The 72,089-nt window shown below is 37.8% G+C and overlaps 3 pseudogenes; all 3 read left to right on the forward strand.

Annotated features, from left to right (window-relative positions):
* The first annotated feature begins 21,703 nt into the window (after positions 1–21,703).
* On the forward strand, positions 21,704–22,243 carry LOC144316821 (guanine nucleotide-binding protein G(I)/G(S)/G(O) subunit gamma-5 pseudogene; annotated as a pseudogene).
* A 4,048-nt stretch (positions 22,244–26,291) lies between these two features.
* On the forward strand, positions 26,292–28,033 carry LOC144317253 (splicing factor 3A subunit 3 pseudogene; annotated as a pseudogene).
* A 7,685-nt stretch (positions 28,034–35,718) lies between these two features.
* LOC144316701 (coiled-coil domain-containing protein 124 pseudogene) lies at positions 35,719–36,922 on the forward strand (annotated as a pseudogene).
* Positions 36,923–72,089: the final 35,167 nt, after the last annotated feature.

Consider the following 72,089-nt stretch of genomic DNA (forward strand, 5'->3'; position numbering starts at 1 on the left):
TCCTTCTGCCTATGTCTCTGCCTCTCTGTCTGTGGCTCTCATGAATAAATAAATTAAATCTTAAAAAAAAAATAAAGCCATGAGATGTGAGTAAACAAAGTTGAGAAGAGAACCAAGGACTGAGCCTTGGAGCAGAGATTGAAGAAATGAGAAGAAATCAACAAAAGAGACAAAAAAGACCACCGGTGAGTTGGGAGGAAAATCAGGAGAGTATATTGTCTTTGAAGCCAAGAGAGGGAAAAAATGTTTCAAGGAGAAGGTATTACTAGAGCTAAATGCTCCTGCTGGTCAAGTGGGCTAAGAAAAGATCATTGTATTTGCATTTTTTATAAAGATTTATTTATTTACTTTAGAGAGAGTGAAAGAGAGAGTATGTATGCACCAGCGGAAGGAGGGCAGAAGGGGAGGGGGAATTCATCAAGCAGACTGAGCTGAGCACTGAGCTCCGAGTGGGGCTCCATCCCATGACCCATGAGATCATGACCTGAGCTAAAACCAAGAGCCAATAGTGCTTAGCTGACTGAGCTACCCAGGCGCCACTGTACTTTGCATTTTGAAGGTAGAAGATATGGTTATAGAGGTGAGGTCTGTTTTGGTGGGATTACTGGAACAAAACTTGATTGGAGTGGGTTCAAGAGAGGATGGATTAAGAGGAATTGAAGACAGTGCATCCAAATAATCTTCTGAAGTGTGTTGCCTAAAGAGGAACAGAAAATAAAAATGTCTGGAGGGAGATAATGGATTCAGGAGAGGAATTTTGGTTTCTTAGGTTGTTTTTTAAGAGGAGAAAAGCTACAATATATTAGGTTGCCAATGGGAAGGAATTACATAATGAAGGAAAGAACTGATGATGCAGGACAAAGAAGAAAAATTACAGAAACAAGGAGCTTTAGCAGGTCAAAGTGGATTCTCTCTCTCTTTTTTTAAGATTTTATTTATTCATTTGAGAGAGAGAGAGACACAGAGAGAGAGCATGAGCAGGGCGAGAGGCAGAGGGAGAAGCAGACTCCCCTCTGAGCCGAGAGCCTGCCTTGGGGCTCACTCCCAGGACCCAGAGATCTGGTCCTGAGCCTAAGGCAGACACTTACCATCTGAGACATCCAGGCACCCCCCCCATGAAAGTGGATTGTAATGTAAAAGCAGAGGCTGAGTCTTGTTCAGTGAGGGACAGTTCATCAATAGTAACATGAAAGAACATAGACATGTGGGCACAGGTATAGGTAAAGTGGTTGATGCAGTGGTCAGGCATAGTAATTAACATTTAATTACTTGCTGTAATTTTTAATTATGTCTAGCAACAGTTCTTCCCAACCTTGTATTCACATGCAGTTTTTCACACCAGGAGATGAATCTATTGTCCTTCTTTTGAATACACCCCCTTGCTTTGACCAATAGAATAGGAGATAGGAGTGATGTTCCCGGATTTCCAAGCCTGAGCCTCAAGAAATTGGGGTATCCTACTTCCTCTTTCTCAGAGCCCAGCTTCCGTGCTCTAAGGAAATCCAGGCTACTGAATGTTTAGGGGACTCATGCAGAGTTATGGAGGATGAGAGGCCATCTTGGAGATCTAGGCCAGCTTGGCTCCCAGCTAAATAACCCTAGCTGCTGCACACTGTGTGTAAGAACTTCCCAGTCAAACCCTGCCTAAACTCCTAATCATTTTTTTGTGTTGCATCATTAGGTTTGGGGAGCTTTATTAGACAGAGATAATTCATTGAAATATCAGTGAAATTAAATTGTTTTCCCTTAAAAGTGGGGATGGAGAAAGTATTAGAAGTTTGAGGGGAGAAGAGAAGACATAAAAAGTCAGAGAGTAGGAGTTTTAGGGAACAAATAGTATGATTGTTGGGAATCACAAAGGCGAATTGGAAGGGAAAACCATCAGTGTGTCTGTTTTTCTCTAGCCACATTCAGCTGCACTGCTGCAGGCTTGGACCTGGGTGGGGGAGTGGGCAGGTTTGGATTGTAGCAGGTTGGGTTTGTGACAGGTGAGTAGAGTGAAGTCAGTGGAAGGATGTTGAAGGTATGCAAGAGAGGTGTTGTAATGAATGACCATGGGATTCCATCTTATAGGCAAATAAATCTTACATTTTCAACTACTTCTCTGCTGGTTTAAAAGAAATGACACACTTTGTCAATCCACATTGAACCCTACTGGGAAATAATTTGTACCTGTATGTCTTTGACTCCCCTCATAACCATCCTTATCTTTTTCGTAAGAAAATAAGGAAGTGAAAAGTAAAATATTTATTTTCTACCACTTGAGGTACACCTTTTGCAGTCATTTTTATGAATTATTATGGATTATAAACTGTTAGAAGTTCTGTATGTAATTTTAAAAATCCTTAATAGAGCATAGCATAGTGCTTTGCAAGGTAATCTAGAAAAAAATACGTAAGTGAATAAATAAATAAATCTTTTAGTTCTATTTAGGTTTTAGAAATAATTATTTAATGGGAAGGGCAGACTTAATTAAATGTGAACTACTCTAGTCAGGCTAATCAGGGCACTTGGTCCACAGTAGACAATCAGTATCATTTTGTCGGTTGAGTGAATGAATGATCTTTCTGGTAAAACTCACATTCTCATGAAGTGAAGAAAAAGAAACCCTTGCTAAAATTTTTTTCCTATAATTTTTCACATACATTTCTAAAACATTCGATGTAACAGGGTTTTTTTTTTTGTGAGAGAGATTAACAGTCTGGCATTTCAGCTTCTCTCCAAATCCTATCATCTTGAGTTCAAGAAAGCAACAGTTTCATCCTTAAATTCCCACTTATATTTGCTGCAATTTATTTGCACTGTATTACTAAAAGCAGGGGTGTTTGGGTGAATCACTGACCACATATGCACTATCGTAAATCATACAACTTCTTTTAAAATGTTTCACGTTGTGCAGTAGTAAAGTTCGGCCTATTTTGAAGTGTTAAGACATGTTGACTTAAAGGGAACTTTTTTTTTTTCTTTGGTGTGAATGGATACAGATTTGTCCATTTTGTTCCAGAAAATGAGTAAAAGTCTACTAATGTACCTCCATTTCAGGAAGATTCCAATTTCACGACCCAGCCAAGAGGGCAATTAAGATTCCAGAGGTAAAAAGTGTATAATTTGTCAGGGACAGACAACTGATGATGCTGTGCTTCATCGTCTACTAATGCTTTCTCTCTTCAGAGAATTGTCATTATCAAACTTTTCAGTTATTTTCCCAGAAGAGACTATCACTTACATAGAATATCAGGGTGAGAGGCGAGTTCGTTGTACAGCTACTAACATATGAAATATGATTTAGTCCAGCAGTTTCAAAACCTGGTCATATGAATTACCACCAAAGCTGTTTTAAAGTAAAGATTCCTGGACTCTCCCCACAAAGATTCTAATTCAGGTGGACTGGGGAGAGACACAGGTGGATTTATTTACAACAAGCTCCTTGGGTGATTCTTCTCTAGCCAGTCTGGCACCCGTTTGCTGACACATCTTTAAAAATCACTAATTTATCCAACTGAAATATATGGCAGGTGCTTACTGGTGTGACTCTATAAGGGGTGACATGGTAATAAAGTATGTTATTTTTCTCTGTACTAAAACAGATGCATTTATGACTGTGCTGTCACATATAAAATAACTGATACTTTTAATCCAGCATTCCACTTTGCAAATATGTGTGATCACCCTGTGCCCACCATGGAGTTCTGTTCATCTCATAGGAGATGAATTTCTGAATGACTCAAAGGAAATAATTCTAAATCATATGTAGCTCAGTTGTATTTCCTTTTTTGATTGTCATTCTCTACAGTGCATGCTGCTTCTTCAACACCCAACAAATCTATGATTCTAAATTAGGGACCCCCATCCCCCCAAGGGGTATATTTTAGCCTCTGAGTTGTAGGAAGAGCACGTGTATATGTTGAAAGTCATATTCAATGTTATACTCAAATTTTTAATTTGAGGAAAAATGTTTTTTTAATATAATCTACAGAGAATAAAGCTTAACCAAACCTTGAATAGTGGGAAAACACAGAAAATAATGGGTTCCTCTGGCATATTATATCAAAACTGGCAGGTTTGCAAAAGCAGTCATGTCCTATGGGTATCAAAAGACATGTCTACAAAAGATGGATAAACGTTGCTAATGTGATCGTTGTTCATTCTGTTAAACCTTAAGGCACCATGGATTTTAGCATCTTTCAACAGCTGCTCTCTGTGACTCACTTCTTTCCTTCCCACCATCATTTTCCAGCTCCTATAGCCCTTTGCTTCTTTCACTACTTCTACCCAGGTCCTAATGATACTCTGCTCTGCCCACAGTCAGGATGATTAAGATGAAGACACTGCTTACCCAGGAGGAGTTGCCACTTGAGTCCTATGTATCAACTTTCAAGGTAATGAGGTAATTGTAAAGCTCTCTTTCACAGCCCCAGAATAGTCACCGATCGTGTGTTGAAGCCATTTACCCTGAAGCATAAATTTGTAGTGAAAATGAAATAAAGACCCAGTGAATAATGGGCAATATCAAACACCAATTACATTTGGCATTTGGAAAATGTTAAACCACTGTAAAATAGCTGAATTTCATTTGCCAAGCATTTCCATTGCCACGATCTTTTGTTAGAAAACTTCTCAAAGCCCGTCAGGGAAATATAATGTTAACGAGGAAACATGCACACACACATACACACACATATTTTGTATGTCTTTGAGTTTCAATCACCAAAACGTCCCTCTTCCTTTTCCATTTTAGCAGCAAAGATAGAAGATTCCGAATTTAGGTGAGAAAAGGCATTTTTCCAAGTCTAAATGTTCTCTTTTATGAATTGGCTAATTCAAATTTTTGTTTTTTATCAATGCAATATACTTTTAAAAAAATTTTATACTGTTTTTGTCTGAGTCTAGTTGACACACAATGTTACATTAGTTTCACATGTACAACGTAGTGATTCAGCCTCTCTATATCTTATGCTATGGTCAGACTTCTTTTTTCTGGAAGGAAAGTAAGACAGAGAGTAGGAGTAAGTGACTTGTCCAAAGTCACACAGCAAATAAGCAGCACATCCAACATTAGAAGCTGGACCCCATTTCACTCAGCAAATATAAATGAGGTCTAATATGTACCAGGCACAAAGGTCAGTGGCACATACCCTCTTCGGTCGTTCATTATCCACTAGAGGCAGTTGAATGACTAATAAAGTTACTATACAAGAGAACACAGACATAAAAATAGATCCCTAGAGGGTTGAATAAAACAGGTAGCTTAGAGACAACTTCCTGGAGGGAGTGACATCTAAAGTGACCTGTAAGCTGCATAAAGGAAAAGAAGAGTACAAAGATGTTTCAGGCATAAGGAGTATTTCCTCAGGCCCAGAGGCAAGAAAAGCACAGGCTGTCCAAGGGGTTCTACATATCTCCTCACATTGGAGCATAGGGAGTGGGTAGCAGGAGGCAGGGAGAGATGAGGAGTCTTGAAAATTGCCAATTTTAGAAATTAGGAAGCTATTGTGAAGGCCTTTGAAGAGTCACTGTAGGTATTTTGACAGAGGAATAAAACTATGTAATTTGCATTTTAGGAGCAATTATCAGACTACAGTGTGAATATTGGGTAGAAAAAGGGAGAAAAAACAGGCCAGAACAATGCTTCCTTACTCACAATACAAAGGCTCTTTTGTGAGAATTTTAAAAAGGCAACCCTTCCTGTTGGAACATTGTCATAGCATTGAGAATTTATCAGAACAAGACTCTCTTTACTGTCATTTGCCAGAAAACTATTGGCATAGATCTAGAAATCTACATGATATGCTGTGACATCTTTGTGCGATGCGTAACCTGCCCATCTTGCCCTGACCGCCCATTGCTTCTAGGAACTCTAAACTGGAAGTAAGACTAACTTTGTATAGCTCTTGAAAATGTACAAGCTATTTTCATAGGAATTATTTATTTATTCATCCTGATGAGCCTGTGTTGTAGTTAGAAAAGGTACTATTTTTATCCTCATACTTATTATTTTTTTAAGGATTTTATTTATTTATTCATGAGAGACACACAGAGAGAGGGGCAGAGCACAAGCAGAGGGAGAAGCAGGCTCCATGCAGGGAGCCTGATGCGGAACTCAATCCCGGGGTCTCCAGGATCAGGCCCCAGACTGAAGGCAGGCGCTAAACCACTGAGCCACCCAGGGATCCCCTCATCCTCATACTTAGATGGTATGTTAATAATTGGGTTAGGGGAACTTTGGGTAATTATTTTGATTTTCTTTCTCAAATCTTCACTAGGAGGAAAAAAACCACAAAGTTATGTTCTCTTTCTACAGCTAAGTGCTAGCACCTTCTTTTTCTGTCTCTAAAAGGAAAGAATATAGAATAGTGGAGTTGAAATCCTGTGGTTGCTCAAAAAACATACACAACTAAGATTATGTAAGTTATAATTGCAGAAAAGGGAAACTCTAGATTAGGAAGGCATCACTGTATTTGCTCATGTCTCAAAGTATGATTATGTATAATACAGTATTTCCAAGCTGATTCTGAATGATGACCATACATAGCGTGAAAAAATTCCTCAAAATACTCAAACAGCACTGTCATTGTTTCCAGGTGAACGTCATGTGAGAGCATTCTGAATAAGGATGCTTAAAACATAAAGATGAAGATCAAGGTGGCTTTTGCATGATTTTAGTGCATTTAGTTGTTTATACATTCACCTCCTCAACTAAAGTGAGAGATTCTCAAAATAAGAGCTATTTAATTTTTTAAAAATATTTTTACCTAGAAATAAATAATAAACTTCAATTATTTTTCTATAAAGTAATTACTCAGCAACATTCTTGCTATCTCAAAAGAGAAATAAATATAGGTTTGTAATGGCCCAAATAGCAGACTCCTCTGAGTTCTGGTAACTGAAGAACATACAGCTGTGAACTTTATACCATAATTTAAAACAGACTGGAAGATTCTATAACTTTCCATAGATAGTCATTTAATTATTTCCAAGGAAATGCCATTCTTTTTAGATTTCAAATGCTTAAAATTTTGTAATATACCATAGTTTTGCAATAAAATGTTTAGAGAAAGGTACTTTCAAAATTTTTTGCCATCTGGAAAAAAGAACAGGACATTTTTTAAGAGCTGAGTTGAAATGGTTAGACTTCTTTTGATTACAAGTGAATGAAAATCCAAACCAAACTGGTTTGTACCAAAATAGAAGTTATTGCCTCACCTAACCCAAAAGTTCAGGAATAAATCTAGCTTTGGTCAGAGCTTGACCAGACTCAAATGATATCATCAGGACACAGTTTTCTCTGTAACTCTTGGCTCTGCCTTCTACTTATTGTAGAAAATTATTGTTCAAATCACAGACAAGGTTGACTTCATGGTTGTAAGTTGACTGCCACGGCTCCAGTACTTCACACTTCCAGGTCCCCACCATGTAGGGATGAGAGTCTGCTTCTCTGAGAGTGGAAGTAGAACACCTGGAATGAAGTTTCAGCAGCTGTGATTGGCCACCATGGCTCACTCTAGCCAGACTGAGAAGGCACCCTCCTCTCCTCCCATGGGTCTGGTCTTAGGTCAAATACAGCATTTGGGGGAACTGGCAAAGAGGTAGTGTTACCTAATACATGAGACCTAACAATGGCATAGTAGTTCCCCCAGAGCAAAATGGAGGTGTCATTATTGTTTTTGGTTTAATGCTCTCTCTGGGTAAGTTTTCAGCTACATGAAAGTAAGGACCTTATTGATTTTGCTCACCATTTTTTCAGTTGCTTACCTTTTAATCATTTATTGAGCATGCAGTACTGTTTGATATAGCAGAAGCCAGTAAGTATTCACCAATTAGATGAAGATAATAATGCTATGCTCTCATTTCCACTATGACGGATAAAGATGGGCCATGGTGAGAATTCCATTAGCCTGTAGCACTTTCAATTCTGCCATCCAAGTACTAACCAGGCCCAACCCTGCTTAGTTTCTGAGATGAGATGAAACCAGAGACACTCAGGGTGATATGGCCACAGACAGCAGCATTTTACATTCTTTTTTTTTTTTTTTAAGATTTTATTTATTTATTTATTTATGAGAGAGAGAGAGAGAGAGAGAGGCACAGAGACACAGCCAGAGGGAGAAGCAGGCTCCATGCAGGGAGCCTGACATGGGACTCGATCCCAGGACTCCAGGATCACGCCCTGGGCTGAAGGCAGCGCTAAACCGCTAAGCCCACTGGGGCTGCCCGGCATTTTACATTCTTGATGATCACTCCTTCTTAGGACTCATCCTTCCTTGGCTGGCCATTCCCATTGCCACTATGGTAGTCTTGATCTTTATGATCTGTCACCTGTAAAATGTACAGCCTCCTAAGTAGTTTTTCTACCTCTATTCCCTCTCTTCTCTTCATCTACATTACTTTCAGGATAATTTGCTTAAAAAGCAGTTTGAATATTGTCACTTAACAGTACTCATTTCCAATTGTCTCAAATGAAGTTCAAACTCCTTAATACTCCAGTAACATCCCTAACCTATTACTGTATTTAGTTTCCTTTATCTTTCCTGTTTGTTCTCAAAAACACTATCAACGCCTTAAGAGGAAGGATTGTATCTAATTTATTATCTTATTTAGTTACTTACCTTTCTGGAACCTATATTGATAGTTTTGTGTATAATAAACATCAATAACTAGAAGATAATGAATAAACAAAATAAAAACATATGCCATGTTGAATGTACAATATTATTTCTGGAATTTCATCTTTTAGAGATAATAAAGAGCAAAGGTATATCCAGTGAGTAGAAGGTTCCTTTTTCTGCAGTTCACTGCAACTGGTTCTGGAGAAAATCCACATTCCACTTCTCGGTAGCTTTCAGAGACAGTTCCCTAAAATTGGCTTTAACAATGCATAATATTTATACAAAGGGAAGAAAAGAGTAGATTCTTGGTTTTGAAGGTGTTTTTTTCTCACAGTACCTTATCACACACATAAAGCACATATTGTGATCTGATGTCTCTTAAAAAGTTATTCCTGGAAAAAAAAAAAAAACAACAACAACAAAAAGTTATTCCTGGACAATTCACTGAAAAAATAAAATAGTTGGTCAGTAAGTATAAAATGCTCAACTTGAATAATTATGATACAAATTCAAATTAAGAAAACAATGAATTAGAATTTTTCATTTATCAAATTAGCTACGATTAAAGTTTGCTGCTGGCCAGTTTGACAAGGATATGGAGAAACAATCATCTCCATAAGCCTATGGTGAAATAGCAATGTAGCAGTAGCTATTGAAATTAAAAAATGCATATTACTTGGATTCATCTCTTTCAATTTCATTAGTATGTTCTATTCATATATAAATTATTGCACAAAAATATATACAAGGATGTTCATTTTATCATTATTTGCAATGATTTTTTTAAAAATTGGAAGGGACGCCTGGGTGGCTTAGTGGTTGAGCATCTGCCTTCAGCTCAGGGTGTGATCCTGGGGTCCCGGGATCAAGTCCTGCATCGGGCTTTCTGTGGGGAGCCTGCTTTCTCTGCCTATACGTCTCTGCCCCCCCGTCTCTGTCTCTCTGTCTCTCATGAATAAATAAAATCTTTAAAAAAATAAATGAAAAAATAAATAAAAAGAACTGGAAGCAATCCTAATGTCTATCAGCTGGGAACTGGAAATTAATTATCATTTAACCACATTTAATATTTAGAGTCAAATTTAAAAGAATGAAATAGGTGTATGCATGTGAAGATGGTAATGTGGGTAATGTAGAAAGATCTCCAAAAACTATTAAGTGGAATAAACCAGCATGCAAAATAATACATAAAACATGATCTAGTTTGTTAAAAAAAATTTTTTAGTAGCAACCCTAGAGAATCAGAGGTAGAGACGGAAGGCAGGTAGGGGGAGAGACCTTTGCATCTTTTTATTTGAATTTTCACCATACATAGTAATTACTCATAATACAAACTAGATTGTTTTAAAAAAGAAAAACATATACACAAATATAAAAAGATGAGTTCTGTAGTATTGTACACAGTTCATATTTTGTACTCTATACAATAATTTATTCTGTGGCTATTTATTGTTTTTATGGTCCAAATACCATGCAAATTTCTTTCTCAAGAGGTCTACACATTGCTGGTATTCAAATGTGCTCTTGTACATAGGTCCCTGCCCACAAATATGGGGTATTTTGCTTTTCCTAATCATGTTAAAATATTATCTTAAATGGCCCTCACGTTTATGCAGTACCTGTCAGGATATTTCTACTCACACGTACAAAAAGCATGTCAATTCAATTGTCCATTTTCAGCTTTGTGCCCTAGGCTGTGACTTCCCTTTGGCTTGGATGAAGGGCACTTTGTTTTTCTTAAAACACAAAATAATTGAAAACAGATTTCTGAGGATAGATTAGCTCCATAACCAGCAGTCTGAGAAAGCAGAGCAGTGCTGCTCTCTGACTGAGACACTACCATTGCTTGTGCTCGGACTGATGGTATAGGAGACAATTTTCCATCATGTTCAGATCAGACTCTCAAGACGAGTCACCTGTCTGCATCAGACCTAGGTCTGAGAGTCAAACTCCACTCTTTTTGGCAGAATAAAGTCAACTATGCCATCATGGCGTCTCATCACACATTCCATTATTCATCAAGGGAACACTAGATAGTGTTGACATTTGTGGTCCAACATAAATTTTATTAGAGTTGGTCTGCCCAGACTTTTAAGACATAATTAACTTTTTCCTTTAATGAATATGTCTTTATGATGATGCTTCTATAATACCGACTGAAAGAGGGATGCATGCTTTATTTCTTAAAGGAACAAAACACTTAAATTATGAATCAGAAGCTAACTTAGTCAAGCAAGAAATTGAAATTGTCCTTACACAGTGTTCAGTGTGTTTTTGCCAGACTAGAGGAGCCTGTGGCACTGAGCCCAGGCTACAGACTAATGATGGCTCTTGTAAACATACGTACAATGTTGGAAGCACTGTGGCCTTCAACACAAGCATATTAACACAAAGGAAGCTTAAATAATATTGAACATTTAATGTTTGTACTTTATGTATTATTATCGCTAGGTAACCAGAAAACATCAGAGAATTGCCTTATGCCAAGGGCTCAACCAAATGGTAACTTTCCATAATGTTCCCCATTTCTTGACTTTAGGTGAGCCTGTGGCTCATAGAATCTCCTTCACACTGGTGGGGGTAGACAGTGTAGATGACTAATACATGATTCCACGTTTTCAGGACCATCAATGTCGGCAATCCATAATCTAATGAAAAGCAACGCAACTTGTGCAACCTTTATGTGCTGTGTTGTAGAATTTTGAGTTTATCTTCTTTAGATGCTTGATTCACAGATATTAAAGCCTATTACTCATATCCAGTGCCTTTTGCCATTTTGTAGTTAAGAATGCAAGTTTTTTTTTAAATCTAAAGTAGATATGCCCTGATCCTGCAGAGTATTTATCTTCAAGTTACCTATGAGCGTATCACTTCAAATACTTTCTCCTATTCCCTCATAAATACATTTTATTTTTCGTTATGGCATGTCTATTAATTTTGTACTAAATCAGGGATTCCTGGGTGGCTCAGCAGTTGAGGGTCTGCCTTCAGCTCAAGGTGAGATCCCAGGGTCCCAGGATCAAGTCTCACATTGGGCTTCCTGCATAGAGCCTGCTTCTCTCTCTCCCTTGTCTCTGCCTCTCTCTTCCTGTGTCTCTCATGAATAAATAAATAAAATCTTTTAAAAAATGTTTGTACTAAGTAAGAAACATTGGTTAACAACAAAAAAAAAGAATTAATGAAAATCTTAGTTTCTTTTCTTTCTCAGAATAATCTATTGATCATATAACCTCTTAAATTTGATTGAAATCTGTAGAAAACTCCAGGTACTTTATGGAATAGCTCTATTCCTATACCTTTGAGCAGCTATATTTTTTTCTATACACTTGTTTGTACATAACACATATCCAACGTGTCTGCTTGTAACAGCCCATTCAACACCCTCAATCCTAATTGTCCAAGCATACAGCGAACCAATATTTTGTACACAAACAATGTTCTTTGTTTGTACTGGGTCTTCACCAGTCAGTGAATATTAAGCAGTTCTAAATATAGCATCATAATCCTCTTGAACTACTAGAATTTCCACTTGTGGAAAATAAGACATATGTGTGAAACATATTTAAATGCAACTTCCACAGTGATGTGAAGAAAAATAATTGAAAATAAAGTTGTATTCATTGATAGTTTGCTTCTTTGGTTGTGAAGCATGTTATTCTAAATAAAAGTGTCCAAAAATATGAAGGAATAAGATTACTAATGCCAACTATTACAGGATATATAAATACTTGAGTAAATCCTTATGAAAGGGAAAAATGCTTTCAAATTCTCAACTTTTCAGAACAGAAAGAGTGTTGATTCTGGCATTGAGTGTAAACGTATCATTTTTCATGAGCTACTAACAGATGAAGCCAAAGGGCAAAAATATGCACCGAAATTCCCTGTTGAAAAGACAGAAAAAAAAAAGAGAGAAGAAACCCCAAAATAATGGAAATATTGTCTGCATATTTAATAATTCTTGACTATGCCAACCAAGAAGTGAGAATTATAGACACTTGGTCATATTAGCTTCTTGTATTTCATTTATTGTCTATCTTGAAAAACATAAGGCAGCTTGGCTTGCATTTTATCCATGTGATTGACAATGTGGATTTGCTCCAGCTAGTTCCAAGGAAATGAAGTTGTTGTTGTTGTTGTTGTTGTTATTATTATTATTATTATTATTATTTTAAACTGCAGACTTTATTCCTGTGAACCATATCACTAGAGAGGAAAGGAAAAAGGTTAATGCCAAAGCTCATTGTTTCTGTTCTTGATTATATATATCTCTTGAACTCCAGGGCCATGTTCTAACCAGAACATAATGTTATTACTATGTTAGCATAAATGACTTTAGATCTTATAAATAGAATAAGAGGAAGACTTTTTATATTTTTATCTAAAAATGCATTTGATTGACTCCTGTGAACAGACTACATGTTTCTAAGGAATATTGATATCCTTCCTTGTACTTTCTAAGTACCTCAGTCTAACCAAATCTTTAGGTGACATTACTTCAGTTGTCCTGTGTTGTTTATAGAGACTGTGGTTGCAAGTTCTCAATTTCCAGGGAGTGTTTCATCTCATAGGTGTTCAATACTAAGAAAATTATGTTAAATCCACCATATGTAGTTATTAGTTGTTTGATAACTGAACTTATGCAGTTATTGAAAAGTATGTTTAAAAAGAATTTTTTTAATTTTAAATAATTTAAATTTTTATATCATGAAGCAATGTTTTCTGTAAGAAATGATGCTTTTGTCAAATAAAAAGCAAAATAAATCATTTTAAATGTAGTATGAACTTCATTATGTGTAGAATACATGAAAAATAAAGACAGAAGAGAAATATTTCAAAATATGAGTATTGGTTGCTATGCCTATGGAACTATGACAATTTCTTTTATCTTTTTATCCATACATCCTCAAACCTCCTCTTTCTCTCTTAGTTTTTGTCTGTGGGCTAACTAGACATTGGGAACTGTGCCAGGATCTCTCTTCCTCAGTCATATCCGATCCAATCACTTTACCCTAAGACCTCTTTCTAAATATTTCTCCTATCTTATTCTCTTCATCCTTGCTATCACTGTCCTAAATGATACTCTCGCCACCTCTTGTCTGGACTGTGCAACAGCCTCCCACATTGTCTCCCTACCTCTATGCTCTCTTCCCTTAGAACCTTTGTCTACAATTGTTAGTCTAAGAAGTTTAGTTCAAGTGAAGGTATTACTACCATAACTCTCCTAGTGGAGTCCTGATATCTCTGGAATCCAGTTTCTTAGTGAGGCAGAAAATAATCCCTCTGTGGCCAAGGCCTAACCTCCCTCTTCAGCCTCATCTTTCTTTCTCTCCCATATTTTGCTGTCTACTATAGAATGTATACATTATGCAATTTCATACTTCGTGGGCTTGCTCAGGCTGCTATGCAATGAATATAGCTTATTCTTACTGGAACTTACAACTAGGGTAGCTTTTCCTTCCTCAAGCATTTTTATCAGGACTAAGTTAACTATCTCTCCCACAATCCCTGGTACTTCTCAGTTAGCTAGTGCTATGTAATACTGAATTAATTTACTGAGAAATTTGTTTCTTCCACTAGATTATAAGATTTTGGAGGCAGGTTGTGAGTAACTCATAATTCATTCACCTAAAATTAATTGTAGACTCAGCATCTTGCTCTAGAAAAATAATGCACACGTATATTAAAAACAAGTCAAGTAGATATTGAATACTGCGATTGGGCAGTGCTTCACTTACTTGGTATGATTACTAATATCTCAAGAAACTAGTTAACCTTTAGATGTTTCCACTTCTTATTCTATCCTAGAGAACTCATATGTTGAAGTTCCTTAAAGACATAAAGGCAAAGGAGATGTGTTCTTTAAAGCAGCATAATAAAAACATAGGCAACAATAATATTTCACAAATTAGGCGGGCATGAGGTCAAACATTGTCTCAGTTCTATGTAGTTTTTGTGGCTTGGAAACTTCTTTTAGAGGCATCATATTTTTCCTAACACTTACCTAAAAGGACATACCTAAGGTTTGGAAATCAGTAGAGAACATCCATTCCTGAGATCTTTCCAGTACTTTGTGGTTCTGGTCAAGATGGTCAAAAGCACTGTGCCGTGTATCCTCTTGGTCTGGTCCCAGGCTTAGCAAAAGAAGATCCCTAAGATCCAGGTTCAGATACTGATGAACCACAGGCTCTGGGAAAGGGACATAAATGCTTGGGTTTCAATTTCCATCTCTGTGACGTGTCAACATCAATTCTGCTCAATGGAGAAGCGGTTGTCTGTCCCACAGAGCAAGGCCAGACAATTGCTTTCGCTACCCATTTTAGTCTCAGAAACTACCTGGCAGAAACACAGACCAAAAAAAGCTCTACCTTTTAGCATAGATTATTGGTTCTATAAGATACATGTCAGAAATTAGACCTATTTGTTCATGTTTTCTCAGAATGAGTCATATTTGAGGTAGAGGTTCCACTTCAGTTTCACCCCTGGCCACTGCTGTATATACTCTAAAAGTTATCAAGACATGTAACTGCTTCTTTCATCTTTCCAGGAAGAACTTTACAGCTTATTTTTTTTTCCTTTCCTCATAAGCCGAATATTAGATGCCTGCTGCTCGCACATATTATTTAAATTAATACACAAATTGCATTCAATATTAACAATTGGAAAAGTGTCTTTGATAGGTAGTGAAAGCATTTGGATAGTCCTCAAAGAGTTAGTTTAAATGTAATAATTTTTTCTTGGCCCCAAACTGTATTACTTCATGATCAAACATTATTTGTCAGGAATAAGAATCTAATATCAATGTTTTAAATGCATTTAACTTACTGCAATATTATCTAGGATTAAGAGAACCAAATGCAGTTTTCATTATTTTTTTTATTTTTTTATTTTTTATTTTTTTAAAGATTTTATTTATTCATGAGAGACACACACACAGAGAGAGAGGCAGAGACACAGGCAGAGTGAGAAGCAGGCTCCATGCAGGGAGCCCGACATGGGACTCGATCCTGGGTCTCCAGGATCACGCCCTGGGCTGAAGGCCCCGCTAAGCCGCTGAGCCCCCCGGGATGCCCTCATTATATTTTAAAGTAAGCTTTTTTTTTTTTATTTTTTTTTATTTATTTATGACAGTCACACACACACGGGGGGGGGTGGTGCAGAGAGAGAAGCAGGCTCCATGCACCGGGAGCCCGACGTGGGATTCGATCCCGGGTCTCCAGGATCGCGCCCTGGGCCAAAGGCAGGCGCCAAACCTCTGCGCCACCCAGGGATCCCTAAAGTAAGCTTTTTAATGGCATGTGAGATTATAAGAAAAATATTGCCATGATTATCTGTGTGAAGAAAATATTAAAATGGATAATAGTATAGTTCTATTAGGTCATGCATATTTCATGGAGATAAATACGAAAATTAAAGACATTTATTTTTTTAAGACTTTATTTATTTATTCATGAGAGACACAGAGAGAGAGAGAGGCAGAGACACAGGCAGAGGGAGAAGCAGGCTCCATGCAGGGAGCCTGATGCGGGACTCAATCCCAGGACTCCAGGATCACAATGTGGGCCAAAGGCAGGTGCTAAACCACTGAGCCACCCAGGGATCCCCAAGTAATTTATTCTAAATAATATAACCCACTCCTGATCCTGTAGATCAGTTATGACTGTCATATCCTGGGCACTTTCAGTAAGTGCATAGTATAACTAGATAACTAAATAAGTGCTTATTAGAATCAGCTATCCCATTGTCAGATTTTGCCATTTGAAGAATATATCACCTATCCAGGAATTCCTGCTTATAGCAATTCTTAGAAGTTTTATTTTTTTTAAGATTTTATTTATTTATTCATGAGAGACAGAGAGACAGAGGCAGAGGCAGAGGGAAAAGCAGGCTCCATGCAGGGAGCCCGATGGGGGACCTGATCCAGGGATTGCGAGATCACAACCTGAGCTGAAGGCAGATGCTCAACGGCTGAGCCACCCAGGCATCCCTCTTAGAAATTTTAGAGGAGTGGATCCCTGGGTGGCTCAGTGGTCGAGTGTCTGCCTTCGGCTCAGGGCTTGGTCCTGGAGTCCCGTGATCTAGTCCCACATCGGGCTCCCTGCATGGAGCTTGCTGCTCCCTCTGCCTGTGTCTCTGCCTCTCTCTCTGTGTGTCTCTCATGAAGAAATAAATACAATCTTTTTTTTTTTTTAAGAAGTTTTAGAGGAGAACTAATACTAAATAAAGATGGTAGCCAAATGTATTTAAAATTATGTAACATAATCCCTGATGATTTTAGAAAATTGACAAGCCAAAACATCTTATTAAAATGTATTTTGGAGTCAGCCTATTCAAAATAGTGGCATGGAAAAGCTACTTAGAAGAATGCGATTTTTGTCCTTAAAGTTGAGACACCCTAAGTATAGATGTGTGGATTCTATCATGCTATGAGTCTCAAAGAACTCAGGTCAAATTTACACCCCCACTTTCTATACACAGTCTCATCTATAGGATTTCTTCTGTGAATTTCTCCTTGCTACAACTATTTACTCTCTAAATACCACTCCATTAACTGGCAACTTCTAGCTATAAAGGCATCTGATCCAAAGACAGACAATCTATAGGCCAGCAGCTAGAGAGGTGAAGGGGAGAATGCTCTACCCAAAGAATGGCTTATTGAATCAGCCTTCTCTCTCAGGATGTGACTGGCCATATGAGAAGAGTCAGCTCAGTGGAAGTAGGTACAGAAACTGAGAGGGAGAGAAAAGCAGAGAATCTTCATAAAAGGATTCATCAGAGAAAGCAGTTAGGTTGTATGAGAAGGCAAACAGAGGGATTATGAGAGGTCCCTGAATCGCCTGACGCTGGATGACATTGAACGCTTGGCGAGCCGCTTTCTGCACCCTGAAGTGACTGAAGCTATGGAGAAGGGGTTCTCCAAATAAGATCCTCAGAGCGTGGGGAGGAGCCTGGCCAGGCTGCAAGCTGCATGTAGCATTAAATGTGTTCTCTTGTTGCAAAAAAAAAAAGGGGGGGGGGGGGTGCTGGGTGTTTGGCTTGCTAGGGGCCTATCATCTCTCTTCCCTATTTAGAAAAATGATCTATGGAGCTTTTGTAAGGTGAGATTGTCATGCAGTTGTTGGAGGAAAAGTTGAGGGACTAGAGGATAAATAAGGTGCTGACATATAGCATGGTCTGTATTATAAAGTGAAGAGATGGGTGGGAAAAATCAGAAAAGACATAAATAACATGACCCATTTGATCAGGGGTCAGCAATCTTCCCTGTAAGGTGCCAGACAGAGAATAATTTTGGTTTTCTGGGCCATTATGATTTCTGTTGCAACTACTCAACTCTGCTATGGAGCAAGAAAGCAGACATAGATAATATGTAAATGAATAAACATGACTATATTCTAATATAACTTTATTTATGGACACTGAAATTTTATTTTCACATTGTTTCCACGTGTCATGAAATATTCTTCTTTTGACTTGTTTTCAACTATTTAAAAATGTAAAACCATTCTTGGTTTGTGGAGCATGCAAAAACAGGCAGTAGGCCAGTTTTGGCCTGCAGGCCATAGTTGCCAACCATGGTTGCCTTAGATGAATGGATGGTTTTTTTGTCTGGATGGAAAAAGAAGGCTTGGAACCAGAGTTGCCTGGGGAGCATCCACATGCCACATCTCGATGCCTGTGGTGAATACAACCAGGGCAGATCACACCCAGTTCTGTTTTGACCAGCATTCAAGGACACTGTGGGTACAGGACAGTGGCAAGCAGTGAAAAAAACAACTCTTTTGAACTATAAAGACTGGTTTGGTTTGTAGGTCGTCACAGCAATGTCTGTCTTCTCCAAAAGCCTGGAAACTCAGGGAAGGCAAGACCTCTGTCAATCACATTCAGTGCTCTGGGCCAGCGCTGGTCTATGCCTGGTACATAGCAACGATCCTTACAAATTAGATGAACTGAACTGAGTGGAGATTTCAAAAGGACCCTACGAGGGCCCAGTCTATTCTAAATGAATCAGTTCAATTTCTGTATGATAACAATTCTGATGTGGAAAGAAAAATAAAATAATATAAAATAAGAGCTATGGCAGGAACTCCAACTTATTTATTTGACTAAAAAGTCACACAACAGCTTTGGGTGAATTTGACAGCTAAGAGGTCATTACATACATTATGCAAATGTCGGTTGCTCTATGTATTTTTAACCGAACTTCATAAAGTTGTTCAGTCTATATTAAGTTTTCTGTAGACTTTAGCTGACATATAAAGAACAACACCAGAATGAGGCCTAATAAAATATGTCTGCTTCAGCTTGAATACAGAAGCTCAGCTCATTCTCTGCCGCTGAATCAAATTAGGAGCAGATGGTAATTGGGACCAGATGAAATTTCAAAGGGATGAGATGCAGAACATTCCAAAGTGCACACTAAACTTTTTTCCACAAAAACTAATGTCAATAATAAAGACATCGTATTCACTGAATTTACACACAGCAACTGAATTACCTCGAAAGTGAAGCAATTCATTTTTACAGATTGACATCATTCACTATTTTGGGAAAAATAGCAATCAGCTACTTCATAGGTACTTTTTTGTTGTGTTTTCACGTTTCATTTTACAAGGACCACTCCTTGTAAAAGGAATAGTCCTTTTATACTTTGCTTTTCTTTACTCACAGTAATCATTTAGTTTCAGGAAAAATGAACTAAACCAGAAAAAAAAAACTCTTTGAAAAGTATAAATAGTTAAGCTCACTTAAAATTTTCTGTCATATGCTCTATTTTTCCTGCTATATAATCCCAACACCTTCTTTAAACAAATAAAAACTCAAGTATTTAAATTATAATGCTCTCAACTTTAGTATGATCCAGAAACAGACTTCTCGAACTTTATTTTTTTTTTCGAACTTTAAAATGGCAGTGTTTGACAGCTATTTATCAGATGGGCTTATGGGAGTAGCCACATGAGAAGGTAATCTTACTTACTTATCCCCTATAGGGGCCCATGCATATTACCTAGCAGTAGTGGCTCTGACCACCAGTCATCAGCCATGCCAGGGAGATCACGTCTGTTATGGATTAATCACATTGAGTGGAAGTCACTGAGGATTACTACTTTTGAGGTTAAGCAGACTAGCAGGAAAAGCAAGTCCTGAGTGTAAAGTAGTCAGACTGCAATGATTTAGGGGACAGATTAGTTAGATAAAATTGTATACTAGTGTCACTATCCGCAAGAACCCTTGGGTTCTGAGAGCGGATACACTCAGTTGAGCAACCTAGCCAACTGGATTACCTATTTCTCAGGAAACACACCTTCTGCTTTCTTGTCTTTGGGCTTTTGTTCAAGTCATCCTGTTGTCTAGTCCCTGAAATCTATGACTTCTTATCTTCTTTTGGACCTTAGAACCCAAGTCTGTGGTATGCCTCTCTTCCAAAAGCCCATAGCAGTTATCAGTTTAACACAGAGGTTGCAAACTTTACGGCATACAGAGGCCAGGATCATAATGAATGAGCTGGGCTGGATGTAACAAGGTAACCCATTACAGGGAGCCTCAGTGTTGCACAAACTTGTCTCATCTAAATAGATCTGCCTCCTTTCAGGCCAACTCACAATGCCACATGGGAATGTGAGCCCAATGTTGCCATGAGTGCTGATTTTTAAAAGAATCTTGCAATGTCAATGTGAAAATTTCTAATTTGTAAGTATTGTCCCTTATAAACTTAAATTATCAAATATGTATATTGCACACCCTTAGCCTGAGGGCAATCAGACTGGAAACTTTTTTATTTTCTTTTTATTTTTTTAAAAAGATTTTATTTATTTATTTATGAGAGACACACAGAGAGAGGCAGAGACAGAGGCAGAGGGAGAAGCAGGGTCCTCACAGGGAGCCCGATGCGGGACTCAATCCCAGGATCCAGGATCATGCCCTGAGCTGAAAGCAGACACTCAACCTCTGAGCCACCCAGGCATCCTGGAACCCTTTTTAAACCATTCATTCAATAAATTAATTTATATATGATATTTTGAATATTTTACATTCACTATGTGAATGAGAAAATCACAGATTTTTATTTAAATAGGTTCTATTATACTTATTTTTTCTTTATCAACTAGAACACAGACTCCTTTAGATTGAGACTGTATCATGTGTATTCTTACTTCAGAACCAATAAGATGATTTACACATAAAAGCATTTAATAGGTGGTAATTTGTTTGATAGATAATTAAATTTTTTAAAGAAAATGAAAATTAAGTTATTATAGAAATGTATAAAGGAGTAAAATTGAAATGGAATAATAGAAAATTTTCAATTAAAAATATGTCTTACGGAATATTATTCAGCCATAAAAATGAAATCTTACCTTTTGCAACAACATGGATGAGCTAGAGAATAAAATGCTAAGCAAACTAAGTCAGTCAGAGAAAGACAAGTATATGATCTAACTGGTATGTGGAATTTAAGATACAAAACACTTTCTCTTTGTGTGTGTCTGGGTGGCTCAGCTGTTAGGCATCTGCCTTCAGCTCAGCATGTGATCCTGGAGTTCAGGGATTGAGTCCCACATCGGGCTCCCTGCATGGAGCCTGCTTCTCCCTCTACCTGTGTCTCCGCCTCTCTCTCTCTCTGTGTCTCTAATGAATAAATAAATAAAATCTTTTTTTAAAAAAGATACAAAACAAATGAGTGAGGGAAGGAAAAAAGAGACAAACCAAGAAACTGACTATTAACCGTAGAGAATAATCTGGTAGATATCAGAGGGAAGGTGGAATGGGGGAAATAAGATTTGGGGATTAAAGAAATACTTATGATGAAAAAAAAGAAAAGAAAATGGAAAAAATAAATTAAGATACAAATACTCTTGGGATCCCTGGGTGGCGCAGCGGTTTGGCGCCTGCCTTTGGCCCAGGGCGCGATCCTGGAGACCCGGGATCGAATCCCACGTCGGGCTCCCGGTGCATGGAGCCTGCTTCTCCCTCTGCCTGTGTCTCTGCCTCTCTCTCTCTCACTGTGTGCCTATCATAAATAAAAAAATAAAAAAAATAAAAAAAAAAAAAAGATACAAATACTCTTATACGGTTGACATTAATGATATAACAAAGTATTGCCCCTCGGACCCACTGCGCGACGGATCCACCCGCGGACGAGCCTGCCCAGCACCTGCGAGCGCCATGTCTGGTTCCTCCAGAGTCGCCGCGATGAAGAAAGTGGTTCAGCAGCTCCGGCTGGAAGCGGGGCTCAACCGCGTGAAAGTCTCCCAGGCAGCTGCAGATTTGAAACAATTCTGTCTGCAGAATGCCCAACACGACCCCCTGCTAACTGGTGTATCTTCAAGTACGAATCCCTTCAGACCCCAGAAAGTCTGTTCCTTTTTGTAGTAAAACGAATCTTTTGATGGTTTTCTAAACCACTTTACATGAACCAGTGAATATTCAAAGGAGAACTAAATTTGAAGCCTGTACAAAAGCTTATCCCTATAACACGTGCCATACATACTATATAAACTTCTACTTTTGTCAGTCCTTAACATCTACCTCTCTGAATTTTCATAAATTTCTATTTCACAAGGGTAATTATTTTATATACACTGGCAGCAGCATACAATAAAATACTTAAGTATAAAAAAAACAAAAAAAAAAAAAACAAAGTATTGTAGGTTATTTAAAATATTATGGTTGCTCTTAAAATTTTAGACAGTTTAATAAATAATACAGATTTATTTATGTCTACATTAATGTAACTACTTTAGATTAACATGATGTACAGGTGGAGCTGAGAATGTGAATGAATTTCTTAGTTAAAATTCCTGGGGATTCTCGGGTGGCTCAGAGGCTTAGCACCTGCCTTTGGCCCAGGGCGTGATCCTAGAGTCCTGGGATCAAGTCCCACATCAGGCTCCCTTCATGGAGCTTGCTTCTCCCTCTGCCTCTCTCTCTCTACCTCTCATGAACAAATAAATAAAATCTTTTTTAAAAAAATCCTGAGGAACTTGGACAAAATGAGAAAAGCAAAAGCATGGAAAACAGAGAAGGCCTAACCTATAGGCTAGGCAATTATTTCAATGGAGCAAATCTAAAAAATTATTAAAGTATTATTTTTTGATGAGCACCACATTTAACACAAACTATTTAGCTTTAAAGACTCAACAATTATCTCACTAAAGATAATTTGTCTAACTGTATAGGAGTTAATTATTCCTAGAACTTGGCTTTCAGCAAGGTAATGCAAAATACACAAGTAAAATACCCTACAAATGCATGCAGACAATTTAATTGGCTTCATATCATCAGAATCTAGAGATGTTAATATTTTTAAGTAATGAAAGTTAAGAGAATTCTTATTGAGAAGTTTAGGCAGTGCTTGGCCATGCTTCCCAAAAGTTTTCATATACAATTGGACATTTCTCCAAAAACAAACAAAAAGTAATTTGGGCTTTTTGAGTGGGCAGATGATATTGGGTAAAATAACTCTTTTGGTCACCATTAAATAGTCTGTTTTGCTTAGGCTTAATAATAAACAAGGTATTAATCAGAAAAAAAAGATGTCTTGAGAGAAACACTAGCCCAAAAGAGACATTTGTTATAAGGCTCAATGAGATGTGGGATCTGAGACTTTTTGATTTGTTTTCTGTAAATTGCAAAGATAGTTGGTAGTGACCAAAAAAAGAAATATCTGAGTAAAGTCATTTCCATTTATTTTTTTTAGTCGTTTCCATTTCTTTAGGATTTCTTCCCTGTGTATTAATTTCCTTTCAAAACAATCCTGAGTTTTGGATTTGAGGAAGCCCATATGTTTGAACAGGACAAAGAGAGATAATCTGAGAAGAAATAAACTAAGAAATTTCAAGGCAGAGATTTTACTTCTTATTTGTTTACTCTGGTAGGATAGCTCCCTTGAGATAGAAGTTTTCAAGCAAAACTTGTTCCAAATGAATAACTTTTTAAGAGAAAGAAATAATTAAAGTTGATTGAATGAAAATCAAAGTTTTATACTCATAAAGATGGGAAAAATACAGAAAATGGGTTTTTTCTTTAAGTCCTCACTGGGAAGTTCTATAACCACACATTTGAAAAAGAGAAAAGTGGGATCCCTGGGTGGTGCAGCGGTTTAGCGTCTGCCTTTGGCCCAGGGCGCGATCCTGGAGACCCGGGATCGAGGCCCACGTCGGGCTCCCGGCGCATGGAGCCTGCTTCTCCCTCTGCCTGTGTCTCTGCCTCTCTCTCTCTCTCTCTCTCTCTGTGTGACTATCATAAATAAATAAATTTTTTAAAAAAGTGAAAAAAAAATGTTATTATGTTTATCTCAAAAAGCAAGAATTCTTTCTGACCTGTTTGGGACATCAAATGGGGAGCTCTGTTTGCAGTGAGAGGTGGGTCATTTATAAGATGACTTTCCAGTGTGCATTACATTTTAAGGGACATCATTATGCTCTTATGTTTTCCCCTACTCCCCAACAAGGAACCTTCTTATGTCTGAAAGGGGTACACATAGAGTGAGCTGAGGTTAACTGAAGCTTCTCTTTTCACACTCCTACTTGGGTTCCAAATGATGGGCTTGCCTCTGCCTTTGGCATCCAGGCAAGCCAAATCCTGACTGCCAAATCTAAGTGAGAAATGATGAGCAGGCTAACAGGAAGATGGCACAAAACCCTCCCATCAGTAACCAAGAGTAGAGTCAGCAGTGAAAGAAAGTGTCACTGGGAGCAGTCCTGGTTGGCCAAGAAGGGACTGAGAGACTCGGGGTACTTTGATATATGATTAGTATAGACTTCCTCTGTGAGTCTTCTCTCTCTTGCTCTCTCTCAGCATTTTTCAGTGGATTTAAGATGTGAAACATATTCATGATAACCAAAATGGTGTTTTGTATCAATATTTTGCTTTTGATACACGAGCTTCTTTAACTGGGTTACTTGCATTTTGTGCATGAAAGAAAGAGGTTAATAAAAGAATAATTTTGGGGACCTGGGTGGCACAGTGGTTGATCCTGGAGTCCCAGGATCGAGTCCCACATTGGGCTTCCTGCATGGAGTCTGCTTCTCCCTCTGCCTGTGTCTCTGCCTCTCTCTCTTTCTCAATCTCTCTCTCTCTCTCTCTCTGTCTCATTAATAAATAAATAAAATCTTAAAAAAAGAATTATTTTAATTCAAGAATACATTTAGGAAGGAAGGAAATGTTCAGTTAAAAATTCTTCCAATGAAGCCTAGCATAATTGAAAAACATTTTGAAGGACACCTGGGTGGCTCAGCAGTTGAGCGTCTGCCTTTGGCTCAGGGCGTGATCCTGGAGTTCTGGGATAGAGTCCTGCGTGGGGCTCCCTACATGGAGCCTGCTTCTTCCTCTGCCTATGTCTCTGCCTCTCTCTCTCTTTCTGTCTCTCATAAATAAATAAAATCTCAAAAAAAAAAAAAAAAAAGAAAGAAAACATTATGAGAGGCACCTGGGTGACTCAGTTGGTTAAGCATCTGCCTTCAGCTCAGGTCATGATCTCAGGGTCCTGGAATCAAGCTCCGTGTCTGGCTCCCTGCTCAGTGTGGAGTCTGCTTCTCCCTCTCCCTCTGCCTCTTCTCCCTGTTCCTGCTCTCTTTCCCTCTCATGCTGTCTCTCTCTCAAATAAATAAATAAAATCTTTAAAAAGACATTTTTGAGGTTTATTAGCTTGCTCATGACATTAATGAGCTGTCAATCTGAGGGACAAATTTGTTAAAACTTTCAGAGTGTGAGGAATTTGGGTCAACTTATACTGTTCGAAACTAATCATCTTGCTCAAAAGCTTCCATTCTGATCCCCTGGATCTCACCTCAGCTGTCCTCTAAGTGCCCCCCTGGGAGCCCATGGAAACTTCTAATGACCAGAGAAAAAAAAAGGAGCAAGGAAAGGGGACATGTGGTGTATTCTAGGCAGAAACAGAGAAGAAAAAATCATGGATTCAAAGGTCTATAAGAGGCTTCTGGTGACTAGAACCTAGAGATGAGAAGGCCAAGTCAAGAAGGACTTCACAAATGTATTAAAAGGAGTTGGAATTTATCCCCTGGGCTATGGGAAGTATATGGCTAGATTTTCCTAGGCCAGATATTCGATCTCTAGAAAGCCAGTTCATCTCAAATGCATGTAAAATGAGGTAAAAAAAAAAAAAAAGTTAAATTGGCCATCACAGAATAGAATTCATGAATGTAGCAGAAGGGGATCATTCTCCTCCCCTGATTCCACCCTTTTCCCACACATATACTTCATATGCCCTCATCTGGAGATCTGCTTTGAAAGACCTGAACACAAAGACCAGTCTTCCTTATATGCCCACTCAGAACCACCAAGGCTCAGGTGGCAAAGATGAAGAAGAACATGGGCATTGAGCAGATTCCTCACAACAGGGGGAGAAGAAGGATGGTAAAGGGGTGAAGAAGCAATTTAATTTGATTCTTATGCAGCAAAAATTTACTGAGCACCTGATACAGTGACACAGTGAAAGTGCTAAGGTTAACAAAAAGTAAAGTAATTAAGCTCAGGCTAACACAGACATACAGCTACACAATTACAATTCACTAGGATGAGTGTTATAACCATGCCAAGAAAAATGATAAAATCTAAAGCTATGTCTAAAGCTACTTTACAAAATGCCAGATGAAGGTACTGTTGATTATTTAGAAAAAGAAGAACAATAGTTTATAAAAATGGCTAACAATGGGCCGCGTCGGGGTCCGAACCCGCGGTGGAGGAAACATGGAGACGACCCTGGAGCAGCAGCGGGGGTACCACGAGGAGAAGGAACGGCTCATGGACGTCATGGCCAAAGAGATGCTCACTAAGAAGTCCACGCCCCGGGACCAGATCAATTCCGACCACGGCACATGGGCCATGCAGGATAGGTATGGAAGTGAGTGGGAACCTGCGGGATTTGTATGATGATAAGGATGGGTTACGAAAGGAGGAACTCAGTGCCATTTCAGGACCCAGTGAATTTGCTGAATTTTATAACAGACTCAAGCAAATAAAAGAATTCCATCGGAAACACCCAAATGAGATCTGTGTGCCAATGTCAGTGGAATTTGAGGAGCTTCTGAAGGCTCGAGAGAATCCAAGTGAAGAGGCACAAAACTTGGTGGAGTTCACAGATGGAGAGGGATATGGTCGCTACCTCGACCTCCATGACTGTTACCTCAAATACATTAATCTCAAGGCCTCAGAGAAACTGGATTATATTACCTATCTGTCCATCTTTGACCAGTTAGTTATTTGAGATTCCTAAAGAGAGGAAAAATGCTGAATATAAGAGATACCTGGAGATGCTGCTTGAGTACCTTCAAGATTACACAGATCGAGTCAAGCCCCTCCAAGATCACAACGAACTTTTGGGGAAGATTCAGAATGAGTTTGAGAAGTGGAAGAATGATACCTTTCCTGGATGGCCGAAAGAGACAAGCAGTGCCCTGACCCATGCTGGAGCCCATTTTGACCTGTCTGCATTCTCTTCTTGGGAGGAGTTGGCCTCCCTGGGTCTGGAAAGATTGAAATCTGCACTCTTAGCTCTAGGCTTGAAGTGTGGTGGGACCCTAGAAGAGTGAGCCCAGAGGCTCTTCAGCACCAAAGGAAAGTCCCTGGAGTCACTTGACACCTCCCTGTTTGCCAAAAATCCCAAGTCAAAAGGCACCAAGCGAGACACTGAGAGGAACAAAGACACTGCCTTCCTAGAAGCCCAGATCTATGAATATGTAGAGATTCTTGGGGAACAGCGGCATCTCACACATGAAAATGTACAACACAAGCAGGCGAGGCCAGGGGAGGAACGAGAAGAAAAAGAGGAAGAGCAGATCAGTGAGAGTGAAAGTGAAGATGAGGAGAATGAGATCATTTACAACCCCAAAAACCTGCCCCTCGGCTGGGATGGAAAACCTATTCCCTACTGGCTGTATAAGCTTCATGGTCTAAACATCAACTATAACTGTGAGATTTGTGGAAATTACATGTATCGAGGTCCCAAGGCCTTCCAGCGGCACTTTGCTGAGTGGCGTCATGCCCACGGCATGAGGTGTTTGGGCATCCCAAACACTGCCCACTTCGCTAACGTGACACAGATCAAAGATGCTGTCTCCTTGTGGGCCAAGCTGAAACTGCAGAAGGCATCAGAGAGATGGCAGCCTGACACCGAGGAAGAATATGAAGACTCCAGCGGGAACATGGTGAATAAGAAAACCTAGGAGGACCTGAAGAGACAAGGACTGCTCTAGTGTTCAGGGATGTAGCTCAGCTTCTGGGCTTGCCCAGGCTTACCTGAAATCTCCTTTTTCTATTTCTCCCAACCAAATGCTACTTAAAGACTCTCCTACTTAGTCTTAAGGTCTAGCGTGTGTCTTGTGAAAACCAAGGCATGCTGGCAGGTTGCAGGGCTGAGATGTGTTTTATCTTTGTTTTATATTAAAAGATTCTGTCAGAAAATAAACCCAGTCCTTCTGAATGTGTCTTGTTCGAAAGCCAAAAAAACAAAACAAAACAAACCAAAAAATGGCTAACAATGGAGTGGAGGAAACACAGTGTTTTTTGTATTCATGTATTAAACAACTTTGCATTAATTAATTCATTAATCATTAATTCATCTAGTCATTTACTCATATATTAATCCAACAAACTCCTCAACCAGTTGAGTAGTAAATATTTATTTAATATTTATGCCAGGTATTGTGGTAGGTGCTGGGAATTCAATGAAAAACCCAGCAAAGTACCTATCTTAATGGATGCAGAGATACATGAGATCAGTCATTGGACTTATGGGGTGTAATGGCTAATTTTATTGTGTCAACTTGACTGGGCCACAGAGTGTTTAGATATTTGTTAAACATCATTCTGGGTATGTCTGTGAGGGTGTTTCTATTGCCGTCCCCAGCGTGGGTGGGCCTCATCCAATCTATTGAAGGCCTGAATAGAACAAAAAGGCAGAGTAAGAGGGAATTGACTCTATCTAATCATTTTTAACTTAGAACATCAATCTTCTTTGGAACCCAACTCAGAACTTATACAATCCACTTTCCTGATTCTTATATTTTCAGACTCAGACAGAAACTTACACCATTCTTGGTTCCCGAGTTTTGGATTCAAAAAGGTTCTATCCCACTGGCCCATCTTGGTCTTTAGTTTGCCACCCGCAGCTAGTACATGTGTAACACTTCTCACATTGCAAAGTATTTTAATGAATATCACCTACTTCACTTTTTGCAGCAACAATTTTATAAAGTTTAGCATGATCTTTTAAGATTTACGGATATTATGCTCAGAATCATGCCTTAAATGTAGATCTTCATACCAAAGTCTATGTTCCGTGCACCAACCAAGAATGAATGGAATGATTCCTCAAAGAGAGAAAGGAGAAGAGAGACTCAGAGAAGAGCAACATTGAAGGTAAACAAACAACCAAATGAACACACAAAACTAGATATAAGTTTATGGAAGAGGTGAAAGCTCATAGGACTTGCATGAGTCTAGATCAGAGGGAAGGACATTCCAGAATGAGAGTGACAGCACCTCTGGTGGGATACCAGAGACCACATCCAGGGAATGTCATGTTTTCCCATTGGGTAGGAACATAAAGTTTTATATAGGGCAGTGGAGTTATAGGTTGGAGAGTAGTTAGGGATAAAATCATCCAGTGTCATATAAATTATAATCTATGTGAGTACTGGGGATAGATCTCTTCAAATAGCCTTAATAAAAGAAGGAATACAGAATAGAAAGTCTGTAAAGTTTCTTTCAGTTCTAATATTTCAGCATCTTATACTACGTTCCATAAATAGAAAATCTTATTAATGAATAACCATGACGATTTTAATAACCCCAGTAATACCTCTTTTTAAATCATCCCGAATGTTAATCTTGCTATAAAACGGCTTTGACCATGTTCTCCTACTGGAAAGTCATCAGTTGACAGCAGACCAGAGTCCAAAATGGGACATCTAGACTCTCCTTTAGTACATTGTTTTTATGTTAAATCCATGTTCATTGTATTGACCAATTATTTATAAATTATATAAGCTCTTTGAAAAGCTGGCATATTTCTTAGTTACAGTATCTTCTGGATTCTTTTGGTCAAAAATCTTGACTAAGCAGTTCAGGATACAATTTGGCCTGCTCTTATATTATTCATACAAAATACATGTTCTAAGGCTGAAAAAATTCATGATTGTAATGAAAAAGAGAAGAAGCCCATTTTAAAAGAGCTCAGATAAAACATTCAACGCATGATCCTTTGAAGTTCTAAGTTTTGAAGACTGAACACACAGCGCCTTCACTTTTATTTAAGTGAATTTCATGGGATATTTATTGGGACTAACAGAACAAAATTAATTTGCATAAACTTAGGATAGCCCTGGAGACCAGACAGCAGCAACTACTCAAAGTATGCAGTGTCTGTGTTTTAACGTATCCCAGAGATACCTGCTCAGATGGCAGCTTGCAGAATGCTGTCCTGTAAATCTCCAGGGGCCATCCACTCCTCTTTTTTTTTTTTTAATTTTATTTATTTATGATAGTCACAGAGAGAGAGAGAGAGAGGCAGAGACACAGGCAGAGGGAGAAGCAGGCTCCATGCACCGGGAGCCCAATGTGGGATTCGATCCCGGGTCTCCAGGATCATGCCCTGGGCCAAAGGCAGGCGCCAAACCGCTGTGCCACCCAGGGATCCCCCACTCCTCTTTTAATAAACCTGGATCAGAGTCAAAGTGACCATTGAGAATTGCAGTTTTATTCCATGATCTCAATCTTATATAGCTCTATTTTTATTTTGTTGTTTAGTTTTACTTTCTTTTTTCTTTTAGATTTTAAATATACAGCTTTTAAATCAATTTTTAATGTTGGATGTTTTTAATAAGGATCATAAATTTAAAGGCCTTAATCTCATATGTACCATATTTATAGGATTTCTCAAGGTCTTCTACTTTTCCATTCTCTTTGGTATCTGCTAGGATTTAGTTGGCCTTCCTATCTTGTAGATTTCAGATACCAAATAAGGAATGCATGCTGGGCTGCCCAGAGCTATAACTTTTCCATGCAGTCAACAGAAATACCTCAAAAGAAAAACTAAATAATTTTTTTTATAATTGACATACAAGGCTACATTAGTTTCAGGTGTACAACAACATAATTGAACAACTCTATAAGTTATGCTATGTTCACCCCAAGGGTAACTATTATCACTATACAATCTTATTAAACACATTGACTACATTCCCTATGCTGTACCTTTCATCCATAGCTTATCTGTTACATAAATGGAAACTTATACTTCCCACTTCCCTTCATCCATTGTGCTTATCCCTCACCACTCTCCCGTCTGGCAACCACCAGTTGTTCTCTGTATGTTTGGGTTTGTTTTCAACTTTTTTTGTCTGGTTAATTGGTTGGCTGTTTAGATTCTCCATATAAGTAAAATCACATGGTATTTGTCTTTCTCTGTCTGAATTATTTCACTTAGCATAATACTCTCTAGGTACATCCCTTTTGTCATAAATAGCAAGATCTTGTTCTTTTTATGGCTGAATTATATTTTACTATATATATATATATATATATATCTTACTATATATATATGTATACTAGATAGATAGATAGATAGATAGATAGATAGATAGATATAGATCTTTTCAAACTAGTGTTTTTCTTGTCTTTGGGTAAATACCCAGTAGTGAAATTACTGAATCATATGGTATTTCTATTTGTTAAGTTTCTGAGGAATCTCCATAGTGTTTTCCACAAACCATGTTTGTAAACTGGGATTCACAGACCTCTGGGGGATACACAGACATTCTACAGGAGAAATGAATACCCGAAAGAGTAAGGGAATCAACTTCCAAGTCCTCCTCTTAGTCTTCCCTAAAATTCACTTGCTCCTGAAATATCTATGTTGAAAGCATCCAGGCAGAGATGGCTTCATGGGCCTGTGTGATCTGTGCAGGAGCACAGGGCCTGCCCTTGGTTTAATGCTCTACTACAAAGACCTTAAAATTCTAATTATTTTTTAAGGACCCTGCATTTTTATTTTGCAGTAGGCCCCACAAATTCTGTAGCTCATCTTACATTCTTTTTTTTTTTTTTTAAGATTTTATTTATGTATTCATGATAGAGAGAGGCAGAGACCTAAGCAGAGGGAGAAGCAAGCTCCTTGCGGGGACCTGGATGTGGGACTTGATCCTAGGCCTCCAGGCTCATGCCCTAAGCCAAAAGCAGATGCTCAACCGCTGAGCCACCCAGGTGCCTTTCACATTCTAGCTCCACCCTAGCTCTGTTTTACTGCTACTCCTTTCCCTAAGAGCACTTCTTCCACTTTAGAAAAGAAAGTTGTACCTTTCATTTACCAATCTTACTAATACACTGCCTTGGAGAAGAGAGAAGGTAGTGGATATAAAACATCTGGCAGCAAATAAGGGGCTACTTCTAAATACTGATGAAAGCCTCTGTAGAACATCCTGGTTTTCTCTGCTTTATACATGTCTCCTTAAGATTAAAATTTGATTTTAGAATTTTGGGATCTTATCTTTTGTGTAAATGTTCTGAATGCCTAAACTAATGAGAATTCCTATTCTTGCCCTCACTGATTTCATCCTTGGACTGCCTTCAGAGAATGCAAAGCTAAGCAAATAGTACGAAATACTAAAGATGGCAGCATCCAATTCCATCTGGGTTACCAGTCCTCGGCAAGGCTCTGAGCCTTTTCCATCTATCCCCACCTCCCCATTGATCTACCCATACCCAACCTTCTCAATCAGCTGTTCTGGAAGTCCAATTCAGAATCCACTTTGCCCTTGAGGTAAAGGACTAACACAATTATTTAAAAGGAAAGATAAAAGTAGACATTTCCAGACAGACGTTGACTCAAATTTAGTTGATTAGTTTATCAGTGGGACTGGCTTGGAAAATCAGGTGGTTTTTTTTTGTTTGTTTTTGTTTTTAATAAACTCTTTCTTTAAGAATAGTTTTGAAATTATAGAAAAATTGAAGAGAGTTCCTATAGGATCTTCATCAGTTTCCTATTATTAATATTTCCTATTATTAACATCTTATATCACTACAGTAAATTTATTATAAATAAGAACCAATATTGTTACATTATCATTAACTCCTACTTGATTTCCTTAGTTTTTGCTTAGTGGTCTTTTTATGTTCTAGGATCTCATCCAGATTATCACATTACATTTAGTCTTAATTTCTCCTTAGGCTCCTTTTGACTGTAAGTCTTTTTCAAACTTTCCTTAATTTTGATGACCTGGGCAGTGTTGTGGTGTACTGGTCAAGTATTTGGTAGAATGCTCTGCTATTTGGATTTGTGTGAATTTTTTTTTCAGCAGACTTTATTTTTTAGAACAATTTTAGGTTCACAGAAAAATTGAGTGTGACCCTTGCCCCCATACATGCATAACCTACCTGATTATCAACATCCCCCACTATTTGGCACATTTGTTACAATTAATGAGCCTATGCTGGCACATCATTGTTATTCAAAATCCATCATTTCCATTTGGGTTCACTTTTGATATTTTACATTCTATTAGTTTAGATTGCAACTAGATATTATAGGGACATTTTCTATAATTAAATGAAGTATATAGGGCAGCCCAGGTGGCTCAGCGGTTTAGCGCCGCCTTCAGTCTAGGGTGTGATCCTGGGGTACCGGGATGGAGTCCCGCGTCAGGCTCCCTGCATGGAGCCTGCTTTTCCCTCTGCTTGTGTCTCTGACTCTCTCTCTGTCTCTCATGAATAAATAAATAAATAAATAAATAAATAAATAAATAAATAAATAAAATCTTTTAAAAAAATAAAAAAAATAAATGAAGTATATCTACAGTTTCATTGTTTTGTATTAAAAATAATTATTGAGGGATCCCTGGGAGGCCAAGCGATTTGGCGCCTGCCTTTGGCCCAGGGCGCGGTCCTGGAGACCCGGGATTGAGTCCCACGTCGGGCTCCTTGCATGGAGCCTGCTTCTCCCTCTGCCTGTGTCTCTGCCTCTCTCTCTCTCTCTCTCTCTCTGTGACTGTCATGAATGAATAAATAATGAATAATAAAATGAATGAATAAATGAATAAATAAAATCTTTTAAAAAATAATGAATAATGAATAAAATGAATGAATAAATGAATAAATAAAATCTTTTAAAAAAATTATTGAACAGGTATTAAACACCAGGCATTATTCTACGAGTTTGAGATACAGTAATACATAAGAAAAAAAGACCAAGATTATAGCCTGCACATGCCAGCAAAGACAGACTAAATAAGGATATTATGTTGTCTATTAGAAAGTAGTAAACGGTAGAAAAACAAAAAATAAAAGGTAAAGAATTCAGAGTGCAAGTTGAGAGGGAGTTGGAAAACATGTATAATGTTTAAGTCTTATAGTCACAGGTAATTGAAAATAATATTTTGGGGGCCATTATATTGTATGTTAACTGGAATTTAAAACTTAAAAATGAATAAATAAAGCATTAATAGATGTATTCTGATGCTCTTTTTTTGGCATATAACTCAGAAGTGGTTCAAAGAATTGAGTGGCATTGCCATAACAAACTCTTTCTGTTTTATTTATTGATGCGAACAGAGTTTCATACATATCAACCTATTTATCTATCTACCTAGCATCTATTTATCTATCATCTTATATATACAAAAACTAAAAACAAAGAAAAAGTAATGTTGAATACCTCATGCTAATTAAAACCACTTATTCGGACGCCTGGGTGGCTCAGTGGTTTGGTGCCTGCCTTCAGCCCAGGGCGTGATCCTGGAGACCCTGGATCAAGTCCCCTGTAAGGCTCCCTGCATGGAGCCTGCTTCTCTCTCTCTGCCTGTGTCTCTGCCTCTCTCTGTATCTCTCATTAATATAAAATAAATAAAATCTTTAAAAATTAAAAAAATAAAACCACTTATTCACAGGTATATGAACTAGCTGAAAAAATAGCCTAATTCATCTTATTAAAAATTCATTATAAATTTTACTATTTATGTTAAGTAATTTTTTAAAAGATTTTATTTATTTATTCATGAGAGACACAGAAAGAGAGAGAGAGAGAGAGAGAGGCAGAGACACAGGCAGAGAGAGAAGCAGGCTCCATGCAGGGAGCCTGACATGGGACTCGATCCTGAGTCTCCAGGATCACGCGCTGGGCGGAAGGCAGGTGCTAAACTGCTGAGCCACCCAGGGATCCCTTAATAAAAGGATTTGGAGTTATAAAGCATATTCATTAGGATTAAATTCTGTGGGAGAAAGTGAAATGGAAATGTAAACTCAGACTAAAAACAAAACATAAAATTCCTGTTAGAGAAGAGCTACTTCATATGTTTTTATAATAGACAACAATGGCTATCAGATTGTTCTGCTTTTTATATTCCATTTCATACAGCTGCGAGAGTCATATAACACTATTTTATGAGAATATTTGTAATATGCTGTATATTATATCTTCTCCAATTTTTTATAATTATGTTGAAAAATTTTAGATGTTAAACATGTGAGAGGGCACAGTTTTTCAACATTATTTAGGAGGAATCTCAGCAAATATTCAAAGCCCACTACCCTGCTGGCTTGGACCTCCTCTATCTTTTCATAAAAACCTTTCCCTTCTTGGGTTCTCTAATATCGCGTCATCTGTCTTCTCATATCTCTGACCATCATCTTCCTGTTTGCTTACTTCTCCTCTCCATAGGATTCCTAAATCGTGGGTGCAAGATTCTTTCCTCAGAATCCTATGTCACGTTCGCAGTCAAAAGAATCTATTTCCTCTCATCTTGAATTCCTATCTCCTTGTGGATGGGCCTTAAACATAACTGAGGGCAGCGCCAGCCTTTGCCCTGGACCTGGACCTCAAAGCTTGACCGCCGACAGCTTGCTGGGATAGGTATCCCAAACTTGCAGGGCTCTACCTCTGGCCCTTAAACGAAATCATTCCTTCTTCTTCATTTACTGAAATCCTTTTACCATTCTATTAACAACACTGCTTGAAACTTTGTTTCATTTCCTTACTCTTCTACATCCCTTCCATTCTTGATTTCTGTTTTTAAAAAGTTCTGAGTATTTACATTTGGTGGAAACATATATGAACAATAAGGGATGTGGCTCAGTAACGGAGTATTACTGCTTTCTTTAATCGATGAAATCTAATTGGTAGGTGGCTACATAATCAATGGGTGGTTGATACTTTCAGCAATGGTATAAAGCATGTGGATTTGGTAAATTTGTGAAATGAAATCCTTTCTAATTTTCCATTCTCTAGTAAAATATGGATGAAGTGGAACCCATCTTCCAAATCTCTCAAGTCAACAGAATTATTTTTTGAAGTTCAAATTTAAAAGACAGTGATAAATAAGAAAGGAAGGTCTTATTTAGAAAATAATGAAGATTTCTCTTCAACCAATTTCCTATACTTCCTTCACTATGAAGACGTGCAAGGTGTTCAAAAAACAATTGTAAAAAAATTTCCAATTATTAATACGTGCACTTGAAATACCCTTATTTTTTTTTAATTTTTATTTATTTATGATAGTCACAGAGAGAGAAAGAGAGAGAGGCAGAGACATAGGCAGAGGGAGAAGCAGGCTCCATGCACCGGGAGCCTGATGTGGGATTCGATCCCGGGTCTCCAGGATCGCGCCCCGGGCCAAAGGCAGGCGCCAAACCGCTGCGCCACCCAGGGATCTCCCCTTATTTTTTTAAAGGAAATGCAGGAAGCAGAAGGAGCTGGAGGATGCGTCCTGGAAGGATGAGGACAAACACGTCATGAGGAAGGAGCAGCGCAAGGAGAAGGAGAAGCGGCGCCTGCAGCAGTTGGAGCGCAAGAAGGAGAAGCGGCGCCTGCAGCAGGTGGAGCGCAAGAAGGAGACGCGGCGCCTGCTGGAGGAGGAGGCGTCCCTGCGCCAGGGTGGCGAGGCCCCCGCGTGGCTGCGCCCCCCAAGGTCCCCCGGGCCCGGGTGGAGGAGACACTCCGCCGAGGCCACCAGCACAAAGAGGCCCCGGGACCAGCCGAGGAAGCCAAGAGCCCCTTGGGCGGCCGCTGGAGGAGCATGTGAAGCGCCGAGGGCCGGCGGAGGGCCGCGTGGAGGGCCGCGTGGAGGGCCGCGTGGAGGGCCGCGTGGAGGCGCGCACCGCGGAGGCTGCCATCGCGGCGCTCAGCGCGGCAGAAGAGGCTGCAGGCGGGCGGCCCTCACCGCCTCTGACCCGCGCGGCCGCCACGGCTCAAGCAAGAAAACCCCAACGTGCGGCGGTCGCAGCTGAAGCAGTTGCTCAAGAGGGGGTGGCTGCGGTCGCCGGACCACGCCCTGAGCCAGCGGGCCGTGCCCTTCAGTGCCCCCCGGTGAGCCCAGAACTGGTCGTGACCTTACACGCCCTCCCGCTGGGTCAGCTACGCGGGGTACAGTAAGCGGCCCGGGGCTGAGGCAGGTGTCCTGGCGCTAGTGGCACCACTGGCCATTCCTCCGCGGGGGAGTCCCTGCTTCGAGTGACACCCACCACCCCTTCCTGGGCCTCTGGAGCCCGTGGGCTGATGCCCAATAAAGGCAGTCGGTGAGGGGAAAAAAATTATAATTATGTTGAAAAATTTTAGATGTTAAACATGTGAGAGGGCACAGTTTTTCAACATTATTTAGGAGGAATCTCAGCAAATATTCAAAGCCCACTACCCTGCTGGCTTGGACCTCCTCTGTCTTTTCATAAAAACCTTTCCCTTCTTGGGTTCTCTAATATCGCGTCATCTGTCTTCTCATATCGCTGACCATCATCTTCCTGTTTGCTTACTTCTCCTCTCCATAGGATTCCTAAATCGTGGGTGCAAGATTCTTTCCTCAGAATCCTATGTCACGTTCGCAGTCAAAAGAATCTATTTCCTTTCATCTTGAATTCCTACCTCCTTGTGCAAAATTATGGTCAAAAATCATGACTGAACTTGGCAAGATTAAAAATAGCTCTTATTTATTATTAGACAGATACATTCAAATCTTTTGCTTTATTGCACCATTTATGCTACATTTTTTTATATAGAATCGAATATAGATTGCTTTTGTGGGAAATTTTTTTCAGTCACATGTAGTAACAAAAAATATGTTCTAATAGAGAAATGGGCTGTTAATTGGACAGTTTTTACATAACTGCAATATCTACAAATCTGATATACAAATTGTATTATTATAGGCATAAAATTATGCAAATAGTTTTTCATTCTGAAAAATCTAAAAAAGGTGTTAATTTATTGAATCAGAAAACTAAGAACTTTTACTCTTTCGATTTATAAACTGACTAAATTTATGTTTGTGCCTATAGTTTCTTAGATACGGACCAATTTATTTAGGGAATATAAAAATATATTATTTACTTAATGTTAATCACATCCCTAAACTCTGTCACATAGATTTTAAGTAAAAATATTCTTCTTAGTTTTTCTACTAATTGTTAAATTGGGAACTATATCAACAAGTAAAAAGAAATAGTGTATTTTTTAAAAAGCAAGATAAAATTTAATTTACTTCTTTCTGAAACCAAATGCCACTTAACTAGGAACAGTCTCAATTAACTTGATAAAAAATATCAGAATATCAATGTTTTAGTCCATTTTTAAAAATTTGGCTGTGCAGTTGGAGCTAGTATTACTCTGCAATCTCTAAAATAGCTATCATTTGCCTTCACCAAATTACTGGGAGAATTCACCAAAAACCAAGTCTGACATATTGACACATGCCTTACCCGGAAAGGTAAATAAATTTTCCTAATACTGGACAAATTGTTTGGTTTTCAAGGAAGTTAGTTGGATTTATGTAAAATTGATAACTACAAGCCATCGCTGAGCTCTGTGCTACCCCTGTCAGTTTGACTTCATATTGGGTCTTTCAATGGGTGCTTCCCTTCACAATTGTGTGTATTGCTTTTGCTTGTTGTACAATGCTTTAAATCAGACCATGGTGGTGCTTGAATAAAATTTAATTTAATTATGTTAATTCCAATTACAAAGTTCATTTTTTTGATAGAATATTTTACAGAAGTTAGAATGATATAACCAAAAAATATATATATGGGGTACATCGGAAGTTCCACGAAGCAGAATCTAATGCTAGCATGGTAAAAATAGAAATCCGTAAGAAAAGAATAGTCATATAAAAATGTTAGTGTTGAATAACACAAAATTTTATAAGCTAAATTGAGACTTTTTTTGAGCTATGTGGAACACATTGGGTAGTACTTTGATAAATGACAGCAATAAAATATATTAATAGTACTTCCTTCTTAAAACAGGTTTCACAGCATACAGCCAAGGGGAGAAACTATAATGTAGCAGTTTTTAAATGGCTGTCATCAAACTTTCTAGAACTCTCTGACCATGAAAACGTTGTTAGCAGTGGTGTGTGTAATAGTTAAAAAAAAAGCCATATAGCTAGGGAGATCAGGCTTAATTTATTTGTTTTTTCTAATATGTAATTTATGTTTTATGCACTCTAGCGATTATATTAATCTTCAAAATCCTAAGATAAATTCTTTAAAGATAGTACACAATCTTTCTGTTTCAACAAGATTTCACACGACAAAGACTTCCCATATCACAGAAAGACACAAATGCCATGTGTCTAACAACAACACAAACAAAAAAATTATCATATTACATTTTTATGTTTTTTTTTTTAAGTAGTATGAATTACCCCAAAGCAGGAACTACCTGGTGATTAAAGAATTGCCTGCCAATCTAATTTACAAATCAGAAGAGACTTTTGCAAGGTCTTGGGCTATCACAAATTATATCTCAAAAGATGAGATATGTTAATTTTTAATTATAACATAAGGCCCACTTGAATAGGAAAAAGAGTCTGGTAAGCCAGAATTCTGTGAAGATATTTGTTTTCACGGCAGCCACTCTGAGCTGTGGAAATGTCACACAATGGTGGTTTGGGTTTTGCTGGATTCAGACATCACCCACCCTTCAACAAAAACTCAAGACAAATGTATGTGCTTGGTGTAAGTAGATGATTTTTAACTTGGGAGTCAATGAAAGGATTGCTAGAGAATAAATATACTACATATAAGTCATTAAACACTAAAGGCATACACATACATGTTCTCAGATGTATTATAATCACAAAGTTCAAATAATAAGTAGCATAATCCTGGTACTAGATTCAAATTTTTGCACCAGAAAATGTGCTGAAATTATTAGTATTGGATAGGCAAACAAGTTTTCATACCGTATCCGTCCAGAACTTGATTCTATGTGGCTTATTGATATTTATCTGTCTCCATCTAGTTCATATCTACATTATAAGTACTTTCTTGTAACAGAGCTAAGAAACTCATTATACACATTTCTGTGTTTGTCCATAATTATGCAAAATTCATAAGTCTGTGATTCTTGATCACTCTGTTTTGATAGTTCTAGTTGCTGTCCTATTTTGCTACTACAGATATGCTTAAAATTCTGGCTTTTAAGCCGGTTTGCCTCTTTCTCTAATCATTACTGGGTGATACATGACCAACTTAGTCCAACCCTTCCCAGTATTCATTCTCTGTTTCTGTCTCTCTCTTTCTTGGTCTAAAGCCATTTGTGGCCCTTTCTGCAAAACCCAAAGTGTCCTTCTAATAGATAAAGAGGCTGGTTCTAAAACTTTAAAATGACAAATGAGTATTATACCTGGATTTCATTTTTTAGAGCCTGGGTTGGTCTCAGAGTAGAGCTGCTCTCGCCAAGAGACCAGAGCATGGAACTGTGGGGGGGATCTAGATTAGAAGCCTGGATCAGGCTGAGTGGCCTTTTCTGCCAAAGCATGAAGGGACTTAAAAGAAATAAAGAACAGGACAGAAATGGGGGACACTAGGACAGAATAAGTGGATTTGGAGTGGAAAATGGAAGGCAGAGCCTGGGATTGCATCTAAGGGGCTGTAGCCACTGTGCCTTTCCAAAGGATAACTGCAAGTTTGCTCGTGGATAGAAAGGAGCCATAGACTAAGCATGACTAGACACCAGCTTTGTGAGAAGGATACTTGCAAAAATGTGTTTCCATTAAGCCAAAGTCATTGACCCTATGCCCCTTCTTTTGCTACACTATCAAACATCTTTTATTCTTATAAATACAGAAGTTCCCCATTGTGCCATCAACAACTGGTTCTCCAGGGTTCTCTTTCTGGGTGTAATTTTGTGTTTGTGCTTGACCCATATGTCAGGGATTATGGTTTACAATTGACTAGTGATGTTCAGATATAGTTCAGCAGAATTGAGAACATTTTTTTGAAGATCATTATCAAGGAACAGAAACCAGGGTGGAGAAAACCTTCAAAGCATATTTAAATTCCACGGTTTAGATAATGCGAACTTAATTTCATTCCTTTGGGAATTTGTGAACTTTTATTTGGAAACTAACATACAAATTGGAACTTTATTATTTTGCTATTTCCAAACATAGGTGAGGCCACATAATTTAGCAATTCTTTTAGTCATTTCTAGTTAGTAGTTCTTATCTGGGAAGTGTGTTACTTTCATAAAATTCCTACCCCTCAACTTCACATTCTATTAACAGATAGAATGAAAGCCACTAGACATTTATTTTGGTCAACAAATATTTACTGACCACCAAATACGTGTCACAATCTGTGCTAGGTTTTATGATGCAATGGTTGGGAGATACAGTTAAACAACAGCTACAATAAATATGGTCCAATCCCAGCTAATTAGACATAAAGGAATTTCTAATGGGCTTTCTAGGAAAGATGATCTCCCTTGACAAGAGGCAAGGGCACTGAAAAGAGAAAGCTCTTTGAATCCCTTCCCTTTGTCCCTGCTGTGGCTTCTGATGCCTGTGAGGATAAAATGGGGCCATCTTGCAACCAGCAGGGACAAGATGGAAGATGAAAGCCAATATGCCGATTGTGGTGAAGCAGAAGAATGGAAAGAACCTGGATCTTTGTGAATACACCAAGGTTTCTGAACTAATTATGATACTGTCTACCTTCAGGCATTTGACAGACAGGCATTTACTGTTCTTATGATCTACTCCACTGATAGGTTTTCTGTTATTTGCCTCCAGAAACATCTTGACCGAGAAAATGTCATGGGGGAACTTGAAAAGGGCACCTACAGCAACCTTCGTGGAGAAGTAATATCTATGATGAAACCAGAAGATCTACTAGGATATTGATGGAGAGATAGGTATGAGTGGGAAGAATATTCCAGGTGTAGGTAGCCACACACAGAAAGAATCAGAGGAAGAGTATGAATAGGGAATTTCAAGTAATTAGTGTACCAGAAAGAAAAGGAGATTAAGGGACAAGTCCACAGAGTCCATCATCCCACTCCTCTGTTCAAATCGCTGCAAGAGTTCCCCATTAACCTTTTAATGGAAGATAAAATCCTCAGAATGACTTCAAAGATTTCATGGTCTGGCTCTCAACACTGCTATGACTCCTACTCCTACCTCTTACCATTTTCATCTCACTCTTTCTGCTATAACTACACTGGCCTAATTTCTATTCTTCAAACATCCTTTGCCTAATACTGCTTCAGGGCCTTTGCACTTGCTGTTCTCTGAACCTGAATATTCTCCACACACCTGCTTTCTTCAGATCTCTGCTGAAATTTCACCTTTTCAGGGAGGCTATTCCTGGCCACCCAATTACATAAAACAGCAACCTCCAATCACCTCTCCCAGGACTCCCTATCCTCTTTATCCCCGCCCCCCCACCCAGGCATGTGTCACTATCCTACAGGCTATCGGTTTACATATTTACTGTCATTCTTTCCCTGTGAGAGCAGGAATTTCTCTGCTTTGTTTCACAACATATTTCTGGCACCTAGATAAACTGCTTTACTGATAAATCCCTAGCATGCCTTCTCAGAAGGCTTATTGAAAATATTTGTTGATAAAATGCATGAACGAATAAAGACAAGCCAAATCATCTAGGTTGTTGCGTCCCATGGTGGAGACACATTAATTACTTTAACTTGCTTCTTTCCTCTTCATTTCCAAATGTAACCAACTCTTCATTAATCTTTCTGGGTGGATTATAGGAAGCGGTTGGTATCAGGCTAGAGGAGTAGGTGGATTCCGAAGTAGTACCTTATGGCTGAATAAAAGAGTTTGGGCTTTATGCTGAACCATTTGTAGCAAGACAGTGGTATTTATCAGCTCATGTTTTTTAAAGATGATGTTCCCTTCAGTGTAGAGAATAGATTCTAAGTGGATAATGGAGTAAGAAAGGAGGCCTGTGAGAAGGTTATTGCAGGAATACAAGTGAGAAATCATTAGGATCTCAGCTAAATAAGTAATGTCCAGGATTGAGTCAAAGATGTTGATTGAGATCTGATTGTGAGGGAAACTATAAAGAATTTAGAATAAGAGTAAATGAGATGTATGAAAGAGAGAACACAAACTTGGAGTCCTACAGACCTTGCTGGACCGTTCATCAGGAAGGGGCAGGTGGACAGAGGAAGTGGAGTTTTGGAAGGTGGACAGATGAAGTGGAGCACAATGTGCTCAGTTTGGGACATGCTGAGTTTGAGGTATCTGTACAGATATTTATAGGTAGTTGGACATGTTGATCTACATCCTCCAAAGAAGCAACCACTGACATCAAATGCGTATGAAGTGAAAAACAAATTGCTGAGAGGATAATAAAGGAGTTTTGCGCAGTGAATTTGGGAAGCTGGGCAAAGCATGACATGGAAGTCAAGCAGGATGGATCCTGGAAAGACATGACTTCATTCGATGCCCCCAAGAACACTGGTGACATTTGACAGAAACATTTCCATAAACTGGCAAGGACAGAAGCTAGATTTCACTTGGTTGAAGAGTAGTACTAGTAGAAGTTAACATGTTCTGCATATTTACTAAGTGGCAAGGCTGTCCTCGATCTTTTTTTAGTACAAATGCATTTAATCCTCACAACTGCTCTATGAGTTGAATATGACTGTCATGATCATTTCCATTTTTCTGATGGGGAAAATGAAGCAGGGAGAAAATAGTTTACTTTTGGACCTCACACAGATTAGAGAAAGAAGCAGAATCAGGATTTGAACCAAGCGATTTGTGCTCAGAACCCATCTTAACTACCATGCTCTACTTCTTATTAATGAGAAATAAAGAAGTGGAGACCATAGGAACAGGAGCCTCTTTTTTTAAGATTTATTTTTATTTTTATTCATGAGAGAGAGAGGCAGAGACACAGGCAGAGGGAGAAGCAGGCTTCATGCAGGGAGCCTGATGTGGGACTCGATCCTGGGTCTCCAGGATCAGGCCCTGGGCTGAAGGTGGCACTAAACCACTGAGCCACCCGGGCTGCCCCGGGAGCCTCTTTCAAAAATTTCAAACAAGAAAAAAGTGAGACAGAAAATGATGGCTGAAGGAGGCAGGTTCAAAGGGTACAAGGTGCAGTGCAGAGAAGCATGAGCTTTGAAGTCAGAAAAAGGCAACTCCACCCTTTGCTGTCACCGTTATTTCAAGAAACTAACCTATGTTCATTTCTTAATTTGTAAAATTAATCACACCAAAACATTAGAAATGTGACAGGGCTTAAGTGAATGAAAAATTCTAATATCTGTACGTGGGCTCTAAACACACCGTAGGTACAGGGAAAGAATATGTTCCCTTCTGTCTCTCTAAATAGTGGCCCAGAGGGGCCGTTATTACCTCACTCTATTTTGGCTATAAATTACTTATTAGCTCTATCAAAGTTGAGCATTTGATCGTTTACCTACTGTGGTGATCCCTGTTTTTTGCTGAATTACTTCAACTTTTCCATTAAAAACCCCTAGCTCTGCTTTGTCATAGAAAGAAAAGGAACTTTACTAGGAAATGGCTCCTGATGCTACAACATTCTCCTTCTCCTCTCCTCTTTCTCCCCTTGGGTAGGAGAATTAAATCAGCCTAAGGGTCATTTGCAGACCATACATTTCTGCCTCTCCATACACACACACACGTATTTTTTAATGGAATTTGATTTGCCAACATACAGTGTAACACCAGTGCTCATCCCATCAAGTGCCATCCTCAGTGCTTGTCACCCAGTCACCCCATCCCCCTGCCCACCTCCCCTTCCACTACCCCTTGTTCATTTCGCAGAGTTAGGAGTCTCTCATGTTTTGTCACCCTCTCTAATTTTTCCTAGTCATTTGCCCTCCTTTCCCCTATAATCCCTTTCACTATTTCTTATATTGCCTCTCCTTAATTCTCTGTCATTCGGGTGTTCCACTTAAAAATTCAGTTCAAATGCTCCATAAACTCTATATTAGTTCAATGACAGAGCATGGCACAAGTCCTCCTGTTGAAATATCATCATCCCACCTTTCCTTAGCCCCACACTCTGCAATATAGGCAAATGAATACATTCTCGAAAATGTGGGAGCATTGTCAGCATTTCCTGCCTCCATCTCCCTGTGAGTGCCACTGGGGCCTAGTGCCCTCAGGCTCCCTATGTCTGGGAAATTATTAGAGGATAACTAACCCCTTTCTCTATGGCTGGGTGCAGCATAGCCACAATCACAGAATGATCCACTGTGAGAGGCTATGAAGCCAGTGGATAGAGTTACTACCTCTTTCCTGACCCAAATCTAAAGTGTTAAAGGCATTGCAACTATTTAAGCAACTGCCCTGGAGCTGGTCCAGGTTTTTGAATGCTTTGCTATGAGGTAATGTTATTTTTTTAAATATTTTATTTATTTATTCATGAGAGACACATAGAGAGAAGCAGAGACATAGGCAGAGGGAGAAGCAGGTCCTCCACAGGGAGCCTGATGTAGGACTCGATCCCAGGAAACTCAGATTTGGATCATAACCTGAGCCAAAAGCAGTTGCTCAACCGCTGAGCCATCCAGGTGCCCTGGTAATGTTAGTTTTATACAAAGTATATCTAATTTATAGCAGGTGAAATTCTAATTATGCTATGTTTGTGAAACTCAAAATGTAAAAATATAAGGTCAGAAAGATGTTAGATTAAGAGTTTCAAAAACTTCTTGGCCAGTATGTGCAATTCTTGGACATCTTTTGGGGAGCATGGAACAGCTTGAGAATATGTATCTACTCCAGGCTCCTTGTACCATCCTTTACCTTTTCCATCCATGCCACCATACACCCATCTACCATTAAAATAATCTAATAATCAGTTTAAATATATTTGCAAACTCTGTATCTTTGTTTCTGTTATGATGGGCCTTTTGTAAGACTTTCTGCTATTAAGTAACTGTAGCTTTGGGTGACGTGATAGGTGAGACTACCCATCCTTGATGTTCCTTTAAAAATTAAGTTAATAGCTCTGAGTTTAATAGAAAATTTGAGGCTACCATCCTTACTTGGGGATTGTTTTGGAAAAGAAAATGGCATTTGTGTATAATGCCTTTTAAAACAGTAGGAAAATCCTTAGACTGAATATTATTACAACATCAAAGACTAAAGCTTAAAGTTGGAAGCCCACACACAGGCGCACTTGCTCTGAGACACACACACACACACACACACACACACACACACACACACACCCATTAGACCAATCTAGGTAAATGTTTTAAATCTTCTTGGCCTTCCCCAAAGTAGAACTCCAGTATAATGGGATAGAAGACAGACCAAGATCAAGGTCAAGCTTTAGTTTTTGTTTCAAATTTCATTTCCTTGAATCCCTTTAAGTTTTCTGTGTTTCACTCTTTGAGCGGCCAGAAGAACCCTTCAAGGAGATGAATAATGAGTAACCTATATTCTTTATTTTCTTAATCCCTAATAGTGCTGATTCCCTCTCTCTCCACCCACCCCCGCTTTTTTCTCTTTTTCTTCCCCTCCCTCAAACAAAGGCGTTTCCTCCAGGAGAATTGCCTCTGCTACTGTTGCGGTTACTCTCTCCCTGTCTTGCCTTCTGGAATGTACTGTGAAATGCCAGACAAGATGACTCAGGGAGAAGAGGGGGAAAAAGTTTGCAAGTCTCTTGGTCTCACATGGGGTATGTAATAGAATACTATTAAGGGGAATTCACTTTGCCAAAGTAACCAGAATAATATGTTGATAATATTTTCCACTATCAAACGCAATACCACGAGGACACATAAATGATGAATATGAGCATGAAAATGTCCTTAATGGCTTAATTTGTGAAAGGAACATGGAAGTGGGGTGTCACAGTCTGGCTAGAGGCTCTGTGCACATTAAGACACTGAACAAACAATGTGAACTTGGTCTGAGGAATGGAACCAAATGAACAAATATGTACTTAAGAGATCTGTGCTTTTCATTTAGTGAAACTATGCTCTTGATTTCTGTCAATGTACTTTTAAATGTATCAGTTAGTGTTTGAACTTTTGCCACTGTTGCAAAGAATCCTCAAGCATGGAAACTCAACAATTCCAGAAATCCCTTGATCTCAGGCTCCCCATTTTCATGCTCAAAAACATTTCCCTCCTGGGTGGAGACATACAGGGGACCAGGAACAGGGGAGGAACAGCGAGGGTTGGAGTTGGTGGGAGGGGTGAAGAAAGATGAAAAGATGAGAAAATAAGAGTTTCCATAAACAGGACTTGTTTTTACTGGGCTTTTCATGAAGAACTAAAAAAAAAAAAAATTACTAGGAATTTATTTTTATTTTAGCTTTACTTTTTACTGTTTAGTGAAGTCAACTTAATGTTTGTAAAAAAACAAGTTCATGATTAGTTACGTCAAAATTCCACAATTTAATTTCTACTAAGATTCTATTTTTGAGAGAAGATAGGAATGGATTATTGCTAATAAGATCAGTTCAGGTTATATAACGATTTTAACTTTTCAAAGTAATTTTACTACTGACGATGTTGTTTAATTCTTGGGGAGCCAGAAATATTTTCTTAATCTTCATGATGTCAAAACCCCAAAGCGAAAATCCTGGAAGAACTAATAGATCTCAGGATAACCTGATTCTTTCTAAGGGATATCTATGGACAACAGTCTATGTGAGTGAAGGTAGTCAGGGACATCCTACATTACATCCTATCTTAGGATGTGTCCTCTATTTACTCACAAAATTAGGCAGTTGGACCGAATGTCTTCCAAGGTTATTTTTCCTTTAAAATTCTATGGTGTTTTTTTTTTTTTCTGCTTTAGGTAAAAATGTATTTTTTTCAGAACACGTAGATTGGGATCAAACTGGCCAGACTCGTCAAACAAGTCAAATTGCAGTTAAATGAAATGTGCTACCATCGGAAAAATAACCTGGGCCTTTGTGTGTTGGCATATATCTCAGCCATGAAGGGAAATCATAGCCTTCAAGCACTCTGGATATAATGTGCCCCTGCCCCCCCCCCCCCCCACCCAGGGAGGCACCTGCTAAGAAGACAAGGTGGAGCACTCATGCAGGTTTTCTGGTGATAAAACCTGTATATCCCTGTAGTTCCCATTCTTGTGTAAAAGGCAAAGAGGCAGCAATCAGAGAAGTCACATCAATGGTTTGCCAAAAGACACTTCCTAATTCATGACCAAATTGTAACTCCCAGATAAAGGCTGATTTGAAAGCTTTGAAACAGACTGTGGCAGGACTAATCCGAGCACTGAAACTGGTTACAGGTCAAGGAAATTTTAAAGCTATTTTTCCCCTCTAGAGCTCTATATTAAATTTAGCTTCATATCCAGGTGGCTAAGAGGCCAACCACTGGCACTATTTATCATAGGGTCAAATCATGCACATTGCCTGGAAGAAGACGACCATGGATTTATCAGAGACGAGATGGATTAAAAGGGAATAGCATGGGTTTTGAGTCAGACTTGAAGCTGAATCTTGGCTGCACTATTTACATGGGCGAAGCACCTAAACTTCCGAAGCTTCTCATATCTCATGCCTGCAGTGGAAATAACAATTCTTCATAGAACTGTAGTGAAATAGAAGAAGTATAGAAAGGGTTTAGCACAGTGCCTAACAAATAATAAATGGTTGGTAACTCTCATTGTGATAAATTCTAAATCTGTTTATGTCACAAAATAGACAAAAACTAAGATCAACAAGCTTTTTATAAAGGACAAGATAGTAAATATTTTAGGTTTTTTTAGACTATATACTTTCGGCCAGAACTACTCAACTTTGCTTTAACACAAAAGTACCATAGATAACCCAAAAGAGAAAAATGAATGTGTGGCTTTATGCCCATTAAACTTTATTTACAAAAACTATAGGTACACTAGATGTGGCCCATAGGTATTGTTTGCCCACCTCTGGCATCAAGTGGCAAATTGATTAATTTTAAGAAAATGAATACTATAACATAATTATGTGTTTAACAGTCTTTAAATGAAAAAAAAAAAAAAACAGTCTTTAAATGAATTATATCCAGAGTTAAAGTGCAGAGTAAATTGATCTCCACGGGTAATTTCCAAACATCTGGTTTGGTAGGCAAACCTCATGAACTTTAAATCACTTTAACTCACAAGTCATCCTTTGTGTAGGAAGGCTTACCATTTTATGTCTGTTAATCACTTTTGTTGACTGAATTGAATAGAAACAACTAGTTTAAGTCACATGTTAGGGATTCAGAGGATCAGTTTACCTGATACTTCACAGCAAATTAAAAAGCACTACTGAAATGCCACACAAATTTTCTAGTCAAAGGAGCTTTTGGGGGTTTGAAGCTTTCTTACTAAATGTGAATTTTGGCAGAGCTCACCTTGGTTGGATACATGAACGCCTAAAGTATTTGAATGATGTAGTGCAATTAATAAGGTTATATTTATTTTTCTGAGTTTTGTATAAAGCTTTTCACGGCTCAACTCTATTTTTTGGTAATCACTTCATTTTCCATTCCTATGGGAAGTTTTTGTGCTACCAATTAAAATTTGACACGATCACACTGAATTCTTTCAAACTTTAGAGGAAAAAAGTTCACTTGAGACAAAATTCAAAGTCAATCTTATATATACAGACAGCCTAAAAAAAACCTAATGACTAATGATTCTGATACATCATTAACCAATGTAAATGAACAATTGCATTAAACTGGTACCTCATATTCAAATCTAAACTTCAGAGAGTGGGAACTGTGTTGTTGAGTCCTCAAACATTTCTGTATTTGAGGAAAACTATTTGGCTTCTCTAGTCCGGAATGGAATCTGATTGAGCCCTGCGTTACTGAGTTTTCTTGCCAGAAAGCTATTCTCACATCAAGAAAAATAAAATATTCCCTGTGATTAGTTATAATCTGGGTTGCTCACTTTGAAGCTTTAATTTACTTATAAAATCTCTTTTTTTCTGCTCTATGTCATAATCCAAAAGTTTCATTTGTTTTCTTTGTATTACTCCTATATTAGCTCAAGACTCCAGAGGCCTGGGATAGCTTCCTTACTTTCCTTTGGGCAAACATGCCGGTCATAATAAACCAAAGGGAGAAACTTTTTATTAATAGCTTCTAGAATATAATGATTTAAACAGTGACACTGCGCTACTGTTCTGCTTACCCCCTCTCCCATAAGCTCAAAACTTAGCTTAAAGGAGGATTCTATAAGCAGCAAGTTTTTGTTTTTAACATCAACTTATGGATTTGTCTCTAAGTTATATCTGCATATCAAATGAACTTGTTTTCTTTGATACATCTTCTTGAGGTGGCTTGGTGGGGCCAATGGAGATCATAGAGTATCTATGGACCCTCAAGCCACTCCTTGTCTTCGCCGTTATCTCTTCCAGCTTCCTCAGGTCCCTGAAGTCTGTATGCTATCTACAGTCTTCTAACACATAGGCCATACTACGTATGCCACAACCACAGAGGAAGTGTTGACATTTTTCCATATTCTCCTTATTTTATGTACTTGGCAGAACTTTTGCTTTACTTTAGAGGAAATTCTTTTCCACATAAGAGTTTTTCTGGAAGCCTGTCTCTACTAAAGATGTGCACACCAGCGATCCAGTTAAGAGCTGACCACACAATAGTATTCAAGAATATTTACTGAAAATGGAGGGGAGATATTCAGCCTTTAGACCGGTTAAATAGTGTTGTGAATTTGATGTGTTTTTATTGTACCTTTCTCTAGATTTTCCTGCAATTATATAATAATATTCTGGAACTGAAATGGTTTAAAAATAGTCTTCTCTATAGACATCTTATCTCTCCTTTCCACTTGGAATGCACAGTAATTAAGATATTATTTTTCTCTATTATAAGACTCCACTTACAGAATTCTGGTCACCAACTGTGATTTTTTTCTTCTTTATCCCATGCCAAATAACTTTGACACCAGCTAAGTCTTACAATTCAGCTCAGACCTGACACTATACACCAGGAGTTACATCACATCCTACAGGTTAAGAACCTAGCCTTACAAGACTGCCTCCTTCTTCGCTTCAGATTTCAATGGCAAGTCCAGGTTGTTAAGACCCACTAGCTATAGATCAGAGATTCCAACTATCCCCTCCTTGGGTTCCATTAACTAGCTACTAGAGCAGCTCTCAGAATTCAGGAAAATAGTTTACCTACTAGATTACTGATTTATTATAAAAAGATATAACTCAGGAATAGCCAAGTGGAAGATATGCATAGGGCATAGAATGTGAGAAGGGGTCCAGAGCTTCCATGCTCTCTCTGGGTGCCATCTTCCTAGCACACCAGTTGGTGTGTTCACTAACCTGGAAACTCTCTCAATCTCATTATTTAGTCATGTTAGATTAAATCATTGGCCATCAGTGACACATTCAATTCCCACACCCTATTCCCTCCCCAGAGGTCAAAGGATAGACTTGAAAGTTCTAACTCTAATTACACATCAGTTCCCCTGGCAACAAGTTCCCAACCTGTGGTTATCTAGCTGCTTTCCAAAAATCATCTCATTAATAAAAACTCAGATGTGGTTGAAAAAGTTTATTGTGAATAACAAGAGACACCCATTTCCCATTTCACTTCTATCACTCTGGTGCTATTTCAGGAAGTAGGAACAAAGATTAAATATAATAACAAAAGATGCCTCTGTACCTTTTATCACTTCAGAAATTATAAGGAGGTGTGTTCCAGGAACCATGGATGAAGACCAAAATACATATTTCTTATTTTAAATCACTATATCCAAGGTATTTTTCTATATTACAGTAAAAATACTGTTCATTAAGTTTAAATTAGCCATCAAGACTTAAAAATCAGCAGATTGAGAGCACCTGGGTGACTCAGTCAGTTAGTTAAGCATCTGACTCCTGATTTCAGCTCAAGTCCTGATCTCAGGGTCATGAGATTGGCCCCATGTGGGGCTCTGTGCTGAGCGTGGAGTCTGTTTGAGACTCTCTCTCTTCCTCCCCACCCCATCTGCTGTCTCTCTCTCTAAAATAAATAAATAATTTTTAAAAATCAGTAGGATGATTTATTGTTTTCTTAGAAAATGATGATATCTAACAATGCTGGGATGGCCTACCCCTTTACAAATTTTAAAGGCACAACTTTGTTTCAGTGCGAGGTCAGAGAGGTTGAAGGAAGTAGTTGGTTCTGGGGATGGTCCAGTTTTTGTGCTCAAGTTGTGCTGCAAAAAAGGGCAGGTAAAAATTGATGGTGTTCGAGTAAAATCTCTGTGGGACTTTGAGAGCTTGTACTGTGAATGGCCTTGATGTCTTCAATTCTCTTTTGCAGTAGAGATTGGTATTCTCTCTTTCCCTGCCAAGATGAATTTTGATGGCACACATTGCTTCAGCATTAGCAGTGACAGGAAATTTCACCACAGCAAGCAGGAATCAGCAGGCGGGGAAATGGGTGCTAGAGGCCAAGAACACTACTGTATAGCATATCCATAGGGTACACTTGAAAATTCCCCAAACCATTGGGAATGAATGTGAGTGTTTTTGGTTTTCAAAGAGAACTTCACAGGATTCCACAGAAAATTGATTCTTTTTTATATTTACAGCCTGGTGTAACGTAAGGAATATTGGTTACTTATGTTAAATTTCATGTTATCTAATACATCTCTGATCAAGGATTTCTTAAAGTTTTTAGACAATTTACATTGCAAAAGAGTACCAGATGCATGATATAAATATATCAGCATCATTACTATTTTAGTATTATTCTTGCATTTTTAAATGAAGAGAGTATCTTAAACCTTCAATCCTTGGTGCAGTTCTTGTATTCAGAATATCAACCAAAAAATCCACTATAACATAGACTATAGAGGCTAGATATTAAATTTTATAATAATGCCTTTTGGATGAAGTTTATTTCAAGTCCGTAATTCTTTTGGAGTAAATTCTTACGAAACAATAACTGAATGCTTGAGATTATGTAATCAACACTTACATTTTGAAATATTTAAGGATAACACCATAGTTATTAAGATATAGTTAGCAGCAAAAAAAAAAAAAAAGGTTAGGGGAGACGTAGTAGCATCAAAGGATGAAAGAATTTAGTAGCCTTTAAAAAGTTGAGGTTGCCAGTGGTATTACTTACACAGAGAGTTTCTGCTCTTAGCACTCTGACACATTAAATGTACTAGCAGTTCACTGACACGGACTGTCAAGTAGAATTTCCTTTTCAAACTTCCATCTTAGTCAGCTAAAGAATATGAAAGCTATTTGTCATGCCACATAGATTAAACATGAACTGCTTGCAAAATAAATTACCTGTGAGGTCAATGGCAGGCCAAATATGATCTTGGAAAAAACTTGTATACGGAAAGATAATGCAAGTCAGTAAAAGGACTAGTTGATATCTAGTGTGCAGGACAAGTATTAACATTTTTTTCCAAATTGGAAAAAACAGATAATTAAAAAAGCCTTTGCTTTTTCATTTCCATTGACTCTGATGGCAAGCTCTGCGTGGCAACACCTCCAAATGGGGTTGCTATTTCCTAGGCTAGCATCTGACTTTGAAGCTCAAGTTTGACAAATGAGCAAATGAAAGATTCTTTTTCTCCTGAGGTCAGGTGTTTCTTTGGTTACATCCAGACTTGAACTTTACTCAAAGAAGAGAAAAATGAATATCAAGTAATACACCCAAGCTCCTCATGAAGCATGTTTATGTGTGTGATTGTGTATGCATAGAAATTCATCCTGCAAATAGAATTTTTAAAGTTAGAATATAAGGTCTTTGCTGCACAGGTTGTGCACAATTTTGTGAGAAATTATTGCAATAGTTTTTGTGCATATTTACTTGTATAAGATGGAGAATTCCTTAGATATGAGTAGTGTTTTGTCTTTGGCTCTCAAACACTAATAGAGTGGCCAGCTCATAATAAATATTTAATGCATCTTCCTGTGGCCAGAAACTGCCAATAGGAAACTATATTATAAATGAATAGGCTAACAAACAAACAAGTAAATAAATAGGCTTCCTCTAAAAAAAGATTATAACTTGAGGTGGCACTACAATTGAAAAAAATGTATTTGAAATTTAAAAAATAATGAAAAGATCTGGATGCAAGTCCTGGTCCCCATAAATTACTACTCTAAGTCCTAGAGGTAAGCATTGTATCTTCAAAGGAAAAATGTTGAGTGGGAGAGGAAGGGTGAAAAATACAAAAGAAGAGTATAAGAATATCACTGATTTTTTAGGTAACCTTTTTCAGTCATTCAAAAAGCATATTTTAAGTTCTTACTATATGTATCAAGGTGATAGAAATACAGAAGGAAATTTTCTGTTCTTAGGGATCTTACATTCTAGTGATTTATTATATTACATTGTATTATATTATACACCAACTGTTCTACATTTCTATTTTAGGCTGTATTATATACAGCCTAAATACTGAATAATACTGTATTGCCCAATATCTTAAAAAATATATTGACATATATACTATCAAATAGTGAGATATCTATCTATCTATGTATCTATCTATCTATCATCTATAATGCCAGTAGCTGATTCAAAAGAGAATATGAAGTAAGGACTTTGGGACAGAGAGTAAAGCATGCTCATAAAAATGAGGAAAGAGGGATCCCTGGGTGGCGCAGCGGTTTAGCGCCTGCCTTTGGCCAAGGGCGCGATCCTGGAGATCCGGGGTCGAATCCCACGTCGGGCTCCCAGTGCATGGAGCCTGCTTCTCCCTCTGCCTGTGTCTCTGCCTCTCTCTCTCTCTGTGACTATCATAAATAAATAAAAATTAAAAAAAATGAGGAAAGAAAAAAATGAAACTATTGAAGGATGGGCATGTGGGGTACAGGAATAATTTTTCACCAAAGATGGGACGTATTATACAATATTTGTAAGAAAGGCAGCTGGATTGGTCAGGTGGAGTTTGTGATGGGGAGAGCAAACACAGGTTAGTGATAGTTCCAGGTATGGTGGATGCTGAGGATAGAGTGGAGAATAAATGGTCATATTGTCTGTGTCTTATCAAGTTTACAGTCACATGTTTCCAACCCTAAACACTATTAAAAACACTTTGCATCATAGAAATTGAGATAGAGATATAATGTAATCCTCTACTCTATTAAAGTCACACACCGGGATCCCTGGGTGGCACAGCGGTTTGGCGCCTGCCTTTGGCCCAGGGCACGATCCTGGAGACCCGGGATCGAATTCCACGTCGGGCTCCCGGTGCATGGAGCCTGCTTCTCCCTCTGCCTGTGTCTCTGCCTCTCTCTCTCTCTCTGTGACTATCATAAATAAATAAAAATTAAAAAAAAAAAAATAAAGTCACACACCATTCAAACAGTTGATAGAATACAATAGAGCATAAAGCCAGGCTACAATCCTCTTAGAAAGTTCCTCTTCTGGGATCCCTGGGTGGCGCAGTGGTTTGGCGCCTGCCTTTGGACCAGGGCGAGACCCTGGAGACCCGGGATCGAATCCCATGTCGGGCTCCCGGTGCATGGAGCCTGCTTCTCCATCTGCCTGTGTCTCTGCCTCTCCCTCTCTGTGTGACTATCATAAATAAATAAATAAAAAATTAAAAAAAAAAAAGAAAAGAAAGTTCCTCTTCTAAATCAGCTATGCTCCTAACCAGGGAACTGCCAGTACTTAACCATCAATGTTCGGGGGTGAGGGGAAGCACCCTAATTTGTAATGATTGACAATTATTGTAGTGTAAATCCTCTTACCCTGGCTGATTTCAAGCTACTAACTGTAACAGCCAGCCTGAAAAATTACCTAATATTTAACAAGCAGCCTTGACAAGTCAGTAGCAGTTGGCTCCAGCACACAATTATCAGTCGTAACTTCAAATTTACAATCCCTCCATTGGCTCTAAACTTCTGGGAGATAAGAAATGCGTCTGGCTCATCTTTTTATCTCTTTAAGCACCAAGCACATTGATTTACCTAATATATCCACACACTCAATATTTGGAGATGAGAAAAAAGGAAGGGCAGATACTCTGATCGATACCTAGGATAAATGACATCTGAGAGCCACTCTGCTTGGAACACAACTCCCCATAGCATTTTCCTGGCTCTTTGCATCACATGTCTTAGCTTAAATGTCCCCTTGACAGAAAGGCCTTTCTAACTGATTCTATCCAGATTGGTTTCTACAATGATTTTTTACCTCTACACTCTCAATTTTTCTCGTGGTACTTCTCACAATCCATTATTTTACACCATTTGTTTATTTACTTATGTATGTCTCCTAGCATACAATAATCTCAAAATAGGGCAGTGACCATGTTTATTGTTTTTTTTTTATTTATTTAATTATGATAGTCCCACAGAGAGAGAGAGAGAGGCAGAGACATAGGCAGAGGGAGAAGCAGGCTCCATGCACCGGGAGCCTGACGTGGGATTCGATCCCCGGTCTCCAGGATCGCGCCCTGGGCCAAAGGCAGGCGCTAAACCGCTGCGCCACCCAGGGATCCCGACCATGTTTATTTTAATCACAGTGCATAACTAGCACTCAGAGTAGCACCTAACTCGTAATACACATTTAATAAATAAATGTACTTTGTGCAAATAGTGATTTTACATGATTTGTTAGTAAAAAGCATGCTATTTAACAAAATGCTAGTCCTACTGGTAAGTGATTTTGATATCTATAATACCGTTATGATACTTTATTTTGCATTTGCCTTAGTTATGTTATCAGAGTAGAAAGTTAATGTTATCAAAATGTTCATCAAATTTATTTTCTATAAACAGAACATCTTTGTCTTTTTGAAACTATAATTTGACATGGTTTTATATTCTAGAATGTTACTCTTGTTCTCAGTGCTTATTGTCTAAATTCACATACTTATATTAGCAACCCACACTCATAGTAAGGATAGAGGCAAATACCAAGAGACAGAGAGGCTTGCACTAGTAATCATGAGAGTGTGAATTTCCATATGAAAATATAATAGAAAGACCCCTTTACTGTTACATCTATAGAGACCTCCAGCCTAGCTTATATCATACAGTTACTAACCTGTTTCTCTGTCTTTTGCACATGCTGTTTGCTCTACCTGGAACATTTTTCTCATTATAGTCACCATCCATCAAAATTCTATTATCCAACAAATTTTACCTCTATTGCCCTCTCAAACCATGAAATGTCTCTCATTTTCATCTGTCAGTCCTTAAGGACACATTTACTGAAAGACAGCTACATCTCTGGCACTAAGGGAGTCCTAGGCATTCAAAAGTAATTCAGATATAGCCCTGACACAGGGAGCTGATTGTACTGATAGGGATCAGGCCAGTAAGCTTCATGGGCCTTACATGGGGGTCAAAGAAGAGGGTCTAATCAAGTCTGAGCTGTCAAAGGATGCTTCCTAGAAAAGAAGCCTCTTTTGAGTTATATCCACTCTAGCTGGGTTTTCTTCGTTCAAGTCCAATAAGACATTTCTTTACCTTATGGCATTTGCAGAGTTTTGTGTTTTATTATTGATATTGTGAGTATATTTTTATATATTATGGATATACTTATTTATATATGTGTGTGTTATATTCTAGAATGTATGTTTATTTATTAACATGATCAAATTTGTTTCTCATTCATATCAATTAATTGCCTGGCAGTTAGCCAACCAGATGATTCAGGGACCCAGGCTTCTTTCTGATAGTGGTTGCTCCAAATACTCTATAGGCTCCTCTGAGTCTGGCCAGAAGATGTAGTGAGAGAGATTGTCATCAGAGAATGTCAGGGACAATTTTAGAAGCTACCTACAATTTGAAATATATTTAATGGGCCAGAGGTAGGCACATGGCCCCAATTATTTTGTACCTATTGTCAAACTGTGAACTTAACAAGGCTATTAATTTCTTTTTTTTAAGGTTTTTTATTTGTTATCCATGAGAGACACACACACACAGAGAGAGAGAGAGAGAGGCAGAGACACAGGCAGAGGGAGAAGCAGGCTCCATGCAGGGAGCCCAACATGGGACTTGATCCCGGGTCTCCAGGATCACACCCTGGCTGCCCAGGCTATTAATTTCTAATGTAACTGTAATATGCTTCAAAATATATTTATTTTTGATAACTTCAGCACCCTTTTTTCTTTGGAAAAAAAAGTTCAAAAAGTTTCATTATATACTTTCAATAATGTTTCTGTGTAGCATTTAATCCACACATCTGATCGATGATCCTCATGAACATTCCATCTTGGGGAGTCAGCATCCCAAGAAGCCTATCTTCCTGGTGTTAAATGTTCAACCCCAGTTTAGAGCTAGCCATGGGTCACCAGGAGGTTTGGCTGTTGAACATAACACTTTCTGTCTTCTGGTTTATAAACATTATTTAGCATTTTGAAGTGAAATTTTTCCCCAGAATTTTATGGAAATGTGGTATTTTTCAAAGCATTCATCCAAAAGAAACCTCTTTGAAAATTTTGTCTATGTCGGGACCACCATGTTTCCCAAATTTTGCCTTTAAAAAGCAAATGCGTTTGTGTTACCATGCCCCCTAGGTGCAATCTATCTCCAGGTACACTCCTTGATATGGCAAAGACTAGTGAGAGCTGGAATACTAATATTTTTCTAAATAATTATGCAAATTGAGAATGGGCATGACCTTTAAAAATCAGATAACCATAATTTATCATCCTGTAAAACTGTATAAATTAACATTCAGTTTATCAACACAGTCAGCAAAATTACAGATTGTGAAATTAATATGCCTGGCATAGATATATGAGGTGGAAAAGAATTGAGTTGACATAACAAACATAAAATTAAAAGGAAAATATGAGTGAGCACACAAGGTTAAAAGATAGGAAGAAAGAACGATATTCAAAATATTCAAAAACCTGAATGGCATGGGACACTATCTTTCAGAATCAATGTCAGCCATGAAGCTGCTGAACCAAGTATTACCTCTCCATTTGCTTGATTGGTGGGCCATCCACAGGGTCCTGGAGGAAAGGCTAAGTTAGCTGAGACAGTGAAGGACTCTTAGGGACAAGGACTATTTACAAATGAATATATAAATAATTAAATATGTTGACAACCAACAAGGCTGAGCAGTGTACCCAGTGGGATATCAGCCATGACATGAGCCAGACAGTACTGGTGAATCTTACTAGAAGAAACTGCTTAAGAGTCCTATTCAAGCATCTGCAGTGAAATTAATAAACTACAATTGTTTCACTCTTCCTTTCTATTAATCTGCAAATACTCAAATTTAGGGTAAGATTCCACTCACCTAGTGTGGGTCAAATATCTATCTAGGGGCCAAAGGAATGTGGGGCACCTAATCTCATCATCATATCCAATGGGGGAGAGAATTTTTTTGACGTATAATTACCAAAACAAGGTTGAATGAATATTGTCATTTGTGTGAAAATAATTATAATTTCTTTAATCATTTATCTATTGTTGGACAATTGTTTCTAATTTTTTAGTTATATACAACATTGTATACTATATTATATATATAATGCATATTATATATCATTCTATAGAATCCTTGTTCCCATTTCTGATTTTTAAAATTATTTTCCTAGAAATGATATTACTGTATAAATAGATTTGAGAACCATTAAGCTTTTTTTTTTTAAGATTTTATTTATTTGACAGAGAGAGAGTACAAGCAGGGGGAGCAGCAGGCAGAGGGAGAGGGAGAGGCAGGCTCCCTGCTGGGAAAGGAACCCTAATGTGGGACTCAATCCCAGGACCCTGGGAACTCTGGGACCACAACCCCAGCCAAAGGCAGATACTTAACCATTGAGCCATCCAAGTGCCCTTAAGCTTTTGGAACATAATGGGAAATTGCTTTTTACCAAGATGGTACCAATTTATATTCTGACTAGACGTGATTGAAAGTTTTTTAAAGAGCACTTAATACTACATTTAACAAATATTATTTGTGATTACAAGAGTCAGTCTCCAGACATACTTTCTCCAGAGATACAGTGATAAACAGATGTCTCTATTACTATAGAGCTTAAAATCTAAATAATCAAGAACATTTCAGAAGTGATGAGTGCCTTGAAGAAAATTAATCCAGCATATTAATTCTACAGTTAGGATGATTTCTCATGAAAACTGATAAACCATTGACTAATATCTTGCATTTCTAATTGTTTTTAATATTTGTGAATTTTAAGTGAGTTTTAAACATGAGAAGTTGGAGGAATTAGCCTCATTCATAATCTAAATTATAAGTAAATTTTTAAAGTTAAAAATAAGATAGTACCTATGATGTTGTTGTGTCTATACTCCAAGGGTCTGAAACACTTTTTCTGTAAAGGGCCATACCGTAAATACTTTAGGCATTGTGGATTATACAGTGTCTGTCGCAGTAACTCATCTCTGTTATTATATGAAGGTAGCTCTAGAGAATATGTAAACAAATAAATGTGGCTGTGTTCCAATCAAAGTTTATTTTCAACATCAGGTGGTAGGCCAGACTTTATTCCATGAGCAGTATTTTGTTGACTTCTCCTATACACCTTTATAATGTTGTGATTTAAAGGAGATAATTCTATGAAATAGTTTGTTATTAAGCTTCTGTGGCTGGCAGGAAGCATAGGACTATTCATAATTATCCATAATTTAATAAAATTTTCAGACTTTATTTATGTGTATAGTCCTAAGACCATAAATTGATTATAACTTTTGTTTTGGTATAAGTAGCTCAACTATAATGCATTGATTCATAGCTTTTTAGTGGAATGAGGATGGACAAGATGCATATGTTTCCTATAGAAATAATATTATCAATAAGCATAGCCAATTTTTCCTAATTATTACATCCAAATAATCCTTATTCTTGGAGGAATGAATCTTGGCTTGAGGAGGTCCATTGATACAAAGAGACCTTTTGTATATTGCTAATGAATAAGGGGAAAGATTAAGATTAAATTAAGGTTGGGGCACCTGGCTGACTCAGTTGGATAAGGATCTGACTCTTGATTTCTGCTCAGGCCATGATCTCAGGGTCCTGATAGTAAGTCCCACTGTTGGGCTCTGTGTTCAATGGGGAGTCTGCTTGAGATTCTCTCCCTCTGCTCCTTCCCTGACCTGTCTCTAAAAATAATAATAATAATAATAATAAAATAAATTAAGGTTAAATGAGGTTACAGGCAATCCAAGCGCGCATTTCCTCTTGATTATAAAAGATATACCGAGGTTCAGGAGAGAGCTATGAAAGCAAGACATGGAGTTTGAAGTGAGCCTCTGAAAGAATTTCCTCGCCAAACAGGTAAATTCTTTTAGACAAATCCCATTAATGAAAATACCTCAGCATTTTTCATTTTTTTAAAAGATTTTGTTAGTTTTCAATTGCTAGTATTACAAATTATACATTTTTGGCTTAAAACAGCACAAATTTACTTTTTACTACAGTTCTGGAGATCAGAAGTCTGAAATGGGTCTAAGTGTGCTAAAATTAAGGAGTTGACAAGGCTTCATTCCTCCTGTTGCTGCAGGGGAAATCCTGTTTCTTTGCCTTTTCTATCTTCCAGAGGCTGCCTGCATTCTTTGGCTCGTGGCCACCTTCCTCCATCTTCAAAGCCAGCAGTAGAGGGGCAAGTCCTTCTCACATCACATCAATCTGACCTTCTCTCCTGCCTTTCTCTTTTACTTTTACAGAATCCCCATGAGTACTTTGGACCCACCTGGGTAATCCAAAATAATCTCCATATTTTAATGTCAGCTGATTAGCAAAGGTAATTCCATTCGCAGCCTTTATTCCCCTTTGTCATGTAGCCTAACATAATTATAGTTTCCAGGAATTAGGAGTTGGCCGTCTTTGGGGGGGTCAGTATTCTGCCAAACATAAGGATCAAATTACGTACAAAGTTAAATATGTTGAGTTGGATTTTCCTATAGAGGAGCTGATTTGCCCCTGAGTCATCCCTACATCTGGTGTACCTGAAGAACAAAGCCATGAATTTCTTAATTTGTTGGAGACCAAGAGGACATGCTAACTTATCTTGTTTGCTTGTTTGTTTTAACAAGAGTACTAATCAGGATAGCCTCTCATTTACTTAGTGGCTAAAAACCTGGCCCTGAAACCAAAGAATTAGGGTTCAAAAGCCAGCACCACCATTTATTGGCTATGTGGACTTCAATAAATCACTGAATCCTAGGCTTCAGTTTCTTCATGTGTAAAATCGACTTGGTAAAAGATCGACTTGTTACAATGATCAGATGAGAGCACTTAGAGCTCTCACAAGAAGGATATGTGGAACACAGGGGTAACTGCACAGTTTCCAGGGAAAAAAGGGCACATGTGCCTGACTTAAAAAGGCTTTTTATTCTTCCCCAATACTACTTACCTGGAGAATACAGAAAAGGAGATGAAGAGTGGGCTGGAATTGGTTTTCTAATTTTGAGCTGGTCTTTGTATTTTTTTTTTCAGGGCTAAAGAATGATATTTTCCATGTATGATGTTCAAATGCAAATTATTTTCCTGGACCCTGAGACAGATGAACAGACCATTGGGCATGTTCTTTGGAGAAGAACACCATGGAAGAGATCTGTGAGACTGCTCTGCCTTGCATCTCCTCATTTGCTGTGGTTTGAAATATAAAGTGAGACAATTTGGAGTATTGGACTCCACCCACTTTCTGGGTACCCTAAGCCTCTCTGACATTCTATTAGCCCCAAATAATGTTTAATATATTTAGCTAAAACCCTGCTCTGGCGTTATCTTAGTCAGTTAACAGAGGTAACCATATGATTAGTACCTATATTGAGAGACATAAATCTTTCTATATATTATGACTAATAAAACTTCCTACTTTCCAGCTTTGACACATACAAAAAATTCATACTCTAGGCAACATTTCCACAAAATTCCTAAACCAAGGATGATTACAAAATGTTAGAATAGAAAGGTAGGAAAAGCCCAAATAAAGGATTCTTCCTTAAGCCTTTCTCTGCCATACTAGCCATGTTTAAGGTTTCAGACTCAGGATCTATTAAGGAACAGAGGTCATTTGTGTGCTCACAAAGGAGTCTCTGCTCCTTTAAAACCACATTTTAAACAACTGAGTTGAAGTCATAGAACAATTCTAAGGTGATGGTGTATCTGTGTTATTTTTTCTAACTCTTAATGAGTATTTATTACTTTGCATCTATTTCTATTGTATTTGAACTTGATGTACTAATCTGAATGATGATGGAAAACTAGTATTAACATTCCAGCAGCCTCACCAAATGGTTTTTTCACTTTATGCTCTTCTGTTTCCAGCAGCTAGATTGAAACAAAAGAACATCAATGTTTGCCATTTTTTATACTAGACAGTAAAGAAAATGTGTAAGGAAATAATATTTATTGAATAGCCTGAATATCCTAGACAGCTTATTTTACCTAAGACTTGCAACAATCATTCAAGAAACACATTATCCCTGTTGTAATTGAGAAACTGAGACCGAAGTTAAGCAACTATCCCAATTAAGGCAGCTGGTAAATAGCTGGATGTGGATTCCTGAGTAATCCCTGAGGTCTTTGGCTCCAAGCCTAGATTCTACTGGTCATCCTACTCTGGCTCCATCAGATCCCATTCATCAAGCGGAATGTGCTAGCTAGAGATATGCTACCTGATAGGTATGGAGTACTGCATTCACTCTTAAATAAGAATTTCCTTGTGGATTTTAAGATCAGTAAAGAGTACGCCATGTAACCTGGTGGTCCATGATTAGAAAGCCCTTGTACACTGGCAACAAGTCATTTCCATTACTCAGCTTCCTACTAATGCAAAACGTTTCATAGATTTATATAGTGGGAGTGATGGAATTATATGTGCATGTCACAGAGAGTCCAAAGAATATAATACAACATGCACTTACTTAGGGAAGAAAAGCTATATCCTTACAGGGTATAATATTAGAAGTTATTTAAAATAATACATATTTACCTGGCTTCAGACATCTTCTGCTAAAATAAAAAAAAAAAAAAAACCTAAGAGAAACAAATCTACCTTTTTTATTTGTCCAAAATTCATCTAGTGACAATTTACACTCACCAGAAAGGTCTAAAATGGATATGAAAAGATTGTTATTGGGATATTATATGCTGAACAAATAAACGCTTTTTCTTACATGATATTATTTTTATTTTATTAAGACTTTAAAGTCTTTCTGCTTTTGATTATCTCATTTTATTGAGAAAGTGCTTATTCCTTTCCCTGAAAAAAAAATTCTACTTTTTCCACTTTTTTTTTTTTTTAAGATTTTATTTATTTATTCATGAGAGACACAGAGAGAGAGAGAGTGAGAGAGAGGCAGAGACACAGCCAGAGGGAGAAGCAGGCTCCATGGTCAGATGGTTCTGATCAATGTCAAAGAGCCTGGTAAAAATCTTACTTTTAAGGAGTTAAAAATAACACATTTCTGTAGGTTCTCCATATCCTTTGCCTTTTTTTTTTTTTTTTTTTTTGGACAAAATGGGCAAGATTTTTAGCTCCTTCTCCAAACTTATGCCAGTAAAATTACATATACTGATTCTACAAACTGTAGTCAAACTTGATACAGAAACTGGTTGGTAAAGATCCCCAGAATTCCTATATTAGTACTCAACAATTACATCTTCATTTCAAATGATAAAAGAACTGGTCTTTTTTCGTGGAATACATTTTCTTAACTAGTAGAATAACCAGAGTCCTACAGAGCCCACACATTTCACTATTCCACACATGTAATGACCACAAAGCCAACATTAAATAGTCAACCATCCTGGGTCTTGCTGTCCATGCTGCCTGCCCCAGCCTCCCTCCAGGTCATTCTCCCGATTCATAGAGGCCTATCCAGTTTTACTTTCAGGTGGGCACCACAACCTGTCTCCCTTCCTATTTCTGATGGTAGGTTACTCTCTCTTCCTTGGTACACAGCCTCTCTGTGTGAATACATGGGTTTGTCTGTGGGTGGTATTCCTGGTGTTGGACCTGTGGTCTCTCTGGCTGCAGAAAGTGGTATTGATGATCATCCTGAAAATTTAAACCACAACCCAGGCTCCACCCCCAGTATGCAGGGTCCAGCTCATTCTAGCCTCTGGCTCTCTTAATTTAAAACCTATCCAGTGACTAAGCAAAGCCATCCTTGGACTTGTAGGATTTCTGTGGAACTTTAATACTGTGTACATTGTAATGGCACTTGAGGTAAATTGTTCCCGTTTTAAGGCAATATAAATTTATTTTTATCAAAGCTGCACATTGATCATTGGAACAAAAAAAATCTATAAAAATTTTAATATTCAGAATTTAGCTGTCGGTTTCTAGTCCCGTGCTTGGGTTAAACAATAAATATGCCTTTACTTCATTTCCATTGTGACTACTCTTTCTAAAACCAGGAGGACTATTTCTTCTCCTGTTCAAGCGCCCTGACAAACACTAAACCTCTTTTACTTCACACCTTCTTTTATTCCCCCCTTCTCTCTATTACAAAATGACCAAAGGCTGGGGACAGTTGGTGCTGCAGAGACATCTTGTCCAAAGTCCTTCCCTTAGCTACTTCATCCCCTCAGGGACTCTTTGATCTTGTTTCCTGATTCATCCAAATTTCACATGTATCCCAGCTGCTTGATACCCACTGCCCTGCTTAATACTATGGATTGTTTATTTACCTAGCCTGAAGAAAAAGCCCATCTGCCTATATTACTTTGACTGGGACCTGGGTGGTCTGGAGAAATTCTTTGCCTGCTGTTAATCAATCCTCAAGGGTGTTTGCTAGCAAGAGGTTCAGACATGAATTTAAGAGCATGGCTAGTTATAGAGTTAAAAAAGGTAAATGTAACCACAAGTAAGTCACCATGTGAGGAGTTAGCATTTGTATTTGAGGCTGCTGAAATCCAGCAAAGCTAGACTATCAACAATAATTTATTTATTCAATGCAATGTGTGTTTTTGTTCTATAAATATATTGGAGTTTTTTTGTTTGAAATTTTTCTTTAAAACTTAGGGTCCTAGAAAGGGAATTTTAAGTGAAATATTCTATTGCTAGAAGTCTTGTGTTTGGTTTTTATCCAAAAGCATATGCAGAAACACTGTTGTTTGTTTGTTTGTTTGTTTGTTTGTTAATATTTGTGCTTCTTGTATGCTGAAGTGTATTTTCTAAAACAGTTTATAAATTCTCTTTCTAACATCTTATTAAATGTTTGACTTAGTGATGAATCAATATTTTCTGTTTCTGATACCTAGGAAAATTGGAACTCGTTACATTTGAGAATTCATAAAATTTTAATTTATCACATGGCAGTGATTGTGAGTTTTTCAATGTATTATTTGATGGAATTTTTCATATATATTCTAATTTTACTGATAAACAGTTTGATCTGTTTCAATATGCCTTAAAATTAGAAGAAATAAAAAAGTTACAATAATACATATGGAAGCAATACAGTGACATAAAAGAATTCCAATTTAGATATATTTATTCCTTGCAGAGGAGTTGAATAATTCTGTAACATTTATATATATATATATATATATATATATATATATATATATATATATATATTCTTGTATATAATTAAACTTTGTCTTTATATATAATTTTATATCTTTACTGGCATTTCACATAATTAGCTCATTTGATCATGCTTACAAACTTGTGGGCTAGTTGGGGTAGGTATTTTATTTTACTTTGTTTTTGAGGAGGTAGGTAATTTAAATTTAATTTTGCAGGTGGGGCAACTAAAACTACAGAGACTATATGGCTTTGTGGAGTAAAGTATTATAAACCATTCATCCAACAAATAATCATTATGCTCCTGCTATGTTCCTCCTCACTCTTCCACTCAGTGAGGATAGAAATGAAAAAGATAGAAAATGTTTCTAGACCTATGTCTCTTAACTCTTATTCCAGTACCATATGAACCAGACCACATGGGCCCTTAACTTTGGCAAAGTAATTTTTTAAAGATTTTAATGTAAACTCTGGTTGCCAAATGTGATTCCAGGCCTTATTGGATTTTTTTTTTTTATAAAGAATTGATAAAAAAGAAAAGAAAGACATAGTGATGATGGGCATTTTACTCTAAATATCTAGGTATAACCTAATGACACATCAGGAGCTAAGATTCTAAGACATAAAAACAAATAAACAAGCAAATCCTAAAATACTGTCTATAGGCAGGAGGATGACAAATCACTTTCCTGCTACTGAACTACTTTACCATGGGTGTGGAGATTCTTTCAACTTGTATTTGTTTCTTATTTGTGTTTCTGAGGTGGTCAACTGGATAATTGGTGTGAAGACTACTGAGTGCTGAGACAGATTAGGCAGTCAGAAGCACTGCTCAGAGATTCATACCCATTTCTTAAGGATAAAGATATCCTTTTTAAAATCTTTTTAATCCGGACATCCAGAGATGATTATTGTTATGTGCTTGGTAATTTGTACCAAATCTAAACAACTATTTGAGACTTATTAGGACATCATCATATAATTTATTGTCCAAACTGGGACACTTGATTATGAAATGGGGAGCTATAAATGACAATGCATTAACTGGGGACTATCTGGGGTCAACCAATACTAATAGTCACCCTTCCTATGAAGTAGTCTATTGATAAGCAGGCCACTAGAATAACCATACTTCTTATTTTTAAATGCCTTAGCATACAATTATTTTAAATCTGACCTTCATTTTCAAAATCCTCAATAGATAATTATATTTTAGGGACTAGTGAGTACACTTCTTTCCTCTTCCAATTAAACAAGAAATTGTCAGACTGAATCATTAAGAAGTTTTGGTTGTAAGAAACAGAAAACCCAATTCAAACTTGCTTTTTCAATAAGTGGAATTTACCATCTTCCTTTCCTGAAAAGTCCAAAGATAGAGTTTGCCCAGGCAGAGGTTTTATCTAGTGGCCCAAAAATGACATCAAGGATCTGGTTTTGTTCTATCGTCTTCATCCTACACTTAGTGTAGGCTTCATCATTGGCAGGTGTGCCTTATAACTCATCATCTTTCATTTCTACATGCTTTTGCACTCACATCAAGTAGAAAAGAGTGTAATTGTCTCAGGATTACAGAAAAAAAAACATGGATGTCCAGTGTTTATATTATATGATTATATTTGTGATTATATGACCATCTCTGAGCCAGGTTTTGCATTCAGGAAGGTGGAAGACACTGATTAGCTTAACCTAGGTCATGTGTTGTGTTTTGTCTTAAAAAATCAACAATGGGGCCAGATTCTCTGGAATCCAAATGAAAATGGAGAGCTACTGGGAAGGAATGGCCTGGGATTGTTTGAGTGGGTGGGTGGTGGTGCAGGTTGAGGGTAGATGGGGTGTGCAAAAGCTAAGAAGGCAATAAAAATGACTACTGCCAAGTGCCAAGAAATATCTGTAGGATACTGGGCAATGGCAATTGTCAGTAAGGACAGATAGGAAAGATAATAAGAAACTGAAGTCACATTAAATGGATTAACACAGAGTTTCCGGGGGATACTGGAATCTGGGATGTTTGTTGTATTTATGGTTTGGGAGACTGATAGGATGATGCTATTTGTGGAGGCAGAACCATGGGAAGAGTAAGTATAGGAGAAGCTGGACTTAGGACATGTTGAGCTTGAATTGACCTTGGACTATACAAGTAGGCTCCCCTGTAGGTTCTGTTGTTTATTTGTTTTTCTTTTACTGGCTGCTAGTTGCTTACTCAATATCCACTCCCCATTTCCCAATTTCTATTGCTCTTCAATTGAGATATAAGAAGCTGCTGGAACTTGGAAAAGCTCTTCATGGGGCTAAACCTAGTTGGTGACTGTACTTTAGGGTTTTCTTCTTTCTTACCCTCTTAGATCATGAACTAAATAATATACATCTAAATACAAATCTGGATCTTAGGATGGGCACCTGGGTGGCTCAGTGGCTGAGCATTTGCTTTTTGCTCAGGGCATGATCTGGGTGTCCTGGGATTGAGTCCCACATCAGGCTCCCCACTGGGAGCCTGCTTCTTCCACTGCCTATCTCTCTGCCTCTCTCTGTGTGTCTCTCATGAATAAATAAATAAAATCTTAAAAAAAAAAGAAAAGAAAATCTGAATTTTAGGGGAGACATCTGAAATACAAATTGTTCATATTTTAGTACAACTTGATATATATCTACCTAACAGTAAATGCAATATCAATCTGATGCAGTTTGAAGAATAAAAATGTGACAAATACACAGTATTTGCCAATAAGAACTTAGTACAGAGAGAGGAGAAAAATACAAAACAATATTTAAATTGTTATGATGAAGATACATGTTATGAGCCATGAAGAGGCAGCTTTCAAAGACAAGAAGATAATATCATCTTGAGGACTGTGTGATGTGTGACATGGGTGGGAAAGGTGGCCAATTTTCAACTGGAAGTTGGGGCTTTTCCCAGAAGGATATTCCAACTAGAAGAAGCAGCTGAATTAATAGATGATTCTAAGGGAATAGCTAATTATATATATTATCTGTAAGACAAATTTTCACATTTAGGAATTCAAAGCTGTTGCAAACTCTAGGAAAAGAAATCTATGAACATTTGGACTCAGGATGTGCCCTTTTGATTGAAATACAATCCAAATGGTTAAACTTTTTTATTTACAAACTGATTGGTTTTTTTGACATGTATGACCATATCATCTATTTCAACATCATCTAGTCACATAAGCTTTTTTAAAATTTTGCTTTTAATTACTGTTGATTGATACCAACTCTGAGTCTATAAAACCAGTAATATTAAGCTCCTGTTAGCTTATTTTAATGCTTGTCTGTGCACTGGTTTCTCAATCTGTAAAATACGAAGTTCTGCGTTTCTCAGTTTCATGAGGTAAATTAAATGTTTGTGCAAGAGCCAGTTTTGATATTCTAGAAGAAGAAATTTTATATTCTATGTCACATTATTAGTACACTGTGAAACACTTTCTACAAAGAAAAACATGGATAAAACAAACTGAAGCAGAATTGTAAAACTAGTAATAAGCCATCTGACACCTTTATGGAGAAATCGAAACATAGATATTTCCTCCCAGCTTTAGTCTAATCCTCCAACCATTTAAAATCTGAACTAGCTGTGCCAGACCAGAACATAAGATAATTTACTTCAAATGGAACACTGAATAAGACAGTGACATTAAAACTGGGTGGGTGTTTTGTGGCCACAGTGCAGGAACCAAGGCTGAAAAATTTATTTTTCATACCAGTCATTTAGATTTACTGCCATTTATGGTAATGCAACTTTTGTATTTGTGTGTAGATACAGATATACATATATGTATGCAGGTAGATATAGATATATTTTATTTATTTATTTTAAATTGAAGTATATTTGACACATGATGCTAGACATTAGTCTGAAATGTACAACATAGTGATCTGACAACTCGATATGTTATGCTATGCTCACAGGTTGTAACTACCATCTCTCACCATACAATGCTATTACAATACCACCAACTATATTCCCCATGCTGTACCTTTCATTCTTGTGACTTATTCATTCCATAACTGGAAGCAGGTATTCTTTCCAACTTTATTTTTTTCATATTAGAAAAATGTCATAGATCATTTCAAGCATTAACTGAATTTAAATCAGTGGTTTGTTATTTCAATAAAAGTAAAAACTTACAAATGTTTTTAGAAGTCAGAAAGTTGAAATGGACTTTTTTATTATAAGAGTAAACGATGGATAAAATAATCCAAAAGGGAAAATATGTACTTCACATGCACACAGACATACATGAACACACACACACCCAACAAAGCTAAAGTATGTAAATATTTTTATATGAGTTCAGCCTCTCAAGAATTATGGGAATCACCCAGTGTTTTGGTGTATCCCATTGCTTTTGTCAAAATGGTTTTTCCATCAGGAAATACTTATAAAAGCCTCTGTAACCCATATCATGATATTTATCAGTAGATAATAGTACCTTGCATTCATATAATATTTTATGTTTCCTGGAACTTTAACATTCAGCCTTTCATTTTATTCTGATCATAGCCCTGAGTTAAACATGAGAGATAATGCATTTCCCTTTTGTATAGAAAGAACTTGATTTGGAGAAGATAAGTAACTACCCCAAGACTCCACAGGAAGCAAGCCAGTTTCTAATGTCTCTTCTATAACTCTTTCTACTGTAATACAATAGCTACCTTTTACAATTATGAATCCAGCTAAAGCCCTCCACAGCCCCAGTCACTGGCAAATAAAGAGTAAGGAAATATTGAAAAAACTTGGGGGCACAACTCAATCAAAAAGTTGATACTCCTCAGGGAAACATAATAATTATCCTATTTTTCATTATTAAAATATGGCTTTAAGATTTCTCCTAGACCCTCTTCTATGAGAACCAATAATATAGCTCAAAGTCAAGAATGCCACAATACCACGTTTATCCTTTAATGCAAGATGCAATGCAAAAGCAGATGGGATGCCACGTATCCAGATGACTGGACCCATTTCCGGAATTAGTAGCTCTCAAAATACCTCATTACCAACCTATTTGCAAGGTTCCCCAGAAGTGACAACTCAGGAAAACCCAAACCCCAACCAACTTGGATTAAATTCTTAGGTCAAACCCTGAATCCATTTCTTTATTTTCTCTCTGCCATTATGAAGTATACAAAAAACGTCTGGGTCTCTTTATGTTACATTATAGAGCCATTTCCAAGCTACCCAAAATGGCATTCCACATGGTAACTTGAGTGGAGCAAAAGAGATGGCAGAGAAATTATTCATGCCTCAAAGAGCAAACTAAAGACCTTCTACCCTGCAATTTGGGCTTTACTTACAGTCCCACAAGAGAGCTGCATTCAGGAGCTGGGTGGTACAATATTGGCAGGGGCTAGAGGAAAAGTGAAGCAATGCGTGAGGCACAGAAGACAAGCCTACAGAACTAAATGCAACTATGACATTAACACATCAACGATATCCTCCCCTCTTTGTCCTAAAGCACAGTCTTTTCAAATTTAGTGATTTGTTCTTGGCCAAAGTGCTACATAGTACGTTCTTTCATTCTTGAATTTTCCATTCAGAACACTGTGTTCTAAAGGAGACTAATGTCCGTGATGAAAAAGAATTGGTATGGCCACGTGAGTGGAAACAAAAATCAATTAAATCTCTTTTCTTTTACTCAGACACTAGCAGGGTTCAAGTATGGATAATAAAGTTAACAGGACAAGAATAGTCAGTACACAAAGGAAGAAATACAAGCAGCCAACTATATTAATAACCAAAGAAATGCAAATCAAACCAACAGTCAAATAGATTTTAATCTATCACATGGCAAAAAAAATTAAAATATTTAAAAATATTCAG

The sequence above is a fragment of the Canis aureus genome, chromosome 7 (assembly GCF_053574225.1).
Source record: "Canis aureus isolate CA01 chromosome 7, VMU_Caureus_v.1.0, whole genome shotgun sequence".
Classification (NCBI taxonomy): domain Eukaryota; kingdom Metazoa; phylum Chordata; class Mammalia; order Carnivora; family Canidae; genus Canis; species Canis aureus.